Below are 72089 nucleotides of genomic sequence, written 5' to 3'. Positions count from 1 at the left end.
CGACTGGAGTCGTGTGGATTACTTTTAAGCTGCCTAAATTAGACAAATAGACGGCAGTGTAATGCACCCATTATCTTACGGACATACAGAGCTGAAATGTGCTTATAAAAATCTTATTTTCGGTTTTGCTGAAGCAGAAAAGTCATACACATCTGGGATGGCTTAAAGGTAAGTAAACCATGAGCAGATTTACATTTTTAGGTGAACTAACCCTTTAAGGCATATTTAGACCAAAACTTGAATTTTTGGCAGGAAAAAACATGACCGACAAGATTTTAAAATAAAACCGCCCCCTAACATGAGTCAGAAATATTGCACTGTTGATATACATTGTGTTTTTTTTTCAGAAGAAAGGTTTTGTTGTTCCAAAAATATTATCATATTGCCCCTGGTGTAAACCAGCCTTTAAAAAAAAAATATGAAGATAAATAATTACTCTTTTCTTTCTCTATGAATGGTTAATTGGATCAGATATATCTCAGAGGTGGCCTGTCCTTATTAACTGCCTCCTCTAATTAACTAGATACCGCCGATACCAAAACAAGAAAGAGCCAGTCTGTCTTGTCAACTATTCAAAATTATATTGAGGTTTATTTCTAAATATTATCCACACTGAAAGAGACATTTATTTGGGAAATCTGTTTTCAAAGGAAATGAAAAATAAATTAATATTAGAGGAGGTTAACCTAAGGTCAGTGGAACAATAGCAGCCATCCAACATAAATTGCCTCTTTTCGTTTTTGCTCCTTCTTCATGTAATTCATTTTTCATGCAAACATCCTTACCCAACCTTCACCGAGACCTTCACCATGAAAAGACACACGCACAAACACACACAGGCACACACACAGGCACACACACATGCACACACACACACGCACACACACGCACACACGTTGTGTTTCCATGTTTTATGGGGACTTTCCATAGACATAATGGTTTTTATACTGTACAAACTTTATATTCTATCCCCTAAACCTAACCCTACCCCTAAACCTAACCCTCACAGAAAACTTTCTGCATTTTTACATTTTCAAAAACATAATTTAGTATGATTTATAAGCTGTTTTCCTCATGGGGACCGACAAAATGTCCCCACAAGGTCAAAAATTTCGGGTTTTACTATCCTTACGGGGACATTTGGTCCCCACAAAGTGATAAATACACACACACACACACACACACACACACACACACACACACACACACACACACACACACACACACACACACACACACACACACACACACACACACACACACGTTGGTAAGTCCTAACCCTCACCCTAAACTTAACCCACACAAAAAACTTTCTGCATTTTTAAATAAAAAAAAACAAACTTTGTTTAGTATGTTTTTTAAATGATTTGAATTATGGGACACTAGAAATTTCCTCATAAACCACATTTGTAGCATAATACCCTTGTAATTACCAGTTTTTAACCTAAAAAAATGTCCTCGGAAACCACACAAACCTGCACCCCACAAATTAAGGCTATGGGATCTAGGATATTGAAATGCATAACTCAGGGCAAAAGGTGCATGGAAAATAGTGAAAGCCCACATAGAGTTGGATGTACTAGTAAGATCTGGGTTAGAAAATAAATATAGCTGTATGTAACTCACAACCTTAATAAATGAAGCTATAGATAAATTAATGAGTAGAGGAATGTCTTACTGAATAAAACAGCTGAATGTGTTTTAGTATTAAGGAAAATTGACCACCCTAAGAGAGGTAAGAGATAAAGATGTAGAAGAATAAGGGATTCACACACACAGACACTAACTTTCACTTCAGCCATCACAAATTATTAGGGTTGACCAGACATGAGAGGAGGCACTTGGGCCACCCAATCCACTGGGATCCCACGTTGCCCCAAAACCAGATGGCCTAACAAAGAAGCTTGATCAGTAGAGATGCAATGCATTCGAGGGGTATTCAACACTCTTACCAGACAAGATTAAGAGAGGGCAGAATAGAGGGTGACTTCAAGGACCCCAAGGATTTAACAGAGACTGGGTGAACCAGAGTGATTGTGCTGGGCCACTGACCATTAGACCCAGGGGTCATACTGAGAAAAATCACAACCTGAATGAAGCGTCTAGCAGCTTTTTAGCACATTCTGTGGACCAGGGTCCTTTAACTATGAGGGTGTTTCCTGACACTCAATAAAATATGCATTAGAAAGCCATTATACTGCCAGTCATCAAAGAATCCTCTAACAATATTGTTTATCAAACCACACAGAGAAAAGAAACATGTAAAGTGGGACTAGTTGTTCTTGTCCACTAGTTTGTCGTTTAACTGCTTCCCTATCCACTCCAACAACTTAACAGTCTTTACGGAATAGTTCATCCAAAAATGAATGAAAATTCGGTCATAATTTACTCATCTGTTCGTTCCAAACCTATATGACTTATGTGGAACACAAAAGTAAATTTTTCACACAGGGACTACATTTAAAGCTTTATAAAGGACATGAAAGTATCATAAAAGTGGTCCATGTGGCTCATGCATCATATTCCAAGTCTTCTGAAGGCATACGATTTGTTTTGTGAGAAACAACCAGAAATTTTAGCATGTGTGCCTCTGTGAACAAGCTTCTCTCATAGCGCTTGAACATACACAGCTCACTTTTTTAAGCTTTAAAAGTGAGTAACTGAGACACTGAATATTTGGTAAAATGTCTATAGCATATTTTAATATAGCAAGTCCTACTAGTTTGGAACAACATGAGGGTGTGTAAATTATGACAGAATTGTAATTTTTAGGTGAACTAATCCTTTAAAAGCATGCTCAATGTCTACCCAGCTGTATGTGTATGTTACAGACCAACAAAAAAAGAGGGAAAGATAATGTTCCTTACCTATAGTTACTCCATCACAAAAGTTATTTCTCTATACCTTCACGTTTAAAATCATTCATCATTTGCTTTAGCTCAGTGTGCTGATATCAATCAAATGTGCAAGAATGTGGGCAGCTGTAAAATGCCTGAAAATGATTGTCTGATTATTTATGATGGAAAGCTGTGGCAGATGATGGTAATTACCCAGACAGCACACAGGATAATGCCAATGCCTGCTTAAAATAATACAATTAACTTGCAAAGAGCTTTGCTGGCGTTCATTGCTGGGCTCACTTTGAAATGCAAGCAGCTTCAAGCAATGCCGTCTCATTCCAGCCATCCCACGCCAGTCACTAAATGGCCTCCTCTCTCTTCCCTGTCTGTCTCACACTCTCTCTCAGTCTGTCGCTCTCATCTCCAGGTATGATCAAAGCTGCCTTTTCTGCTTTGTGTGTTTTTGCAAAGAGATATGGGGTTGTGTGTTTTTACTTGCAAATAAAATACAGTACATCAAAAACCAGACAGAGAGGAGGAAACATAAAGAGCAAGGGAGGAAGATGGAATTAAAGGATAAATAAATTAACAGAGAGAATTACTTTGTCTTTACCTTGAGTACACCAATGAAAGGCACAAAAGCAGCCCTCTGAAGCCCGTTTTTGTACAGTTCTGAGAGATAGAGAGAGAGAGAGAGAGAGAGAGAGAGAGAGAGAGAGAGAGAGAGAGAGAGAGAGAGAGATGCTGGTTAGAGTCACTCTCATAATGTCATTTTCCATCTGTGATTGGCAAATAAAGTGTCTATTGATGAAGTGAGGAATAGGAGGGGAACAGGGACAAAAGGGACGAGGAGAGGCAGAAATTGATTTCTGTGGGCAGCGCAGGAGAAAGGCAGTACATGAAATTCATTACATTCCCAAACAATGAGCTCAAGAGAAGAAGTCTCTCTCTTTCTGCACAAACAGCAGCATTACAGTGAATAGAGACTTCAATTAGCCACACAGGCTTGATAAGCCACACACACACACACACACACACACACACACACACACACACACACACACACACACACACACACACACACATGTAAAGAGACGATGAGGAGTATATGCTTCTCTCTGAGCTGTAAAAGCTTGTTTAAAGCTGCAGTGAGCAGGAATATATTAAGGAAACAGAAACGCCATAACAGAGGGATGTTGAGCAGTAAACAGTCCAGTGAGGGACATTCAGCGGTTTTGATAAAAAAAAAAAAACAGTTTTCACCCAAGAAAATCACATCTCATCATGACTCACACCTTGTTGGCAAACAGATGAAAGTTTACCCTTGGGATTCAGTTCTAAAGTGTCTCATTCTTGCTTACTAAGAGATGAGTGTTAAATCTTATTTACATAAGAAAATGGACGAACTAAAGCAGGCAAACAAAGCCTGCTTTGATACTACATTTAGTGTCATTTTAAAATTAGTTTGTTGAGGAAAATTTATGAAGTATGAAATAATGAAATAATGTTCAAACCACTCCCATGATACCGTTTTATATCTCTTTTTGACCCATTTAATTAACATGTTTTTGCTGTTGTATCTTTAAAGGAATATTTTGAGTTCAATACAAGTTAAGTTCAATGACAGCATTTGTGCATAATATTGATTACAACAAAAATAACTTTTGACTTACTGCTCCTTTTCTTTAAAAAACAAACAAACTCTGGGTTAAAGTTAATGGGCCAATCCATAAACATTAAAATACTCAGTATTTTAAAATTATAGCCAACAATATGCATGTTAACATGCTTTTTGTGTGATCAGAAAATTGACTTAATGTTTCTGTGTAAAGTTATAGTAACTTGGTTGCATGACGATGTAATGGAAGAATTAATGTGCTTTTATCACATTTCTGTCTTCAAATCCTCCTAAATTGGCCCCATTCACTTCCATTGTAAGTGTCTCGCTGTATCCTCAATTTTTGCTTCTTATTTTTAAAGAAGAGGATGGATGAGTCCAAATGATATTTTGTGGAATTCAACCTTATGTCACAACTGCTGTCGATTGAGTTTAAATTTAAACCTGGAATTTTCCTTCAACGTAAACAATAAATATAGACTGTCATGTTTTCAAATGTCTTCTCCATCTTTCTTGACTTTAAAAAGTAGTGGAAGTTCAGAACGAGTTGATTTTGCAGCATATTTTTAATAAACGCTTTTTCTAGTGGGAAGGAAGCATTTTAGTTCTGAATGTAATAGTATGTTTTCACATTACATATAACTTACTGTATATTACAAGAGATTAGGGAAAAATATTTCTCATCCCACATTTAAGGTGATTCTACAGTATTTCACCATTGATGATTTAAATACCCAAATATAATATGATTGTTTGAAGTAAACATATACTGTAAATCTTGATATGCCTTGTAATGTACACTGTAAAAAATGTCTGTAGTTTTAATAGTAAAAGAATGTAAAAATGCTACAGAAATATACAATTAATTGATTAAAGAATATTAACTGTAAAATATACAGTAAAACAATTGTAAAAGATAATACAGTAGTTTTCACAATAAATTTATGTAAAAATATAATTTTTTAGATATAAAAAGTATGATTTTCCTGTATAATTAATTGTAAAAATTTACATTATGTTTAACAAGAGAATACATACTTTTTACAATAAATTATTGTTAAAATTACAGTAAAAAACAATTATCGGGCATTCCCACAATTCCATGCATGACTCATCATATTTCATTATATTTTATGGGAATAGTAATGTTTCTTCATATTTTTTTACATTAGTTATGTACATTGGGGTGTTCTGTGTTATATTTGATGTAGTTTAGTTAATGTTTACTGCATTATTTAAATTTCACATGTGTTACCCTGATGGTGTTTATTGTTTGTGTGAGTGACACTGTCTCTACATGTTTATTGGTCATTGCTCCTGGGAGAGCCACTATTGGTGAACATCATGTCATCATGTGCTTTTCTGTCATTTCACTGTGATTAAAAATACAGTGTAATAACATGATTTTTACAGTTTCAGAAGGTTACTATCAAAGTTATTTAAGTTTTTTTTACTGTAAATTTATCAGAATTATTTATTTATTTTATACAGTGCCAGTGTGGTCATGTAATTTACAAAACATTTAAACTGTAAAATGTACAGGTTGTTCTGTAAAGTTGTTAACATTTTTACTGTATTTTATACATAATTCTTCTGGCAACCACAGCTGCCAGAACACATTTGACCCCATTTGACTTTTGTGAGTTTATTTAACTATTTTCTCCCTGGGCATAACTAAAGGGATTCAAATGTCATTTAAAGATTTAGGAAGTAAAGTGCGTCCACTTTTTTATTTATTTATTTATGTACTTTTTTCTGTCAGTCTATTTCCCTCACTTTACCTGAGGAAACCGTACTGAAAACTGCTCTGGATGAAGGAAAACAACCAAGTTCAAACATGTGAGCCTCTTTAGCGGCTCTTCAGCTCATCATCTTAATATCAGTATGAGAGCAATCTCTTTCTGTGCCATCTCTCCCTCTCACATCTTTCATGTGTACCCGTTCATCCATTAGTCACCGAATTAAAATTGAATAAGATGGCTATTAAGTTTTAGCGTAGGCTTTGTTCTCAATGGCTGGTTAATGTTAGGAGAGGATCTCTTTATGTAACTGCCGCTCACCATTTTGTACTCAGAACACAAGGCCACTTCATACATCGAGACATTGGCAGCACTCTGAGATAGAGACAGAGAAGGACTGTCTTATCTCTACCCTTATCACTTTCTTTTACATGATCACTCTCCAGTTTAATGTAACATCACAGCAATTGCACAAAAAAAACAGCATCTGTAGAATCAACAATGAGGCAGAGGAAGAAAAGAGTGGGAACGATGGAGAGAGATTAAAGAGTAACTGCTCATGTTCAAGCGGGTATCAAATAAAGTTGGCTCGTTTAATGGTGAACAGCGTTCAGGTGAGAAATCTTTGATGGCGGTGAGGTTGAAGTTTCATTATGATTTAAGGTTAAATGCTGGTAATAGATAGACATTGTGTGTGCATATGAAAGCTTTATGATCAAAAACGAGCCAGTCTTCTTTCACTATACCAGTCAAGTATATGATACATCAAAAAGCACATTGAAAATAAATTCTATAGTTTACAAAAGAGCTAAGAGTTCGAAGATCAGATGGATGCTGTCCTCATTGTATTTTAACCTTCAACACTCCTCAGATTAGTTTCACGTAACCCACCGCAGAGCAGCAGTCAATGACAGGTGTTTGTGTGTGCCAGAGAGGGAGAGAGCAATGAAAAAGCAGAATAGAAGTGAAAGACTTCCCTCAGATTATCAATAGACTTAATAAATCACAGCATCGAAATACACAGATTAACCAAGGAGTGACTAAAAGGGGAGTTGAACTTTAGAAAAGAGTAAAAAGGAAGAAACAAGAGCCTGAAATACGAGATGGTGCAGAACTGGATTAGAACACGAGACGGATGTGTAGTTTAGGAACATGATTTACATTCAGGCCACACAAAAGATCTAATGAGAGTGAGAAAGGTACAGCAATCTATTGTTTAGAAGTTGGAGGTGAACAATACAAGTTGAAAAAGTAGAGTCATGTGTGCTGTGTAGGTGACAGGTCAGTTTCAGACAATACGCACAATTAACCCTGGAAATTGATGGAGGGAATAAAAAGGGATAAATTACAGATTTGAATGTGTTAGCAGCCAAATTGAATTTTTTTAATGAAATAAAAATATATATCCATCCATCCATCTATCTACAGTACTGTGCAAAAGTCTTAGCCACATAAGATGTTTCACAAACTTTTTTGTCTTAAGATATGTTTTTTTTATATCTTCAGCTTTAGTGTGTCAATAGAAAATAGAAATGTTAGACTCCCAAACATTACTTTTGCAAATAGAAAAGATTAGAACAGAAGAACAGGGAGCCCTGAAACAGATGTCATGGTCCCCACAAAGCCCACCACTGAACATCGATTCAGTCTGAGATTACATAAAGAGATGCTTGGAACATCCTATCTGCCAACAACCAAGAAAAACTGTGTCCAGGTGTAGGATAATTGGTGCTGTTTTAAAGGCAAAGGTGGTCACATCGAATATTGATTTACCTTTTTTATGTTTACTGGACTTTGTATGATGTTAATTGACAAATTAAAACTATTATTTTTTAAGACATCCTCATATTTTTCACAATTCCATTTATTGACTTTTTGACTATTGGCTTTTTGGAGCTTCAAACTTTTGGTCACCATTCACTTGCATTGTATGAAGCTACAGAGCTTCTGAGATATTCATATAAAAATCTTTGTTTGTGTTCTGCAGAAGAAAGTCATACACATATGGGATGACATAAGGGTGAGTATAATGAGAGAATTTTCTTTTTTGTGGGGGAGGGGGCTGAAAACAAGGGGATTTGGTGACATCCTCCAAGTCATTCCTCAAATTTGTTCAGAGGCAGAGCAAGATATTACATTTGATAAAAGTTCACAATAAGACTTGGAAGGTATTAAATAAATTGGATGAGTAAATAGGGTACATTTTGATTTCATGATGACTTAAAAGATGGCTATTGCTGCTATTGTTTTCATTCTGTCCTCTCAGCATGTACTTTAGAGACTATGGGAGCAGGCACAGATGTATGAGCTGAAGATGATTGTGGCACAACACTCTCTGTCTCTGCCCTTACTCTGCCTTGAGCTAATTACCACAATTGTGTGCTTGTCCAGTATGTGTATTGTACATGCGTGTACATGCAAATGAATGAATGAAAACCAGGTGTCGTTACATTTTAAAACCAAAGCCTCGGCCTTTGACATCACTCTTCCCGACACGCTCACACATACACGCAGAGCACACACAAAGCCACTACACCTGACTTTAAATGGCCACACAGAGCTGTGGCTTTCTGCTGGAGACAAGGACAAGTGGCCAAAAAAGCTTGAAAAATGTAAATAAATGAATAAATAAATCACAATGCACATTGGCAGCCAGATGGCCACGCAGAGACAAATACACACACATACACACACACAGATGCAGTCCCATTGTGCTCTTGAGGGCCTGGCATGGCTGTCCCTGAATCTCAGAAGTGAGAGGACGAGTGGTTCTTTCATTATTATAATTTTCATCATCATCATTCGTTATTATCATTTAAACGTTGCCTTTTTCACAGCAGCGAGCAACACAGGATCTGCTGAGCCCTTTAGTCAATAATACATACAATGAGCTCTTCCTTCCATCATTCTCTCTCATCTTCTACCATGATTATGCTACTTTTTTAGGGTTCCTCAGAGTTGTAATACATAAGCGCATACAACAAGACTGATTTTAACGCTTTACACAAATGTTGGCCTTATTAGCATTTTGATAGTACATTATTGCATATTTGTGATGTGCCACGAGGAGCCAAATGTGGGGCCAGGATGTTTTTGTCATGTAGAAGATCTCTTTCAGAGCTCTGCTATTCTTATAAGGAGACACTTATGACTGCCATTCCCCCGGCATATGTTGTTTTTCTTGTATTGAAGTGTTTCCCTTTTTTGCATATTAAACCTACGGCCTCATCAAACCCAATTAGCATCTTCTATAGTGGTCTTACTTGCAGAAAAGACAGTGCATGCATGCACGTGTGTGTGTTGTTGGAAGTGTGGTCTGATACAAAGATGAGGTGCTACGGCATAAATTGGATCGCATTTCCTTTAACCGTCCTCTTCTTTTCTTCATTTCAAAGGAGTCATTTAATTATGACCTTTTCATCCTTCCTGTATTTGTTTTTTGTTTGTCATGCAGGCACTGCGACACTCATGTGCGTGTATACACACCCACATTTTTAGTCTCGGGGTATTGATTGCCAGGTTGAGTGCAAGAAAGCCCTCTGTGTGGCTCTTTTACGTTGTTGTGGACAACAGTGAAAACAATGGCGCTGATATTCAAATGAGCATCCAATTACGCCAGCAAAGAGTCACTTTTGTGTGGTGCACACGGGTGCCAAATTGCACTCTTTTGATCTTAAACCTTTACTTACACAACTCTGTAGATGAGTAATTTCACCCAGCGACTGACAGGGGCCTAAGACAATGCCTCAAGCGTTTTCTACTCCCTCCTGCTCTTTCTATATCTCTATTGGTGGTGCTCTCAATACCTTGTATTCATTAAGGGAGTGGAGAGGGACAAAAGGGGAAGGCTACAAATTACTGATAATGATGCCGGACTAATGAAGAGAATGGAGAAATGTCATTAGCATAGATGCATGCGACCCGCCATAGTTGCTCTCCATTACCCCTCACTCAAGGAAGCAAGGGAGGCTAAAACTCGATGCCTCATCTGCATGCTTAAGTGTCAGTGGCTCCTGATTCGTAAGGGGCTGTCAGTTCCTCATTTATGCATCATAAACAAAATGTGTGTGCTTTCCACATGCTGCTAGCAAGCGATTGGCGAGCAGATTGAAGGCGAGCTCCCAGGCAATAACAAGATGCATACAAAAAATAAAAGATCAGGTCTGAGGTAAGCATTTAAATTTTAAAAGCCATTAATAAAATGAGCAGCCCTTGATCCTTAAAGAGCGGGAGAATGAACACTGTGTATGATGAGACTCTTGATTACAAGAAATTAGTCTGCACAGGTTAGTTGCATACTGTGTGTAAAAATCAAAGCCCTAATGATGGCAGAGGATTAATGACTGAGACCTTGTTAAAAAGCAAGTAGCAGATATCAGCCCTGATATAGAATAATAGACTAGAGTTATAAATAAGAAATGGGCTAATAGACTGAAGTTATACGTTACTGCAAAATGTGTGTAAAAAAAAAAAAGCTAAATTATACATCTTGCTGTCAAACATGCTGGTAACTTAACAAGCAAACTTCTAAATACTGTTTTGAGTTTAATTATCACCAGCTTCCTCAGTGGGACCCACAGCTTGTGTGAAGGAGCTGACTCAACCAGATGGCTCCAAAATGAACAAGCCTTATATGTATGAAATGCTGGAAGGCACTCTGGCCAGATAAACCACTGTATTTTGTTGACTGGTGTAGATTGAAAAGGTGTCTATGTTATAAACATAAGCATTTTGAATCTTTAACTACAATGGTTGCAATTTCTGTGGTATTTCCTAAGCATTATTTTCCCTGCACCATCATACACAACGCACAGTAAACATACATTAAATCACAGCTTAGACATTTTACAAACTCACCAACTATTTTTCCCTGCTCCTGTTCTTACCTGAAACTCATCAAAGCGCATGAGACAGGTTTCCGCGGAGATCTCCATGGTAACCGGAAAGATGGGGTCATACATTGTCATTTTACCACTGATCTATATATATATAGATCAGTGCATTTTACCTATCCTTTGATTTGGCAGGCTCTATTTCAGTTTGTGGATCCCTGAATGGAATGCACATATTCAAGTCAATTGCTCTCAAACTAAACATTCATGCAGTAAAAAAACTATTTTGATACATTTGATAGTAAGAAAAGGATTAAACTTCTATTTACATGGTTACATTACTTACATTTTGTTCAAACTAGCATTAGTAAGCTTCTTAATATAGTGCTAATAATAGTGCTAGTAATCTACACTCACCGAACACTTTGTTAGCAACACCTGTACACCTAATTATTTATTCGATTTTCTAATCAGCCAATCATGTAGCAGTAGCACAGTGCATAAAATCAGATTAGGGTCATGAGCTTCAGTTAATGTTCACATGAACCATCTCAGATATTTCGACCATGGCATGTTTGTTGGTGCCAGATAGGCAGGTTTGAGTATTTCTGTAAACATCCTTTCGACTACAATATTTCATTAAAGCAATTTGAATATGTTTAAAATGACAACAACAAAAAATATTTAGTTAATTAAAATTTCTTGGCATGACTCTGATATGCATTTTCAGCTGTGAGACCTTATATAGACAGGTGAGTGCCTTTCCAAATCATGACCTATCTATTGAATTTGTCACAGGTGGACTCCAATTAAAGTGTAGAAACATCTCAAAGATGATCCAGAGAAATGGGATGCACCTGAGCTAAATTTCAAGTGTCATTGCAAAGGGAATACTGATATCAATGTGATATTTACATTTTTTCTTGTTAATAAATTTGCAAAGTTATCAGAAATCTGGGCTTTGTTTTGTCATTATAGGGTATGGATTGTAAATTGATGTGAAAAAATACAATTATTTAAAGGATTTTAGCATAAGGCTGCAACATAACAAAATGTGAAAAAAATGAATGGGTCTGAATACTTCCTGAATGCACTGTATATTCGCATAAAAAAGCAAACCTTGCTTGCTTCATTGAGCACATGTTTTGTAAGCCTTAATCATGAGAAAGCTTTGTGTTCAAGATGCAGATGTAGGATATTTTTTGTGAGATAGTGAGCCAATAAGCAGTGAACTCTCATATCTGATTGATCCTAGTCATATCATTCATATTCAAAATGCCTCCTTTTATCCCCTAACAGCTGAAAATCCTTCCTGTAACCCTTGACAATAGTACTTGCATGCAACGATCCAGTCATCTTTACTCAAATTTTCCAAACAACATGTGCTATGCGTTCAACTTTCAGTGTTTAAGGCATTTGATGAGCTTGTATAGAAACTGTCTGTGACTGTAGACAAAAGATTATTCAGGGAAGGCAAAGTCAACATCTCTATCCCCGGATTCACCTCTTCCTCATTCTTTTTTTGGGTGAATGCTGTTTGAGCAGTGAGGCGCAGCGTTCTTGGATGACAGCGTGTGACTTCTCACTGACTCCCAGAACATTCAATAGCTCATTATTGTGGCTAGTGGCAGTGGTCTTGTCACAGTAGAGTGGACAAACACAGTGAAGAGACTGTGCAAGAGAGGACACAGGCCATATCAGGGACAGGTCCACAAGGTGGAGTCATGCTCTACACTTTCACGCAGCCAAGGGGAAAAAGTTCACATGCCAACACTCTTAGTTATAAAGGTGCTGTTTTTCACTCAATTTTAACTCAACAAATGAGCTGTTGTTTGCTCTGGTAATGCTTTAAGTAAACAATGGACTGGGGACTGATTTCCATTTTTGACAACAGCAACTCTGATTATAGCTAACTCTCACTAAATTTGATCATCTCAATATAATGACTGCATACAGTAATAAGTTATTAAAACAAAAAAATATGTACTTTTTTTTTATTTATTCCATATGCAGTATTCTGCTTAATACATTATACGTCAAAGCAAGTGTTTTCCACTTATCGTCTTGAGAAGTGAAAAAAAGAAAAGACCCACTAGGAATGCACCGATGTATCAGCTGCTGATATTTATCAGCCACTTATTAACGAAATTAAAACCAAAAACTGATTGGTTATATGCATGAAAACGCTGACATGAAAAACTGATGGTTTATTTATAATTAAATAGTAACATGTTGTAAAAACTCTGTAAATTCAAATGCACAATCCAGAAATAATAATAGCCACAATATTTAGATAACTTTTAATTTTTGAGACATCGTTATGATACCCATTAATGCTGCATAACTGATTGAATTAAGATTGAAATCACAATATTGCCTTGTACGATTACTAAACCCTAAAAGCCTGTGATTTGTAATATAGTCTACATTCAGCATGGAAATTATTTATTGTTAGAACAGTAAAAATATTTCTTCAAATATTTATAATACCTCTTGTATATTTTTTAAGCATAATTCTGATGTCAAAATAAGGTATGTGGCAAAAAGTGGTATCAGCATATATACTGTATGTTTTTTGTTAAAATCGGTATCTGCCAGAAAATTTCATATGTGCTGCTTTCCTAATAAAGACCATAGCACATTACTGTACATTATTGTGTTCATTGCCCCATGCTAAAAAGAGCAGATAATCTAGTTCCCAGACAGTTGTGACCCCTCATTACTGTTGCTAGATTTGGGCTGGGTGAACTGACTCAGTAGGGGGCTGTGCTGTGCTTGATCCAGCAAGTGCAAGTTTGGTCTTTCCTCCCACTCTCCACCCCTACAAGCACACAAACACAAACAGGCTGTAGCTCCTTTAACCAATAAATAACAGTCCCCCAGCAAATGTTTTTAATGCAACAGTAAAAGTGCTGAAGCCTGACTGAATGTTGGACACCTGTTGCACAGCTCAGCATACTGTACATGATGCACAAACCATACCTCCTCTTTATCATTAGCATCATCTTCTCTTCTCATCCTCTTGAAGTGACCCAGTGTGCACCAGGCTGTCAAAATGGCTGACGAGTCCAGTACATCTATGGACAGCCCAAGATGCTGACCGGGTTGAATGCAGTAGTGTAGTCTAGGGTATGCGCAGGCACACGCTGTATGCCCACCTATCTTTCTTAGGATTTTGCGTATGCCCACCTAAAATAAGTGATGATACGTATGGCCGACAGAACAATGAGCATTCTTTTGACCCGGAACTTTCAATCTACTTAGGCGATGCTGCAGCACCGCTGAGTGAATTGTGTTTTTTATTTTATTTTAAAAAGTGTACATAGATTCTCTCTAAACATGCACAGAGCTGTGGGAGGGCAACTGATGGCACTGGAGAGACAGACAGTCCAACTAAGCTGATTGACCAATCAGAACGTTGATTTCAGATGTGATTGGATATTTGCTAAGCAATCATATTTTCAGTTTCTGTAAGGGGCAGTGCATATCCTGCATCTAATGCTGATGCACAAGCATCCCTGGAGTAACCATAATTTGTGCTGTAAATTTATTTCCCAGCTAAATGTAAATATATACATTTAAATTTTACTTTTGCAAATAAACTTTGTGAAAACACTGCCTTTTTCTTGTGATATAAAATCATTTAAATGTATATTTCGAAGTAGGAAAACAATTTCCCTATACACAGAAAAGCACATTATAGTACACAAATAGAACAAATAAGCATTAATTCTTAAGTAGGCTATATATGGTAATACTAGATAACATGTTATCATGAACATTACTACACTCATATTAGCTATACAATACTTAACTGTTTATGGCGTATTATGTATGTATGTATTAGTTTATTGTATTATATACAGTATTAGTCCCCAATTTGGAATGCCCAATTCCCAATGCGCTCTAAGTCCTCGTGGTGGCATAGGGAGGGACGAATCTCAGTTGCCTCCACGTCTGAGATGTCAATCTGTGCATCTTATCACATGGCTTGTTTAGTGCTTTAACGCTGAGATGTAGTCCATGTGGAGGCTTCTCTCTATTCTCCATGGCATACACGCACAACTCACCGAGAGTGAAAACCACACATTATAGTGACCACGAAGAGTTTACCCCATGTGACTCTACCCTCCCTAGCAACCGGGCCAATTTGGTTGCTTAGGAGACCTGGCTGGAGTCAGTCAGCATGCCCTGGATTCGAACTCACGACTCCAGGGGTGGTAGTCAGCGTCAACACTCGCTGAGCTACCCAGGCCCCTAATGTATACATTACTGCAAATAAATGTAAATATATGAATTTTAGAGACCGGGTGCATGTTATATTTTATTAAAATGAAATAAAAATGGGGGGAATTTCTAAATGTCCCGGAGATAATGAGGAACAACCTTAATAAAGAAAGATATGATACAGTAGTTGTTGAACAACTATTTGCAGTGTGCAGCAGTTTGGTTCCGGAAGTAAAAATCCCAGTCAATTATTCTGCTTATACCCCAGTTACCACACCTTAAGACATTGTTCAGGGTTTTATCTCAAGAGATTTTCTGGTTTTCTGCCCTAAAACACACTGAGTAGAACTACTTTCTTCTGCCATGGATACAGTGTCTTGTTTTAATACAGTCCAAACCTTTGTTGCTAGTTCGAAAACGTCACTTTAGAACTAGCAATGGAGGATAACACGGCTTGCACTGCATTACTGAAGCACTTAGTAATATGTAATAACACTGGAGTAATAAGGTAGTGCACGCGTGTGTGTGAGATTAAAGCAAAAGAGAGAGAGCGAGCCCAAGGATGCTTTTCGATCAAATTTGAAATAAATGTAGGTTATGTCTTTGTTGGTTATTTTGTTGCAGTAGCCTGTGGGGCTCTTTGAAATAACTAAAATAAATTGGCGTTATGCGGTCAAGACCTGGAACTACTTCATAGCTGTGCGTTTACTTGAAAAATGATGGCACACCTTAGAACGTCCATCAACTAATCAGAATTGAGCATTCAACAGACCCGTGGTTTTGTAGGGATTGTAGTTTGTGCCTTCACGAAAGACGTTAAGTACACAGACTTGTACCTTTGTCTTTATATCTGATTTTCAAATAACTTGTTGTCTCACAAGTTCACCTCGAAGCTTGTTGGTTTGGTTCATGCCTCACAACACATTTATGAAGGACTTTATTAAAAGTCTATCGAAGAAATGAATGGGGAAAATACTTACGGAACCCAGACGGTTGAAAAAGCTGGGATTTGCTGTTGCGCACCTAAAGCATTGTGACATAAAGAATTTCATGCAAACTGCACACTTGTCTGAGCACATGACATTAGAATATATTCATGCTCACCTCTGCCTTTAACTGCTTTAAACACTGCACAACAAACTCTTTTCGACAAACGTGACTATTAATATAAATCTTAAATTACATCCTGTTGTCAAGTGCGATGCTTACGCCACCATGTTGATTCAAAATGTAACTTTATTGATCTTTGTGCATAGAGAATGGGATGTCAGATGCTAATCTGCATGTTGGTCTTACACAAACTAGGTTTATATGTAATGTATGTACTACATTACATTAGAAATATGTGTGGGTCACCTTTACATTCATTTGTTTTTAAAAATAGATTACTTAAAGGACTATTCCGGGTTTAATAAAAGTGAAGCTCAATTGACAGCATTTGTGGCACAATATTAATTACCACATACATTTATTTATACTTGTCCCGTCTTAAAAAAAAAAAAATGGGTTACAGTGTGGCACTTACAAACATTAAAATTATCACTGTTTCAAAAGTATAGTCACAAGACATAAACAATATTCGTGTTAACACGATTTTAGTGTGATAAAATCGTTTTTTAATCTTTTCTGTGTAAAGTTATAGCCAATTTATATATTATATATACAATTTATTTATATATACAACTGACGATGTAATGCCAGCAAACCTTGAAACCCTAAAATGACAATAAAATTACGATTTAAACAACTTTACGGCTCAAATAATACATGAGTTTTAACAGAAGAATTCAAAGACAATTCAAGTGTTTTTATAAAATTATAAGCTTGACATTTCTGCTTTTAAACCCTCAAAAAATTGGCCCCATTTACTTCCATTGTACATGCCTCACTGTAACCTTGATTGATTTTGTTATTTGTTTTAAGAGTTTTATTATTATTATTATTATTATTGTGGTGATCTACATTATGCCACAAATGCAGTCTATTGAGCTTAACTTGTATCATAACCATATTCTGGCATTAAATAAATGCTAGATATGACAATACAGAAGGTTATAAATAGTAATTTTAGAACCTATAAATAAATAACTACATAGTAATTTAACGTTACATTCGTTCACTAAATTACCCAATCACATCGCAGGATATCGGCACGTGACCGTGTTGGTATGTCACATGTCAGCTGTTCCTCAGCTGATCGGAAGTGAAATCGATAGCTGCTTGTTTGCCTAATTCTGTAACGGTGAGCGATGGCTGATGCCATAGCAGATACGAGAAGGCTGTATACCAAACCACAAAACCTAAACGATGCATACGGGCCTCCGAGTAACTTTCTAGAGATTGATGTGTCCAACCCTGAGACGGTTGGCGTCGGTCGGAACAGGTTTACGACATATGAGATCAGACTGAAGGTGAGCAGCGAATGCTGGCTCTAATTGGGCAAGCTGATCTATCCGTGTTGGTGCTTAAATTACTTTTAATACGATTAAAATGAGTACTAACGATATTTATCACTGGTAGAAGATGCTATAACATTGTAGCAAAGCTCATGTCAGTTAGTAAACATACGAGCTCCTACTTTGTAGAATTTGATGGCTTCCAGATCGTTTGCATGACAGAATAACAAGTTTATTCATAATTGTTTTGATTCTGGTTTATTGATAGCAAAGTATTTGCCAACTGTTCTCTTGTTTGAAGTTACTAAGTCGATTTTGACAGGTATGTTAATAACCTGACGGTGTAATGAACACTTTATATGTTGTACAGTTTGGTATGGAAGCATAGCATTGGTATGAGCAATGGCAGCTTTTTAAGGCAATCTCAAAAGTGTCTAGCAATTTGGACTTACATTTCAAGTCTATAGTTTTGCTGACCAGCTGGTGACCAGCTTGTGCAAGGCCAAGATAAAAGTGCTCATAACATTAATTATGAACCTAATTAACACTACAGTACTTCACATCATCTTCAAACAATATTTTGTTTATTATGTAGAGTGTTTGTATGTATATGTAACCTTTAATATTGGCTGAGGATTGGGGTCATGGGTAGCTCAGCGAGTATCTCTGGGAGTTACCACCCCTGGAGTCGTGATTTGGAATCCAGGGTGTGCTGAGTGACTCCAGCCAGGAAATTGGCCTGGTTTCAAGGGAGGGTAGAGTCACATGGGGTAACCTCCTTGTGGTCCTGATAAGTGGTTCTCGCTCTTAAGGGGGCGCGTGGTAATTTGCATTGATCGCGAAGAACAGCATGAGCCTCCACATGCTGGGAGTTTCCACTGTGTCATGCACAACGAGCCACGTGATAAGATGCGCGGATTGACTGTCTCAGAAGCGGAGGCAACTGAGACTTGTCCTCCGCCAACCGGATTGAGGTGAGTAACCGCACCACCACGAGGATCTATTAAGTAGTGAGCATTGGGCATTCCAAATTGGGAGTAAAAGGGGATTAATATATATATATATATATATATATATATATTGGCTGAGGATATTTCTTCCCTGTCCTGACATGCACGCAATTACACCAATATTTACTTGAGAGACGTATTAGACAGTTCTTCAAATTCCCATGCTTACTCAATATGTCATTCCTTAAACCTGGACACTTGCCCAGATCTGCAACAACAAAATGCTTGCACTCATGATGTTTTGACCAAATTATTTGGAAGTTTATTATAACAGTCAGAGGAAGACACATGGCTGTCATTCTCTTTGCATTTATTTGTGTGTGTGTGTGTGCATGTGTGCGCGTGTGTGCTTGTCAAGGAGTCTTCCCTTTATCCTCACAGGAGCTCTGTACATCTGAAAGTACTGTGACCGCTCTTTTATGATTAACTAAAATAATAAAATAAAAAAATGATATATGTAATTGCGGTCATTGATCATAAATGAAAATTGATTAATCATTAAAGCAGTTTGTGCCTTAAACTGTCAGAAGCCCATAATAACCTGGTATGAATGGAATTGATATGAGTAGTGTAATCATTACCTATAGTTTTAACAGGCTGCCTAGGAGTTACAGGAACCTTGCATACGATTTTTTACAGCTCTAGATTTCCCTCCGTACTTAACTGGTGTCCACTATAGCTACTGTCTGTGCTTCGCAAGAATACAGGTGTAGAGTTGCTGTACATGTAGCCCATTAGTTAGGCCAAAAATGCTGCGCCTGTGTCATATTCCAAGTTTTCTGAAGGCATACGATAGGGTTTTTTGGGAAACAACCAAAAACAAGCAATTGAGGTAGTTTTGCTGTGAAATCTTGAATGTACATCATTTGTGTATGTATTCCCTTTTTTAACCTCTTAAGATCCTTGCCATTTTTGGGGATTTCCGCCTGGATTTGGCCTACCCAAATTAAAAAGCTTCCCATTCCCACATACTTTGGCCTAAATACACAGTTTTGGTGTCTTTTTACAGGAAACCCTTTGATGTTGCATAAAACACTGCTAAAAATAAAAAAAAATTAAATATATGTTGTCTGAACAGTAATAACCCTCCTAAAAAAAGAGGCGCTTTTTGATTTTTTTTATATAAATTCATTTTTGAAAGTGTATAACTCAAGCCCTGTTTGCCATAGCAGCATGCAGACAGTTTTGGCTGTTTTCACTAGATGTCAGCAAATACCTGAAAAAGGAATTTTGTCTGTATCATGTTTTATTTAATATCTATTTAAATGTATCTGAAGGGAGGAATATTACCTTTTTTTGGTGTACTTTCCGCCTACCCAAATCTAAAGTCTCCCCATACCCCATATACAGTGCTATAAATGCAAAATCCCAGTGTAATTTTACAGAAAACCCTTTGTCATTACATAAAACACTATGGAAATTGGTAAATGATCCAAGATGGCGGCGCGGTAGCACGCAGCGGCCACTCCGGATCCACAATGGTGCTATTTTTGTTAAAAAAGCCCGAATTTTGCAACACATGGACATCGGAGCAACCAGTGTTCGTGTCTACCATCGCCAGACACTACTCAAATATAAGACTCATGCAAAAACCAAGCTGCATGATGACCTGCAGGAGGCGCTACGCATACTCGGCTTGCTGCGGAGACCAGGCCTCCAGCCCTCGGCGTCGCCTGATGCCGGTGGCCGGGGGAGAGGACGTCGTAAGCGGTGTCGAGAAAGCGGAAGCGCGGAAAGAGGGCGGGGGTCCATGCTAGGCTAAAAACAAACCCTAGCCGGCCGGCTCCCCCTGTCTATTTTGCTCTCAAATGTTTGCTCCCTGGACAATAAACTGGACTATATCCGACTCCAGCAGGCTACGCAGCGTGAGTTTAGAGACTGCTGCGTCTTTGTTTTCACGGAGACGTGGCTCAGCGACAGAGTTCCGGATGCCGCCATTCAGCTAGACGGGCTCGCCTCGTTTCGTGCCGACAGAAATACAGCTCTCTGCGGTAAGACTCGCGGTGGTGGCTTGTGTGTTTACATCAACACGGAATGGTGCAAGAACTCTATGCTAGTCTCTAGTTACTGTTCATCGCTGTTGGAGCTTGTGACTGTTAGATGCAGACCTTTTTATCTACCACGGGAATTCACCACTGTTTGCATAACCGAGTTTACATTCCCCCAGCGCTAACGCTAAGGAAGCGCTCTGTGAACTGTATGGGGCTATGAGCGAACTGCAGAACGCTCACCCCGACGGACTGTTTATTGTCGCCGGAGATTTCAACCATGCAAATCTCAAGACAGTGCTCCCTAAATTCCATCAGTATGTGGACTTTGCAACGAGAGGGGTGAACGCGCTTGATCTTGTTTACACAAACATCCCAGGCGCTGCCGGGCGGAGCCCCGCCCCCACCTCGGCTACTCAGACCACATCTCTGTTATGTTAATTCCAGCATACAGACCGCTCATCAGACGCACAAAACCGCTTCAGAAGCAGGTGAAAACCTGGCCAGCAAGAGCCATCTCTGCTCTTCAGGACTGTTTTGAGTGTACTGACTGGCACATGTTCAGGGAGGCTGCAACATATGGCGATTCTACCAACTTGGAGGAATACACAGCATCAGTGACCAGCTACATCAGCAAGTGCATTGATGTCACTTTCTCCAAGACCATCACCACACTCTCCAACCAGAAGCCGTGGATGACTGCGGAGGTGCGCACGCTGCTGAGGTCCCGAGACTCCGCCTTCAGAGCAGGCGATAAGGCAGCCCTAAGAACAGCTAGGGCCAAACTGTCACGGGCAATCAGAGAGGCAAAGCACGCACACGCCCAGAGAATCCACAGTCACTTCCAGGACAGCGGTGACACGCGGCGCATGTGGCAGGGCATCCAGGCCATCACCAACTACAGGACAACATCAGTTGCCTGTGACAAAGATGCCTCCCTTCCAGATGCGCTGAACGACTTCTACGCTCGGTTTGAAGTGCAGAACGACGTGATGGCGAGGAAGTTCACCCCTCCTCCCAACGACCAGGTGCTCTGTCTTACCACGGCAGATGTGAGGAAAACTCTACGTAGAGTCAACCCACGGAAGGCTGCTGGACCAGACAACATTCCTGGCAGAGTGCTCAGAGGATGTGCAGACCAGCTAGCAGATGTTCTTACCGACATCTTCAACATCTCTCTGAGCAGCGCCGTTGTTCCAACGTGCTTCAAGGCCACCACCATCATCCCCATGCCAAAGAAGTCTTCAGTGTCCTGCCTCAACGACTACCGTCCCGTCGCGACTTACACCCATCATCATGAAGTGCTTCGAGAGGCTCGTCATGAGGCAGATTAAGACCCAGCTGCCCCCCTCACTAGACCCACTGCAGTTTGCGTATCGTTCAAACCGTTCAACGGATCGATGCCATCACCACAACCCTCCATCTGGCCCTCACCCACCTAGACAATAAGGACTCATACGTTCGAATGCTGTTCATAGATTTCAGCTCAGCATTCAACACAATCATTCCCCAGCACCTGATTGGAAAGCTGAACCTGCTGGGCCTGGACACCTCCCTCTGCAACTGGATCCTGGACTTCCTGACTGGGAGACCTCAGTCAGTCCGGATCGGGAACAGCATCTCCACCACCACCACACTGAGCACTGGGGCCCCCAGGGCTGTGTGCTCAGTCCACTGCTGTTCACTCTGCTGACTCACGACTGTGCAGCAATGCACAGCTCGAATCACATCATCAAGTTCGCCGATGACACGACCGTGGTGGGTCTAATCAGCAAGAACAACGAGTCAGCATACAGAGAGGAGGTGCAGCGGCTGATCGAACTGGTGTAGAGCCAACAACCTGTCCCTGAATGTCGACAAAACAAAAGAGATGGTTGTTGACTTTAGGAGAGCACAAGGTGAACACACTCCGCTGAACATCGACGGCTCCTCTGTGGAGATCGTCAAGAGCACCAAATTCCTTGGTGTTCACCTGGCGGAGAACCTCACCTGGTCCCTCAACACCAGCTCTATCACCAAGAAAGCCCAGCAGCGTCTCTACTTTCTTCGAAGGCTGAGGAAAGCACATCTCCCAACCCCCATCCTCACTACATTCTATAGAGGGACTATTGAGAGCATCCTGAGCAGCTGCATCACTGCCTGGTTTGGGACTTGCACCGTTTCGGACCGCAAAGCCCTGCAGAGGATAGTGAGGACAGCTGAGAAGATCATTGGGGTCTCTCTTCCCTCCATCAAAGACATTTACAAAAAACACTGTATCCATAAAGCAACCAGCATTGTGGACTGACCCCACACACCCCTCACACAAACTCTTTACCCTCCTCCCGTCTGGCAAGAGGTACCGAAGCATTCGGGCCCTCACGGCCAGACTGTGTAACAGCTTCTTCCCCAAGCCATCAGACTTCTCAATACTCAGAGACTGGTTTGACACACACGTGTCCTGAGTTGCACTTTAATTACTGTCACTTTATAACTGTCTGCTACCTCAATAACTGCTATGTGCATAGAACATTATCTCATAGTATGTTATGTTTACATTTTAGAAACTGTCATCTTTTTGCACTACTGAGTACTGGTCGGTGCTGCACTGTCTATTGTCCTGTTCATTGTCAGTAATTTGTTGTACTGTCCTGTACTTTTTGCACATGTTTGCACGTGCACTTTATATAGGTATATATAGGTAGTTTATATAGGTATTTTATTTCGTGTGTAGTCTCATGTGGTCCTATGTTGGTCCTTTGTTGTTTTTATGTAGCACCATGGTCCTGGAGGAACGTTGTCTCGTTTTGCTGTGTACTGTACTAACTGTATATGGTTGAAACGACAATAAAAACCACTTGACTTGAAATATGCGCTCAGGTGTCTGGTGAGACACGTCTGTGTGTTTTGCGCATGTAACCTACCTAGTGATCACTTCACAGTCAGGATGCAATATCACAGCCCCTGATTGGTCTATTTGATCTTGAGAGACATTGCCGGAAAGCGGAGGGTCTAAGCTTTACGGCAATACATGCTTTATCCGGATCGGATGTTTACATATTTTCCTGGATTGTTGAATATCATATAACATTACTTTGTGGTGTTTCTGCACTCGCGTGACATATTGAGGGATTACTTGGGCACACAACCACAGAAAACACTGAAAAACGGCTCATTTTGCAGAGAATAACCTTATTATGTAGCATTTGTGGCTAACTGTGCTGTCTAGTGCGAGTAGCACGGCAAATATTCAATAATTTCACCTGTATGTTTACAAATGTTGATTGTATACCTCATGATTCATTCGAAGTGTATTAGATATGTGATTATACCTCAATAAAAAGATTGGAACTTCTTACTGGCAATGAGAGCTTTCATTTGATACATGGTTTGTACATGTGCGTCATATTTGAGCGATATGAGACATATATGTATTCAGAAACGCACCTAATTATTTTAGTTAAAATCCACGATCCCGGATCCGGGATTTAAAATGACGTCAGTAATAATGTACTTCAAATTTTAAATGTATGCGGAGGAGTTATGAGCTCATATCTGGTACCATTTGAAAGCTTAGAATGTCTACTTTCTTGAGATATGCATCACTTTGGCATTTGTTTTACACTAAGTAACTTATTTACAATAAATTACATAGTTCCACCCATCAAAAGTCGTGTCATAATTATGTGCGTTTTTGAATACATATATGTCTCATATCGCTCAAATATGACGCACATGTACAAACCATGTTAGAGAAGGCCCCTGCATTTCTCCTTTTGGGAACATTTTCTTTTTGCAGTCAGTTACAACAGCGATGGTCAAAAGACGTTTACAAAACAGGCACTGTTTGCAGACTTCGCTTGACACGAGCGCTGTATACAGGTAATATATGTCAATAATGCTCGTGAGGGTTTATTTAAAATGTGCACGCAAATTCTTCCTGTTTCCTCATGCGGCTGTAATCTATCGTGAGTGTCAATTATGCGCTTTGATTAATGGCATTAAGATGCCGTTATAGTAATACATTGACACATGATTAATATGATATTGACATGAATGATATTTGTTTTTTTTACTTAAGGACTCTGACAAAAATTAACCATGGTTTTCTATAGTAATATTGTAGTAACCATGACTGCTGTCACCATGGTTTTCTGAGCAGAAATCATGGTTTTGATACAATTAACCATGGATTTATAACTGTAATACTGTAGTTTCTATATAGTAACTGTGATTTGACTATATATTGTAACCATGACAGTAACCATGTTTATATTGTGGTTACTATGATTTTACTACAAATGCCATTGCTAAACTATGGTAACTGTTTTAAAACATATCGGTTACCTAACGTAACCTCGGTTCTCTCTAGATGAGGGAACGAGTATTGCGTAAGCTAGCTTACGCTACGGGAAAGGTTCATCTTTTCTGAGATATTGAAGCCAAAAAATTATCCTTAATTTTTGTATCCATAGTCAACGCAGTGCGGCAGCTGCAGACCTTGAGCGGGCTATCTAGCGAGCTCATAGGTTGCTCTGCGGCAACTGCTGCAGCCTATAGACGAGCTTGGGCTGAACTCGCGATCCAATGAGAGGCGTCCCGCGCTCACTGCATCAAAGCCCGCCAAAATGGGCATGACTAGAGTGCATATAAGCGTAGTTCGTAGGCTGGAACCCTGGTTTTCATTGACTGAAGCGTAAAAGTCGCCGTGGCGCGAAAGCACGATGGCTACGCAATACTGCTCCCTCATCTAGAGAGAACCGAGGTTACGTTAGGTAACCGACACGTTCTCTTCACGAGAGGTTCTCTCAGATATGTAAGCTAGCTTACGCTCACGGAACCCATTGTCAACGCCGCGCCGCCAAGCATCCACTGTATGAGCCCCAGGGAATTAAAGGGGGACCCGGGGAGCCCTTATGAGTGGGGAAATAATATTTGGCCGGCAAGAATGCGGGTCATTGATTGTGTAATACATAAGCACATAGTGGGAAGGGAACGACAGAGCGCCGGTGCCGGTCTGTGTGGAATGTGACCCATCAGTGCAGCTCACCAGGGGAGCTGTAGCGTATTAAACCGCTAGTAGTTTTGCCTGCAGAGCGGGCACTTCCATATTGTAAAATCTGACAAAGGTGGAGGGAGAAGTCCATCCCGCTGCCACACATATGTCGTGAATGGAAATCCCGCTGGACCATGCCCACGAGGATGCCATGCCTCTATTGGAGTGAGCCCTAATGCCCAGCGGGCATAGCAGGTCTTTTGACGCATATGCAGCAGCAATAGCGTCCACTATCCATCTAGATAGTGTCTGTTTCGAGGCGGCGAGACCTTTGGTGCGCCCTCCGAACGAAACAAAAAGCTGCTCAGTGCGTCTGAAAGCGGCGGAGCGCGCAGTATACAATCTCAGTGCTCTGACCGGGCAAAGGAGATTGGCGTCGCGTTCGCTATCGGGTGCTGGCAGCGCCGATAGGGAAATGACCTGTGCTCTGAAGGGAGTACCGATCACCTTGGGAACATAGCCGTGTCTAGGCTTTAAAATGACCTTGGAGTCACTTGGTCCAAACTCAAGACACGCAGCGCTGACAGACAGCGCGTGAAGGTCTCCCACACGCTTGACTGATGACAGGGCAGTCAGAAAAACGGTTTTGAGTGAAAGGTATTTCAAATCCACGGATTGAAGTGGTTCGAAAGGGGGCTTTCATAGTTTCGAGAACTATAGAAAGATCCCAGATAGGAACCGATGGGGGCGCGGGGTTCATCCTTCTAGCTCCCCTGAGGAAGCGGATGACCAGCTCGTTTTTCCCAGTGACTGGCCGCGCAGGGGTTCAGCTTAACGCTGCAACGGCCGCCACATACACTTTGAGCGTGGATGGGGATCTGCCCTTATCCAGCAGCTCTTGTAGGAATACGAGCAGCTGATGACACCCCACATGTCCGCGGGTCCAGGTCTCTGTCGGTGCACCATTTTGAGAACACAGACCATTTTGACGCATAGAGTCTTCTCGTGGAAGGGGCTCTAGCGTGTATGATGGTGTTTATTACTCCTTCTGGCAGAGCGACGGGTAGTCGCTGATCACCCACGCATGCAGCTCCAGCCTGGGTGGGCATGCCAGATTGTGCCGCGAGCTTGAGAGAGGAGATCTGCTCTCACTGGGATGGGCCACGGCGCTGTCAGTGACAGCCGCGTAAGCTCCGGAACCATGTCTGATTCTCCCAACGCTGGGCTATGAGGAGCACCGAGTGACGCTGCTTCTCTGATCCTCTGCATTACCTGTGGCAATAGCGAGACGGGAAGGAAGGCGTAAGCGGGTGTCTGGGCCAGTCCTGGGCCAGCTGCCCTCGCTGAGAAAAATATTGGGCAGTGAGAGTTCTCTTTGGACGCAAAGAGGTCTATCTCTGCTCTGTCGAATAGGTGCCATAAGGTCTGGACTGTTTGAGCGTGCAGGACCATTCCCCTGGGGGAATATTGTCTCTGGACAGTCTGTCCGGGCCGCCGCTCAGGTGGCCTGGCACGCAGCGCCACCCTCAGCGAGCGCAGGTGGCACTGGGACCAACTCAGTATGCGTTTGGCCAGATGGAAGAGGTTCCTGGATCTGACACCGCCCTGACGGTTTAGGTAGGATACCACAGATCTGTTGTCCGAACGGACCAGGACGCGGTGACCCTGAATGACCGGGAGAAAGCGCACGAGCGCATACTCGACCGCTATCATTTCCAGACAATTTATGTGAAGGAGCTTTTCCTGAACTGACCATAGGCCGAAAACCGAGAGCTCTCGCGAGACCGCGCTCCAACCCGTGTTGGACGCTGCCTGTCGAGATGACTTTTCGGCGAGATACAGCTCCCATTGTCACTCCCCGCTGATACCATTCGCCACTGTCCAGGGCTGCAGAGCTGATATACAGGTCTGAGTCACCTTGATGGGCTGGCGGCCTGTGGCCCAAGCCCGGCGAGACGCGCGGTGTTTAGCCAATGCTGAAGCGGGCGCATGTGCAGTAAACCCAGCTGAAGTACTGCTGCGGCTGAGGCCATGTAACCTAGCACTCTCTGGAATTTCTTCAGAGGCGGAGGCTGTTCATCTGAAAAGATGCGGCTAGTCGCTGAACACGGCGCAGCTGTGTAGATAAGCTGAGCCGCCATTGCCACGGAGTCTAGTTCTATTCCAAGGAAGGAAATTGTCTGACTGGGCTGTAGTGAGCTCTTGGTCCAGTTGACTGCAAGACCCAAACTGTTCAGATGGCTGAGGAGAACTGCTCTGTGAGACAGAAGCTCCATATGTGACTGTGCCATAATCAGCCAGTCGTCCAAATAGTTCAAAATTCGCGAAACCCTGACTCCACAGGGTGCGAGCGCCGCGATCCATGCACTTCGTGAAAGTACGGGTGCTAAGGACAGGCCGAACGGGAGGACGGTGTATTGATAAACCTGGCCGCCGGCTTAATCTCAAGAATGGCCTGTGACGGGATTTATCTGAATCTGAAAGTATGCATCTTTCAGATCGAGAGAAATAAACCAGTCCCCTGGCGCATTACGCGCGAGGAGTTTCCTGATTGTAAGCATTTTGAACAGTCTTTTGCAAGCACCTTGTTCAAAACCCTGAGATCTAATATGGGTCTGAGGCCGCCATCTTTCTTGGGAACAAGAAAATAACGGCTGTAAAGCCCCGACTCAGCTCAGAGAGGGTGGCACTTTCTATGGCCCTTTGCACAGAAGGCTTGCTATTTCTGAACGAAGCATGCACGCTAAGCTTCCGTGTTCACAGTGGTTTCGAGCCAGCCTGAAGCGTAGGAGGGCGGCGATCAAACTGTAGCAAATAGCCCTGTTGTATTGTGCTTAACACCCACTTGGATATCCGTGGAATAGCTTCCCACGCTTTGAAGCGTAACGCTAGAGGGTGAATGGCCAATTCGCTCTGATTGCCGCACACAGAGCTGAACAAAATGTGTGAGCGCTGCTTAGTGTGTTCATGCATGATTGCTCGCAGACAGCATGAACAGGCTGTTTTGTGAGTGACTTCCGATTGGAATGAATGGGGAAAGAGTCACATCTGTTACGTGATGCTAAGCATAGTCATGGGCACGGGACTTACACACAGAGGAATGTTTGCTGGCCGTGTAACAGAGCCGGCAGAGAATGGGCGCCGCGACGATTCGTGGGCGCATTTATTGACTCTAGCGCCGAGCGGTTCAGTAATCGCTTTATGTGAGCGTGCTCTGGTGGGGACACGAGACATGCAGTGCTTGTGTGCAGAAGTGAACACTGGATTGTGGGCACATTTTCTACACATAGGGCTGGTCGTGGTGACAGAGCTGCCAGAGAATGGGCGCGCAGACGCATTTGTGGGCGCTTTCATTGACTCTGACGCCGAGCTGTTCAGTAATCGCTTTATGAGAGCGTGCTCTGATAGGGGCACGGGATGTGTTATGCTTCTGTAGGGGCTGAACACTGGGTTGTGGGCACATTTTCTACACGTAAGACATGTTTGCTCTTTACAAGATTTATTTGGGTCGCCGTGAAAACGGCGCTTGAGTGCAGGCAAGCGGGCAGTGTCACCGGCTTGTTGGCTGCTAAATTCACCACTGTAGTAGCCTGAGAGAAGGGGACTGACAGGGGCAAAGCTTTGACGGTGGTCCGCCGCGGCGGACTGAGCCGCCGCTTGTTCAACAAAGTTAGGAAGACTTCGGTTGCTCTGGTTTCAGCGCTACCTTAAATCGAGGCCCGCTGGGGCGGCGGTCTGGCGGCGGCTGTCTGAGCGCTGACGAGGGCGGCCGCCCTGTCGACGCTGAGAAGTCGGAGATTGTTGAGCTGGGCGCTGTGAAGAGGCTTGTGCAGGAGGCTGATCACGTGAGCGGCCTGCAGAGGAGCTAGCGCGACGTGGCAGGAAGAGGTTCATGGCTTGAGTGGCTTTCTGGACTTCTGAGAAGCGGTCAACAGTGCCACTCACCGCTGAGCCGAAGAGACCGGTCGGAGAGAGCGGTGCGTTGAGGAACGTGGAGCTTCTGCTTCTCCCATGTCGGCTAGCGCTAGCCACAGGTGTCTCTCGGTCACAGTCAGCGAGGCCATGCACTTCCCTAGGGCTTGAGCTGCAGCTTTGGTAGCGCGAGGGCGAGGTCTGTCGCGCCAGAGATCAGTAACAGCCTCTGGGTGCCTGCCTTTCTCATCCCACTCCGAAGAAGGTCCGCTTGTAGGATCTGTAAAACGGCCATGGAGTGCAGAGCAGATGCGCTTGGCCGGGCGGCGGAATAGGCGCGCCAACATAGGCGGAAGTCGCTCTGCAGGCCTTAGACGGGAGCACAGGCTTAGACCGCCATCTCGCGGAGGGCGGGCAAAGGTGTGCTGCTACCGAAGTCCTCGACCGGAGGGATGGAGGAGTAGCCTCTTCGGTGGCGCCGCCCACCGACGCGAGAGAGGTGGAGACGTGGGAACGGGTCCTGGCCGAAAAGGAGCATTCCACCGACTTTGCAAGCTCCGTGTGTAGTTCCGCAGGAAGGGAGCGCCCGGGCCGTGGGTGTAGAGCGGCGATGGCTTTGAAGAAAGCAGCCGCCGAAGTCTGTTGGGTGCCTGCTCAGGGGCGTGACCACTGAGCCCAAGGCAGTCGACGGCCTGTGTGAGGAGGCGTAGCTAACTCCCTTCGACCGGGCGCTGGTCCTGCTGGATTCCTGGGCCGAGGAGGAGGCTTGGGAGCCTGACCACTCCTCGCTGTCCGAGCCATGATGGAACAGCAGGCCTTATCCTCCGCCGCCATCCGAGATGGCAGCAGTGCGGCCGCCGGCGGCAACTGCGCGGCCCCGGGGCGGGAGGGTGAAAACGATGCTCGAGGGAGAGGCTCCGGCGCAGGCAGTCGCTTCAACCACAGTTTCCGGCAGCCGGTAGCTCCTCGCGAGAAATCGCGATCCGGGAGCTCTGGCGTGCCCCAGTCCCAGGCAGAGAGCGCAGATGATGTGGCGGTCTCCGGTGCTGAGAAGGGCGCGACATGAGGCGCTAAGTGGAACGAGGCATCTTGAAAAAGACGCCAGTACTTTTTGTGAGTAGTTCGTAAGAACTAGCTTGCTGAATAAAAAGGATATGTCGCCGGATGGCGAGCTCGCAGGATGGCTGAAGGTGGCTGAGACGGCCGGCTTCTTCTAGCGCTGTCCACGCTTGCTTGATGCCCCTCGAACGGCGACGCTGCTTCCAGGTCAGCGATGCGAAGAGCTTCGCTGAAGAGATGAAAATCAGGGTTCCAGCCTACTGAACCACGCTTATATGCACTCTAGTCACGCCCATTTTGGCGGGCTTTGATGCAGTGAGCGCGGACGCCTCTCATTGGATGCGAGTTCGCCCAAGCTCGTCTATAGGCTGCAGCAGTTGCCGCAGAGCAACCTATGAGCTCGCTAGATAGCCCGCTCAAGGTCTGCAGCTGCCGCGACTGCGTTGACAATGGATACAAAAATTAAGGATAATTTTTGGCTTCAATATCTCAGAAAAGATGAATCTTTCCCGTAGCGTAAGCTAAGCTTACATAATACTGAGAGAACCTCTCGTGAAGAGAACAATGATTGTTATTTAAGGGGAAACCCGTTGAAGTGTTTACCAAATAGATTATTCTTTGGATTTGGCAGTAAATATATATATATATATATATATATATATATATATATATATATATATATATATATATTTATTATTTTTTTTTTAACAAAGCAAATACTGAACCATAATGAAACCGTGACCCTTAAACCGCAATACAAATCGAACCATGAGAAATTGAAACCATTACACCCCTATTATTTATTGCTGATCACTTGTGATCGGCTCACCCAAAACGCATCTTAATACCAGGTGTAAATGAGTCCTATAACAGAATTTTCAGCTGTCACTGTAAACTTTCGTATACCACTGAGGTAAATTGGACTTTGCAGATCACATTTGGATGGTTATGACACACTGCACTTTTTAATGTTGTTATATGTGTATTTCTGCTTTATTTTTAGGTTTCAACTTGTTAATCATTTGTGTTGAAATGTGTAGCTTCAAACAGTGACAGCCTGCATTATTACACATGTAAGTTCAGAACATTAAAGGAAATTACATTTATGCAACTTTTTCCTATGTACCGTGATGCTTGGTGAGAAATATGGTATTAATTCTGTTGCAAGTATACACGGCTGTTGTTGCAGCAGCGTACGTCCTTTCGTTTTTGTGTTGGAATTTTGAGGAGAGCATGTATGATTTCATATGGACATACAGTTGAAGTCAGAAGTTACATACACTTCTGATGTATTTTAAGGCCTACCTTATAACTCAGTGCCCCTTTGCTTGACATCATGGGAAAATCTAAAGAAATCAGTCAAGACCTCAGAATAAAAAATTGCGGACCTCCACAAGTCTGGTTCATACATTTGAGCAATTTTCAAACGCCTGAATGTACCACATTCATCTGTACAAACAATAGTATGCAAGTATGAACACCATAGGACCACACAGCCATCATACTGCTCAGGAAGGAGATGCATTCTGTCTCCTAGAGATGAACGTATTTTGGTGCGAGAAGTACAAATCAATCCCAGAACAACAGCAAAGAACCTTGTAAACAGGCTGGAGGAAACAGGAAGGCAAGTATCTATATCCACAGTAAAATGAGTCGTATATCGACATAACCTGAAAGGCTGCTCAGCAAGGAAGAAGCCACTGCTCCAAAACCACAACAATAAAGCCATACTACAGTTTGCATGTGCACATGGGGACAAAGATATACAATTTTGTAGAAATGTCCTCTGGTCTAATGAAACAAAAATCTAACTGTTTGGCCATAATGACCATCGTTATGTTTGGAGGAAAAAGGGTGAGGCTTGCACGCTGAAGAACACCATTCCAACCGTGAAGCGTGGGGGTGCTTTGCTGCAGGAGGGACTGGTGCACTTCACAAAATAGATGACACCATGAGGAAGGGAAATTATATGGATATATTGAAGCAACATCTCAAGACATTAGCCAGGAAGTTAAAGCTTGGTTGCTTCCAAATGGACAATGACCCCAAGCAGACCTCAAACTTGAACATTTGACCCAAGGCTGCCCAAAACATTTCACCCAAGTTAAACAATTTAAAGGCAAGGCTACCAAATACTTTCTAAGTGTATGTAAACTTCTGACCCACTGGAAATGGTCTGCACTTATATAGCACCTTTTATATTAACTTTAGAGGTTACCAAAGCGCTTTACACTGTGTCCCATTCACACACATTCACACAATATTTTGAGCAAATTTATTCGTTGTTTTAGTGGAGTAACTGTGTTAGGTCAGCTCCAGATATGTGTGCTTGTCATCTTGTCACCCTGGATGTTCAGATCAGACAGGCACACTGAGGAAGAGCTGTGGAGTTCTCATAATTGGGTATATAATGGCTTTCTCAAGTTTGCTGATCAGACGGTTATTTCCTTTTAAATCTGCACATAAGATTAAACGCTTGTTTGGCGGGTGATTGACTGGTGAGAGGTTGTGATTTGCTGCATCAGGATACCACTCAAAACCACAAATGCGATGTGGATTTTGACTTCCTCTATATTTGTTTTTTGTGATCCAATCACAAAACATTTTCAACCCTGTTTCCTTCCATCCATCCATCCATCCATCCATCCATCCATCCATCCATCCATCCATCCATCCATCCATCCATCCATCCATCCATCCATCCATCCATCCATCCATCCATCCATCCATCCATCCATCCATCCATCCATCCATCCATCCATCCATCCATCCATCCATCCATCCATCCATCCATCCCTCCCTCCCTCCCTCCCGATTGATGTGAACATTAATTGAAGCTATTGAACCATGTCTGCATGATTTTATGCACTTCACTGCTGCCATACGATTGGCTAATTAGATAATCGCATGGATGATTGTTGGTGCCAGATGGGCTGGTTTGTGTATTTCTGTAATTGCTAATCTCCTGGGATTTTCACACAAAACAGTTACTCAGAATGGTGCCAAAAACAAAAACTTCCAGTGAGTGGAAGTTCTGCGGCTGGAAGCGCCTTGTTGATGAGAGAGATCAACAGGGAATTTCCAGAATGGTTTGAACTGACAAGTCTATGGTAACTCAAATAACTGCTCTGTACAATTGTGGTGACAAGAATAGTATCTCAGAAAGCTATTATAAATATATTATAGAGGTCTGCAACCAGATGGAACCCAAGGTTTTGGTCAGTTTTTCAAATTTGAGTTGGATTTGTAATTAATGATAAAAGGATTGCTCTGTTTTTCCATTGTGTTACTTTGTAAACACAATGTAACACAACAAAAATATATTTTGTTGTGTTTCACTTGTAGCTTCATGAAACGCAAACAGAACAAAAACAGCAGATGCTCCCTATTGAGACAATTGGTTTAATGGTCCAGAGTCCAAATACAATGTGATATGATGCATAGATATTTAAATAATCAAGGTAAAATGTGATGCTACCTCATATATCATGGTGATCATCCTGGAGGGTAGTGGTTACAAAGTGCACCAATCATATAGCTGTTGTGGTCTATATCGGTACGACGTGCATTCACATTTTTGAAGAGGTGCACGTCAGGCTACAACGTAACTGTCGGTTCAATGCAGAAGTATAAATCGGCCTTAACTTTAACATTGTTTAAAAGTTGTGCAAAAAAATCTAATCTGCACCAGCTGTGTGCTATTTAATAAAGTCTGTTAATTCTATTCCATGCATTACGTTCCATTTACAACTCATCTTACTTGCTTAGAAGTTCTTAAATTCACTATTTTCATTAGATCTTAAGTTTTGTTGCTGAAACTCATCCTATCTAAATAATTTGTTCCCCTTAATAGCCAAATTTCTTTTTAAACGTGCTATACTATAAATGTGGTGCTCTCACATAAGGGAGGCGGAGGCAAGGATAAGACATTGTCACAACCCCCTACAGTCCTAAGCAGTCATTTTCCACAGCTGATGAGTTTTGACAGGTGCTGTTGTGTCTGCTAATAGGCCACTGTCTTCCCAGCTTCCCTATAGTATTTTTAGCTTTCATCTACCTACAGAGTGAGCCGCTGCCTGCCATTAGCCCAAATCTAAAGCTACTGTACTTGATTAGCGCATAATAATTAGCATATGCGTGTAATCAGTTTTATTGTGTATCTCTGAGTTGGTGGTGACCCTGCTTTGCATAAGGGAACACCCCACACATCCCTCTCGGGATATCACTCTGTCTCGCTAGCCCTCAAGACGGAGAGAAAGAGAGGAGCTGTCAACTTTTCATTTGCTTCTGAAGTAGCCCAATCCCAACAATGAAAGGAGATAAAGAGATTCTGTTTGTATTTGTCATAGTAACAGTGCCTGTGTTGATTACATGCTTTTGTGTGCCAAGGGCACCATCTTTCTTTTACACTCTTTCGCACCATCCACGCACACTTTCTCTGTTTCGTTTGGTATCCAACCATTATCCTTTCTATCGTCATATCAAGCATCCCATGGATGATCCTGGCATGGTGTGTGAGAGAAAGAAGCCAAGCCATATTTTTGTGTCTTGGAGAGGGAGCGAGAAGCTTTTTAATCCCTTCTTTGAGACTGGAACGTGTGAATGACTATGACTATGGGGCTGCAGACCTCATTTTAACCCCCTGCCAAACCCACCCCCCACTGGATGCCACAAAAAGTGCCCATCCCCCTTGATCTGCTCCTTTGGTCTTGTCTCAGGATGGGCATATTTCTCAGTTTTGGATAGGGAAGGATCCTGATCCAGTTTTGTAGTGGTTTGGTAATCTGTATTATTGAATTACAATCTGCCACTAAGGTAAAAAGCATGAATATATCTTCACTGTTATAAAGTTATAGCACTTTAAGAGGCATGTTGACTACACACAGGTGTTTTATTTCGCTTGAATGTTTATATGACAGATGTTGCCTGATTTGTCAGTTTGTCGGGTATCTCGATTTGCAACTAAATAAATACTAGTATGTTTCCAATTTTGTTACTGTTAAATATACACTCACTGAGCACTTTATTAGGAACACTATGGTCCCAATAAAGTGCCTGACGTGGTCTTCTGCTGTTGTATCCCATCCGTCTCAAGGTTCGATGTGTTGTGCATTTTGAGATGCTATTCTGCTCATTACAATTGTACAGAGTGGTTATCTGAGTTACTGTAGCCTTTCTGTCAGCCCTTGACCTCTTTCATCAACAAGGCGTTTCCATCCGCAGATCTGCTTTTTGGCACCATTCTGAGTAATATCTAGTGACTGTTGTGCATAATCTCCTAGATGATTAGCAGTGACAAAAATACTCAAACTAGTCCGTCATGTGGCACCAACAATCATGCCATGGTCAAAATGACTGATCAAATCTTTTTCCAATTCTGATGGTTGATGTGAACATTAACTGAAGCTCCTGACCGCATTTGTATGTTTTTCTTCATTGCACTGCTACCATATGATTGGCTGATTAGATAATAACATGAATAAGGAGATGTACCGTAGAGCCCGACCGATACTGATTATCGATATGGTGGCCAATATAGTTAATTTATGAGCTGGAGTGAAAGCAGACCTTTTCTATGTGGATTGTGCACTGATTTTGCACCAATATCAGTCAATTGCTGACCATTAAAATAAAGAATAAATTCAAATAAAATAAAAAGCTAAATAAACATCAGTACTGTTTAGTATCAGTCAAATGCTGACCATTAAAATAAAGAATAAATTCAAATAAAATAAATGGCTAAATAAAAATCAGTACTGTTTAGTATGTCAAATGCTGACCATTAAAGTAAAGAATAAATTCAAATTAAAATAAATAGTAAATAAACATCAGTACTTTTTATTAGATGCAGTGTGTAAGATTCAGAAACCCTTGTTGTTAATGACACCTGTGGCCATTAAGTGAACTGCAGCCAGCTATCTGTTGCTTCATAGGGACACGAGCCAAAACAATGACGTAATGTACAAAGAGGCTGAACGTGATTCACCGACATCATGCTGACAGATGAGGTAGCATAATTAAAATGACACAGTTATGATTGTTTTACTACAAACTTTATGACTGTATATTATATTTGAATCTCCAGTGCTGGAACAGGGCTAAAACAAAGTGTGGATATAGGTCTGGCTATGTGAGACATTAGTTTGAAGTAATAACTTTTCTTTGCATGATACATTGACTGCATTTATTCGATAGCCTATGTCGGCGTTAGCTAGCTAGCCAGATTTATCAATAGCTGTTAAATTTGGTGGATGATGACAGTAGCTGTTTATAAAATAGACTGTACATTTATAAATATGTTGACAATTCAGTGTTAATGTGATTTCATCTCAACTGTCATTTTGATATATCTATGCGCTGTTGTTTTATAAGAATAGATTGTATATATTTTCTGTATAACCAAGTTACGTTACACTAATGAATGGAGATTTGTGCATTAATTTGAACAATGTCTAGCATTCATTTCATGTGTTTTTGTAGTTTACCTTGCTGAATAATTACAGATTAACATTGACATTAACCTGACTTTTAGTATAAAGAGACGATTGTTTACATTTTTTTGAAAGTTACGAAGCAAGGTAGCTTGGAATATGTCAGCGTTAGCAGGCAAGATCAAGTTAGCTAAAATTACACAGATCAATCCTTATGACACTATATAAGGATTTGCAGTTTGGTAAGCTTACCTTTCCAATAAGAAGAATGCCAATTCAGGGTCTGTTCCCTCCAGGAATCAAATGCCCTGCCGATGTTCACTCTAGTTTTTGCTCGATCACGTTCCCGCTTAGCCAGATGGGATTCAGAAGATAAATTTTTTTTTTTGGCTTACTCTTGAGTTTGTGTAGGAGTCGGTGTTGTGCTGGAAGCCTGATGTTTGCCGGATTCCATCTCTAAAATAACTATAATCTCTTTGTCACGGAGAGTAAAAGATGGAATTGCATATCACCAACTAGGTAACAACGTAGTGTGAAATCAACACTCAACAGACACAATCCACCACCGCACCGTTGTCTGCTGTGCTGCAAAAAGATGCTCTGATGTTTTCCTTTCAATCTGCTACTTTACTGACTGCACTGAAAAACTATAGCTGGATAACTGCAAACAGATGTGATAAACAGGAGTGACATGGTTGCCAGGGATAGAGTTAACATTATATTAGTTATATTGAAAAGGGAAAATGATGGGGTCACTGTTTATTAACTTTCCAGTATGTATTTCACAAACTAGTTAGCAACTTACCGAGAAGACACCACTTAACTTGCACTGTTTAACTCCACCCTGTCTGCAGAGCCACAGTAAACAGTGGAGTCAGAGCGTGCTTTGCTGGACAAACTACGTTATGACACAAATTCTAAAGGATTGTTTTCTGCATTTTATGTTCTGAAAAAAGTTTTCATATTTGTGCATATCGGTAAACATATACAGCGATACCAATATATTGGTGAAAGGCTAATATTGGCGGAACAATATATCGGTTGGGTGCTAATTTACAGGTGTTCCTAAAAATTTGTAAAGTGAGTGTAGACACAGTAATAATTTGTAACTGTTATTCTGTCTCATGGCATTAAGGAAGAACTGTACAGCTTGGCCAATCTGAAGAAAGGGGCTTTTCAGGGCCACCCATATGTGCACATTCATTTTTCACTTCTTTTTAGTTTCTTGGAAAATTATGAAAATTAAGTCCATGGTTATTTTTAGGGTTTGGGTAAATGATTAGATCATATAGTTGTAAGTAAGAATTTAAACTTTATGGTTGGGTTTGGGTTAAAGGTCAAAATAAGGAAAAAATTAATAAATAACAATGTTTGTTTGGTTTGTTTATATTTCTCTATGGGAGTAAAAGTCATTAAGTCTGTTTGTTTAAACCTGCTCATATGATTTCGTCATCTATTTTGATGACATTCATAGGACCGGGTTGGAAACAGTTGCTTGAAATCATACAATTTGGAACGTATCTGAAGACACTCAATATTGCCAGCTTCTATTCATCCATTTTACGTATTATGCTATTTTAAAACTGTGACTCATTGGCTCAGCCTCCTCTGGGGTCAATTTTATTGGGTTTTTCACAGCCAGTTAGAGCTCATGTCTACAGAAAGTAATCGGAGTGCAAAGCAAATGTGAGTGAAACCAAGTGTTTCTGTTATGTTCATGAAATTTCATTTAAATTCCACTTTGTAATATTTTCTGTATATCTATCGCAATGGCTCTCTGTTTGTGGTCAACTTGTTTACAGTGCAAAGGTTGAGTGACAATGAGACTACTGACTCTGCTAGAAATCCATCTTTGGGATTCTATGTTGTTTACAGACAGATGAATCCTCTACTCCCCTTGTCCTATTTTGTATACACCACTCTCTTTCTATACCCATCTTCCTCTCCCTTTCTTCCCTCTTCACTGCCACCTCTTCATCCCCCTTTCATTCTCTTTTTCTATTTAAAAAAACCTCTCCCTTTATGCCATTAATAAAAATGGCTTGCTTGCCTGGTTGTCAGTACCAGTCAAGTGTAATCCAAAGTCTACAGCATCCTCCCCGACAACTATTTAAATGGTAATGGGTAGCATATTGTATCAAAGCTACCATATCCTACTTGAGATGACAGTATCAAAAGTGGGAGTTGATGCTGTGGGAACAAAGACAGGGTGCAGATTTTGCCAGAGTGAGGGTGTTGGGGTGGCGGGCGGGTGTGTTTGTGCGTGTGTGTGTGTGTGTGTGTGAGAGAGAGAGACTTGTGTGTAGAATGTGAAGGGGGATGATGGTGGTGGGGCGTGAGTGCTCTCATTTTCTCTCTGTCCTCTTCTCTTTGGAGCTATGATGCGATGAGATGGCATTGTGCTTCCATTTTTGCTACTTTTATTTTGAAAATGAGAAAGCAGGGTGGAGAGATGAAATGCTCGCTCTTAAACTTGACTTGATCCGACTCACTAAAAGCTAATGCATAGCCAGTGCAGAGCCCTTACGATGGGTGAGGTGACCTCTCTTGGCTGTTTTTCACTTCCCTCTCTCTCCTCCTAATGAGGACGCACCATTGTACCCAGCACACACATGCACCTGAAAAAGAGAAGAGAGACCTGGATTCTGCCATCTCCTCATATCAGCATAAGCCACATGGAAGCTTTTAACAGTGCGGAAGAGTGACTAAAAGAGGGAGCGCTTTTATTGCACCTTTCACACAATTGGCTATTTTTGTGTGATGTGCATGAAATGGACCTGGTCTCTCTTTCTCACTGTCTAGCTCCTTCACTCGGTCCCGTTCTGTCCAGGTTTTTTTGCTTTTATTTTTGTGTTTTTCTCCATTTTCATGTTGTCTCATAGACATCAAGATAATTCAAGGCTTATATTGTACTCTTGAAGATCTCCCTGAGTTTTTTTAAAGCGTATAATATTTTTGCTGCTTAAAAGGGGTGTAATTAACAGACACAACTTTTTGGAGAGGCTTTTTAGTTTTTCTATCCATACTGTCTGCACATTGAAATGCTCTCAGAGAAGTTGTGTTTCTAATTTCATCCCCTTTATAACACTAAAACGCTACAACCATCAAAGCATTGCTCAAATTCATGGCCCTCAACAAGTAATTTCAAGACAGTTGCTCTCTGACTTCAAATCTCCTCATTTGAGCAATATTCTGATTATTATGCAAATATAAAAGTACATTTTGTGAGATAAAGTAGATATTTAGCCTATTTATTTGTTGAATAACTGTCAGTTACCCTATTGAAGGGCTGCACGTTTGATTGAGTCTGTGCTATTTTTAGTTTTTGTTCCATGTACATAAAATATGGATACCTTTGGCTGTCACCTCTCTTTGTTTTTTCATGCTATGTGTTTTGCACTTGTAAAATGCTGTGTCAGCTTAATAGTAGTTCCTCTTAAGAATATTAAAACAATCTGTTCCATTCCCATGCGCTTCACTTTTAAACACATCCTATGTGGTCACCCTCTAATAAATGCATTAGAATATTCTCTGGAGAACCCTAAATTATAATGTTTCCTTAAAGATATATTCTGGGTTTAATAAGTTCAGCTCAATCAACAGCATTTGTTGCATTGTTGATTACCACAAAAATAATTTTGACTCCTCCTTTTCTTTAAAAAAAAAAAAAGATAAAGAAAAATGAATGTTAAAATAAGGAACAATGAAAATTAACGGAGCCAAGTTTTTGAGGGTTTAGTGTAGGGATGTGCACAGATAGTCGACATTCGGATAACCATTTGACACGCCACTATTTGAATACCAAAATCCCTATTTGTTTTTTCTCCAGGTGCAATAGAGGTCTTCAACCCAACCGGAACTCGACATGTTCTAACAAACCGTCGGGTTTACCAGCCAGGTTTCGGTCAGCTTTTCAAGTAAAGGGCATGCTTTTGTGTGCGTATGCTATTTTTTTGCTCTATACAGTTATCACGTGCTGAACGGACATCTTTTACTGTTGCACTAAATTTAACAGTTTTTTTTTTTTCTTTTTTTCTTTAAGCGACTCACGCAGGATCGCCGCATTTTTGGACACCAAGTAAAGGTTACAAATAATTTTTGATACATTTTATCAATCTACCTGGGCAGAGCACATATAGGCAGTAAAGTTTGACTTTAATGTGAGATTTGATCATTTTGTATTATTACTGTGCACTTACTGCTATTTTGAGTAGTGTTTAAGGAAATTCCATTGCATTAAGCATTCTTTATTCCCACGTGCTGACTTCCAACAAACAACCAATTAACCATTCGTAAAACCTTGTGGTTAACTGAAAGGTAAAAATGGTTTTGACAGAAGATTTAATTTAAGTTGTAAAGATGTTTAAATCGTTGTTTATATGGTTGTTTTAGGTTGTACATTTAGATATAATTTTACACAGAAAATGTTAGTAAGCAATTTTATCACAATAAAATCATGTTAACAGGCATATTGTTTTATTCTTGGGACAGTTCTTTTAGTTTTTATTCTTATTCTTTTAGACTAGTATTTTAACCTTTACTGATTGTTCCCATTCACTTCGATTATAAGTGCCTCACTGGAACCCAGATTTGTTTGCTTTTTTTTTAAAAAAAAAAAAAGAGGGACGAGAAATTATTTTTTGTGGTAATAACCATTATGCAACAAGTGTTTTCAATTGAGCTTAACTTGTAATGAACACACAATATTCCTTTTAAGACCGATCAGTCGTTTTTAAGACGTTTATGCCAAGCAATAAATGAATATCTACTTTTGATGAATGAAGAACATTTTCTTAGAAAGAAAACCTATTAAATAACAAAATTTAAACAAACTTTTTTCCCCACCAACTTAGTTATTGGTAGCAGCTAAATCTATTATTGATCGAACTCTAGTTCAAACAACCAATTATTTATTAAAATTTTGAAAACGTTAGCCCTTAGTCGAGCATTATGCAAATGTGTTACATAGTGACATAGCTAAGCCACGGAAGTAATGGCTGGACAGCAAACCAGGTGTTTCAGGCAGTTCAGGAGCCGTGTTTTCTGTGGGAGAGAGTAACTCCCTTTGGTGTGGGTTTGTAACTTTGCAGACCTTTTACGTGCACAAACAGCTATATTACTCACTAAAAGAAAGGTAAAATCCCAAAAAGCATAATAGGGCCTCTTTAATGAATTGGGGTGTTTTCATCTGCTCAATGAGTGTTTGATGTGTAAGGGCTTCCATCAGTGTGGTTAACTTTGGTTGCCACGGTAATCAGGGCCTTTGTTAGGCTGTTTTGTTTGCTTGTCTCAGGTTTGATTGAGATCATTAGCAGTGAGGGGAGGACAGTCAAACTCCTCAGTTTACATCTGCAGCTGTATACAGTGACGTACCCCTCCTCTCTGTTTGCTCAGACATTTTCAACACTGCTTCTGTCGCACCAGTTTTAAAATGTGATCAGTGGTGCTAGCATCCAATCACTATTACTATTGCTCATACTTTTGGTAAGGAAATAAACAAACCCCTAACCCTAAATATTAAACTTGTGCGCGTAGCCCTGTAAAGTTTGTGCTATAGATATTGACTAATACGTCAAGTAGTGGTGCTTGTTGAGGAGAGGTGGGCAGTAATCATCAACCCATAACAGCCTAGCAACACCCTGGAAACCAAACACAATTCTTGTACGGGCAGGCTCTAGTAATATTTTCTTCATGTAAATGTACAGGACTCTAGCACTATATAAACTTTTTCAAAACTAAATATTTTGCAGTGTTGTAGAAAATGTTGCCATGAAGAATTTAAATTGATCGATTAACCGAATGCAAAGTGCAGTAAATGTTAAAAAACTAGTTGGGGAACATACCATCTGTGTCATGAATCTTTGTTATTTTCTATTTGCAAAAGGAATGTTCAGAAATCTAAAATTAATATTTCCTATTGACACATCTCAGTTGCCTCCATGTCTGAGACCGTCTTATCACGTGGCTTGTTGAGTGTGTTACCACGGAGACCTAGCGTGTGTGGAGGCTTCTCACTATTCTCCACGGCATCCACGCATAATTCGCCACACACCCCACCGAGAGCGAGAACCACATTATAGCGACCACAAGGAGGTTACCCCAATGTCACTGTACCCACTCTAGCAACCGGGCCAATTGGTTGCTTAGGAAGCCTCCAGGTGTGGTAGTCAGATTATTTACTTGCTGAGCTACCCAGGCCCCCATAAAATAATCATCTTAAGACAAATGTATTTGTGAAATGTCTAATGTGTCTAAGATGCTGTAACATTGTTAAAGCATCTAATTGCTGTTGTAATTGTAAATCTTATTCTAAAGCTTGATAGTCATTCATATTACCTGTTTGTCAACTATGAAAGACAGGGACCTGATTGTCTTGAAAGTCTTTTGACTAAATAATCATTATTTTTGCTAATTCTATTTGGTGCTTCTAGAGGCGCAGAAATTACACCTGTAATTTATATAAATAATCAACAATAATTTTGAATATATGCTTGTTTCTTCAAATTAGGGCAATTTCATGTCCCAATGGTTGATTTTTATCACAAAGTATGGATTTCAGGTTTTTGTTTCTATGTTGTGTGAGGGTCACATTAAAATGTAATTTTTTACCAGGCCTTCATAATTAATTTTCGGTACTTTTGAAATGCCTTTAATGTATAGATTTTATTGTTTTAGCCTTGTCCCAGACTTTGATCAAATTACATTTTTAACATGTTTAAAACCTGATAATATGATTATCTTAACAAAGATAACAAAAATAAACCATTTCAACATTTAATGTGTGAAACGTTTTTCAATAAAATAAAAAGAAACCGACTGTCCCATAGTTGTGGCATAATTTCCACCAAACCAAAAATTTTGCCTCTAATAATCAAGTCTACAAAAGTGTCAGTGAAGATCATGCTTGAAATGAGAGGGAAGACAAGTGATGTTTTACGGAAACAATGAAACATTAAGGTAAAAATCACTTGGAATTGTGAAAGTATTATTTAATTGTATTTAGGATACAAAAATCTTAACTATGAAATTAGCCATAGCAAGAAAATAATTATATCAAACACATTTATGAATTTGAGATGTGGTGGAAATTTCACTGGTGGGAGTTTTCATGACTCTCTGAAAAAATTACAGATCTCCTTTGATGTATGGTATAGTACATCACTGTTGGAGATTGTTAGTAGACACATTTAATATAAGTGAGAGTCTGAAAATATTTTAATTGGGACTTTACTTTCTAGGAATTCACAGGGCTAATAGTGTCCGATGTTGAAGAAACACCCATATATAGCCTGACTCTTGCCACTATGTTCTCTTACAAAACGATCAGCTCAGGGTTTGACTGGCTTGTTCTTTGACCTGGAATGTATATGCCACTGGAATACCAAATATAATAATAGGCTTTCCACTATTATGTGCATTGAAATTCTGTGTTCACAGTGACATCCTGTGTCTTGGATTTCGTGACTTTAAAATATCTAATCTATATGAAGGTAATGAAAGGCTGACGAATTTGTTGTTTTGCCAGAAAGGGGAGGAAACGACTAACCTATTTGGATTTTCTTAAATCGTATCCCCACCCCTAATTAAGCCCTAGAGTGAAATAAGACACAGAGAGACTTACCTATTGACAACTTAATTGTGTGTGTGTGTGTGTGTGTTTGTGTTTGTTTGTTAAGAAATTTTGAAGATTAATGTTCTTTTACCTTTGCCCCAAGAGCTAATCCTTCTCAATAACTAACTAAGTCTTCCTTCAGTGTGAACACGTACTACATAATAGTCCAGAAACCATGACATTATTGTTAAGAGTGTGTGTATTAAATTACCTTTAACCGTGATCATTTGGCACGGGGATTAACTTCTTTAGATTTCTTGCATAGTGGAACCCAAACCCAGTGGTCCAGCAGCCATTCACAAAGTATTAGCAAGCACCTCAGCAAGGTTGCTACTAAACGCTTCCTAGGCACCCTACTTACCATGCTCTCATAGTCGTGTTAATCCCCATCTCATATGACTGTGTGGGTGGGGGAGGGTCTAGATCAGGGTTAAAAAGATGGGATTGGATATTGCAGAAATATAAACTTTTTGGAGAAGTTGTACAGCAAAGAGAAACTTAACACTAATGAAACCACTGGAAGTTGGACAAACCTCAATCAAGTGGTAAATGTATTGGTTTGGGAGAGGTAGGTCAATTAAATTGTGTTTAATAAGAATGGAAGAAAAGCTAGATATGGGTCATATGGATAGAGAGCGACTGGGAGAATAGAGATGGGAAGGGATTGGGGGAAAGCTGAAGAGGTTAGTATTTCATCAAAGTTCCTCATTGTGAGGAGAGGTCTGCACTTTTTGAAGGGCCCTCTCAAGGCTAAGACCTAACTTGAAGCAGCTCAAGAGATGGAGGCAGAGAATAAGCAATGGAAAAAGGAAGGGACTGGGGTAATCGGAGATCGATAAAAATATTCCACTCCTCATATCCAATTAGGACCCACATAAGAAATTCCCCAAAGCACATATTCATTTATTTGTTTAACTTACTGTTTCTTCCATCTTTTCATTCATTCAACAGTTTTATGAGGCTGGGTTGAGCAGATACGCCAGTGTAGAATTATTGATCTGTACTTTTATTTCCATCTGCGTATTTGTTGCTTTTCCTGCCTTTTGCCTCTTCAGCTTTTCCTTGAATGCTGTCATCAGGCTGTTCTATTATTTGATAAACATCTGCCTCTCCAGTGACCCTGTTGTAGTGTCTCTGCAGACCTTTTTGTGGATTTTACCAATGTGATGTTGAATTAACCAAATTTAATATAACTGAGCTCAGTATTGAAGTATTGATTCTGTTAAAAAAAAAAAGATGTGGGTCTTTGAAACTGTCTTCGTAATCTGAGATCGTCGACCATCCTGGAAGTGATGTTCAGATTGTTGTTTGTTCTTGTTCTCTTCAGACAAACCTCCCCATCTTCAAGCTGAAGGAGTCCCGTGTCCGAAGGAGATACAGCGACTTTGAGTGGCTAAGAGGAGAGCTGGAGAGGGAGAGCAAGGTGAAAGAGTAGACAAGGATGGCTGTAATCAAATAGTAGTGTGGATTTGAGTATATGGCCTGAACTTGGAGCACAGGAACATGATGCACACATTTTCTAACTGTAGCATTTTATCCTTCCCTCTACTGCATAATGCCAGTGTTGCTGTAAGGGTCAATTACATCTACATAGATTTATGAATAATGATTTTTGTTGGTTAAAAAAAAAGGAGGCTTCTGATGATCTCTATTATATAATTCTGCAGGACAGGTAATAATGACATTTGAGGTGATTGTAAGAGAGAGATAATTGCATTTTGAGAGTTTGTGTATGTGTGATGCGAGTGAAAATCTTTCAAATAGGTGGTAGTGCCCCCCCTTCCTGGAAAAGCTCTGTTCAGGCAGCTCCCGTTCCGTGGGGATGATGGCATATTTGACGACTCTTTTATCGAGGAACGGCGGCAAGGCCTAGAACAGTTCCTCAACAAGTAAGTCACAAGATTATCCAAACATCTTGCATCTCTCCTCAACAGAAACTTTCAACGTTCAATTGATCATTTGATCAGGAAAGGAGAATTCCTCTATAGATGTTAACTCACAATTTAAGTGATCTTAATGTGAAATAAAAAATATGTGATCTTCAACTGCAACAGGTTCACTCCAGGAATAATGGCAGCAATTAAATAGTTAGCTGGATAGTAAGAAGTTAACTGGAGATTTACTAAGCCCCTTATTGCACAGTCTCTGTCCCACTTTCTATTTGCTTAATTACCCTCTGCACAAAGACCATACTTATGTACCATTATACATGTGTAAATATGGCAGATAAAATCATTAAGGTGTGATTTTGAGCATTTAATTGAAAATTGAAAATGCATGTGCCCATTTACAGTACATGAAGTCACCTACAGTGTGTGTTTATTCTTCTTTTGGCCGAGGCACATCTCAAATGTTTTTGGAAAAAATAATAAAGTGGTTATCACGATAACAAAATACCATAGTTGTTTCTCTTTTTGTTAATTTTGAGTTTTTAGGTTAAGGTACTTCAATGAAAGAGAAAAACAGACACTTGCCAGCCTTTGTGTCACCTGATGTCTTCCCTCACACTTTTTCCCTTCCTTCTCTCATAATTACCTACAGAATGATCGAAACTGATGAGAGGTCGCAAGTGCACCAGCTTTACTTTTTACATTTGTTTTATTTTTGATGTGTAATTTATGATAATTGCGAGTGAAATTACAGGCGTGCAAACCTTTTCCCTACAAGATGTTGTGTGCACTCCTGCTTATTTTTGATCCGAGGTGCCATTCCCCCGCCGACTGAGACAATAAAAGTTACAGTTCGATTGTAATTATTTGCTGTGATTGCAGACTTTGCCATTATCTTTTTTCATGTGCAAATGTGCCGGCTCTACCTGTTTGAATTTTAATACGAGACGAACAGCTGTAAATTATGTTTGAAGAAAGGAAGGATATGGAGGTAATTAAGATGGATTTTTTTTTTATTAAAAATTCCTGAATTAAATGTGATTGTTCAGTGATAATAGCACCTGGGTGGTTCATCACTCGATCATACTGCTAGGCTATGTGTGATTAGATTTGTACAGCATGTCTGTACATTGCCTGCACCAAACTTGAAAATGATCTTCCATCATCTTGACTTGTAACATTGTGAGCTGTTTAATTTAAGAGATGTGCAGGTCCTTTAATACACCGGAATGCTGGAATAGATGGAGTGGTACACTGTAAACCCTTATGCTCAAAATATTTAATTGTTTTGAGTAGGGAAAAATTCAATCATACAAATTAGTTCAAATAAATTAACCTTGAGTATTTACAACTTTCTCTTTCTTTTGAGTTCATGAAACTTACCTTTTTAAGTAACCTGAATTGTTTTATTGTTTTGAGTTTAATGAACTTGTCTTTTTATATTTGCAGAAACATACATTTAACAGAAACTGGGCAGGGGCAGATATCCCAGCATGCATTGCATGGCACTTGACAGGGAGAGTAAATATCAAAATGAAGTGTTATATAATTTGTCTTTGTGCAAGATGAATGTAAAGGGGAGACCTTTGTGTTTAATGTTTTGTTGTGTTATTTAGAAGAGTTTCTGTTGTGTTAAAGTTTAAGGGTTACCATTATGGTAAATTGTGGCGCTTGAGATTAGATTGAACACGGGTACAATTTAAGATTGTTGTACAGCATATTTCGTTAATCGTTAAGTAATTGCTATGCTAATCAAAGCAAAATGTTTCCAGCTGGCATGTATTCAGCATTCTAGCATTCCCTGTACTATCTAGCTACTACTTGCTAGTTAGGTTCCCTCTACTTGAACTATTCAAATTGAGCTTACATGGTCATTTTAAAGAGCAGCTATTATGGTTTTTAAATGTGCCTAATTTTGTTTTAAAGGTCTCATACAATATATTTACATGCATCCAAGGTCAAAAAATTAACTTTTTTCCCCAGTGTCAAAAACGCCTTTTTCAATGATCCGTTCTAAAGCATTTATTCTAAACTCCTCCTTTAAGACAGCCTATTCTGCTCCGATTGGTCAGGTGTCCCAGTCTGTTGTGATTGATCTACTGCAAAGTGCAGTGTTTGAAGGTGGGTCAAAGCTGTTCGCAAGCAGCCAGTGTAGACCAGAGGTGGGTTTTAGGTTACTAAATTATGTAGGTTAGTACAGGAAGTAAGTCTGGAATTACTAACGACTCGTTTCAGGTGTTCAGAATCAGTTCTTTCTTTTGGGAGTCAATAACTCCATTTGTCACGCACTTTGATTTTTGTAACTTTACAGACTTTTTTACATTCACAAACAGCTATATAACACACTACATGAAAGGTAATATATGAAAAACCACAATAGGTGCTCTAAGTTCAGTCAAAGAGTTGACTTTAAAGTTAAGTACCATTGAAATATATTAGTTAGCTTACTCAATATTTGAAGTTTAGCGCAATTAGCATGTAAATCAAAATCTGAAAGTTTTATTAACTTAAACTTTGGAGATTAACTTAAAAAAAAATTATGTAACTGATTGCCTCAAATGTTTTGAGTTCTGCTAACTTGTTAGGGTTTAACGTTTAAAAGAATGGGTAAAATTAACATAATTAGTAATTTTTTTTGTTAATTTGATTGGGGTTAAAGTTGATTCCATCTCTCTCTCTTTATAGCACACGTCCTTGCATAATATATTTATGACCTCAGGAGACCTCATATCATTGTTGCTAATGTCCCTTTTTTATGGTCTTCTTTTCCAGAGTGGCTGGTCATCCATTGGCCCAGAATGAGCGCTGTCTGCACATGTTCCTACAGGATGAATCAGTGGATAAAAACTACACCCCTTCCAAAATTAGACAAGCCTGAACCAGTCTGGACTCTCAATTAAAAAAAAAAACATGGCCCACAAGCAATAAGAGAGGTTTGAAACATTCTTAACTGGAAAAGAATCTTAGCATGAACCATAGGACATCCAAAACAATTACCCTGAGCACAACAAATCTTAAACAAATTTAAAAGAAATGCGATATTGAAAACAAACTCTAGACTTGGTCATATCTCTTCACTTTTGATCTGTCCTCTCTCTTTATACATTGTTTCAGCCTTTTTTCTCTGAATTATAAATCCATAACATTAATTGTTAGTCATTACCACTCTAAGTCTGATCAAATATGTTATTTTGTGTAATTATTATGACTAACAATTATTTATGATTGTCTAAGTGCACCACTAACTTTGATATTTGTAGAGCAGGATGTATCTTGAAAAACAAATAGTTATATCACAATGATGCAAGCACTATTTTACTCATACTGACATACCTATGTTTTTGCTACAACTTACTTGTGTTGCTTTTAATGCTGAAGAGCACACAACCTTGCAGTCACAGTGCAGGATGCTCTTAATTGGGAACTTCCTTGATATGTAGTGGTTGATTGTGGGTCCCAGTTAGTTGCAGACAAGCCTGTTTTACTGTGTAATATTATTACACAGAAACACAGGGAGTGCTGCCTACAATGCATGTTTCCAGATTTGTATACTGCTGTGCCATTTGTTTTGTTTATGCAAATTTTCCAATAAAACAGATCAAGCACATCTGTATGATCTGATTTGAAAAACTGAAGCTTCTCTGCTTGGTTACTCTAAAATATCGTGACAGTCAGATTTTTGTTCAATTAAAAGAATTAGCATGATCTTAGCACTAGAGCGCTAGTGCAATTTCAGTTTGACTGCCCTTGACATTTTTTATATTTTTATACCAAATGACTATATTTTCACTTTCAGTTTTATACAATGATAATAAATTATGCCCAGGTATTGTAAATATTATACACAGAATTTTAAAAGATTGGGTGCTTGTCCTCATAAAATATTGTAATTATTGCATGTTTTTTATTTGTTCTTTTACCGCTTTTAATCAGAAGTAATTCAATGCTACACATAGTACCAGAATGTATTGTAGGATTGAATAGATCCTATATAGTAATAAATAGAAAAGTCTAAATCAGACTCAACTCATCAATAGTATTTTATTGATATTCTAAGAAAGACTGAGACTGGTGGTTTTGAGGACAAAATAGATTCATTAAAAATGTTTACTTGGGAGTAGAAAGAGGACTTGAGGGGGCAATGACAGAGGTCATAGGGTCCAGGATGCTTAGGTACAGAAAAGGAATCATTGTCTTAAAAAAAGAAAAACTGGAAATACTGCATTGTAAAGGTCAAGTTCTCAAATGCCCTCAAGAGCAGTTTCTCCAAGATGGCAAGAGCCTTATCTGATGCAAATATGAAGTTAGTGTGAGTGTCTTCTCCAGTCTATTTAATGGAGAAGCTATGATAATGTCACCTGCAGAGATATTTTTTTTTTTTTTACCATGTTTCTTTAGAGAACATTTGTGGTTTTTAAAAATAATTTATCTTGAATATCAGCTATTTCTTCAAAAGCATACTTTTGTGTCATTGACCAGTCATTTTTTTCTTCTGTGGAACAAGAGGAGATATTGAAGAATGTTGACACTGCTTTTCTTTTTACATAATGTGAATGGTGACTGAAGTTGTCAACATTCTGCCTTAAGTGTTCAACAGAAGAAAGTAAGTCATACGGGTATGAAACGATGTAAGAATGTGTAAAGGATGACAGAATTAGCATTTTGGTGAACTATCCCTTTAATATATGACAATTTCAGGGTTCTGAAATCACCATGGGTACAAAAGAGATTGTATTAATATTCTAGGAGTCTAGAGTGATGTTTCTGTAAGGTGCGCGTGTTGTTGTAACTATGTAATTTACATTACAGTTGTGCGACATGCGTCTGTCTATTAAACAGTCAGTGTTATACCACCCAAAAACACATTTTCACTTAACATAGTGTTTAAATGTACAGGCTATTTAGCATTTATGTGGTCTACTTAGAATAGGCCTACATGTTTTCAGTAATAACATAATTCTTTTAATAACTTTAAGTGACTTTACAACAGAGCGACAAATACCACATATCCAATAGCATAATAATAAAGAAGCAAAATTGTTTGCCAGGCTTAATTTCTCTAAATTATATGCACTTTCCTAGTTATAGTGGGGAAAATTATTCGGCTTCTGAACCTATTATTCGGCTTCTGAACCTTATAGCTCCTTTAACATTGCTCTCAAATTCTACTTATGTCTGATGATGCATTCTGAATTGGAAAGCAGGCAGTATAATCCTTGTTAAATAGTCATGACTAAGTATACAGGTATTTGTTTTTAAATATAAATTTCCTCTTTCTCCCCAATTTGAAATGCACAATGTGCTCTAAGTTCTCATGGTGGCTTAGTGACTCGCCTCAATCCTGGTGGCGGAGGACAAATCTCAGCTGCCTCCACGTCTGAGACCATCAATCTGCACATCTTATCACGTGGCTTATTGAGCGCATTACCGCAGGGATATATCACATGTGGAGGCTTCAAGCCATCCACTGCGCCATCCACGCACAACTCACCACACACCCCACCGAGAGCGAACCAGATTATAATGACCACGAGGAGGTTACCCCGTGTGTCTCTGCCCTCCCTAGCAACTGGGCCAATTTGGATGCTTAGGAGACCTGGCTGTAGTCACTCAACACACCCTGGGATTCTAACTAGCGAATCCCAGGGGTGGTAGCCAGTGTCTTTAACACTGAGCTACCCAGGCCCCCTTAGTATACAAGTATCTTAAAGGAAAGTCAAATTCTCTCATTATTTACACCCCCTCATGCCATCCCAGATGTGTATTACTTTCTTTCTTCTGAAGAACACAAAGATTTTAAGAAGAATAGCTCTGTAGGTCCATACAATGCAGGTGAATGATGACCAAAATTTTAAGCTAAATTGAAATTTTTGGGTGAACTGTTCCTTTAAGAGCGTAATCTGCAATGTTATTGGAAAACAGTTGTGTTTCAATTGTTTCTAATTGCTATATAAGACGTTGCAGTCTCCTGCCTATAGTAGACAGGATGCAAATATTAAAGAAATATAATGATTAGTTACGAAAATTACAAGTTTCTACTCAGAAACTTACATATTTATAAAATTGTATCTTTACTTAATTTGCATTAATTTGTACAAAACAAAATATTCATTATAAGGTGAACTTGGAGTGATATATATATATAGTAAAATAATAATTGTTGAACTTCTTTGGCTTAAAAGTCCATAAAATAAAGTTTTTAAGTGCTACTAACTCAAAAGATCAAGTACAGAACTGAGGTTGTGGGGAATACCCACAGTAATTTTAGCAAGTTTTTTTTTGTTTAAAAGTAACTTATTTGGGCATTTAATTTGTTTTTATTAAAAATTCATAGAGATTTTAGCTCTTTTGGTATACTTGATGTTGTTTTACTGAAATTAGTTGTTTCTTAAAGTCAACATTAGGGTGATTAGTGTTTCCTTTAGTGAAGTTGAAACCTTGTTCAATCAGTGTTATTGTTCCTGGCGCAAACTAAAATGCAGATTTATTTGCACTTCTTTGGGAATCAAATGTTTTAATGACTGACCTCAGTCATAATTTTTTTTGAGCCAATTAAATGAAGTATAAACCATCATATTAAAGTTCATTTGAAACATTTGGCTATTAGTTGAAAAACCTTATTTGTGTGACATACATCTTCAAGTAAATAAAGTTGAATTAACTGATACATTTGTGCATATCTTACAGGTTTTCTAGTTAAGTTGACATTAAATGACCATAAGATGAATTTACTTAAAAGCATGATGCAAAAATGCTATATATATATTTTAAGTAAATTCCAACACTTAATTTTTTTCAGTGTAGAGACTCAATGCATGATAATACTAGCTAAGGTAAAGGGAAAAACACGGTCTCTTGGCTCATGTAACCTTGGAGTTCGTTCCATATCAGTGCAGCCCATTAAAAAGGAATTGACTAAATTGGATTTAAAGTTTTCATCGCAATCATGTTTCTATCTATTGTATCCTCTCTATCAAAAAACGAAGATAAAAAAAATGCAATTTAGGCAAAGCCCTTGATTTATGAAAGAGTGCTTGAAACTCTGAGCCGTGCTAGTCACAGCAACTTCACTCAAGGTCCATGCAGGGTATTGTATCGGCAATGGTTCAGTATGCACTTATGTACAGACATGAACCTCTTTCTATCCCCATTTAGTCAGTGATGGGGAAGCTACTTTGAAACTGTAGTTTGACCAGCTACAAACTACTCATAATGTTATGTGGTTAAGCTACAGTCAAGCTACTCTTGAAAAAGTAGTTGGCTACATACAAGTTACTATCAGATAGTAGCTAGCTATTGAAGCTACTTAATGAGGCAATATTACTTTTAATGTTACTATCAAACCAATAATATTAATAACAACATTTACACATGATATTTATATATGAAGTATAATGAATAATGTATGAATTAAATACATTTAATAGGTTTAATTAAATATATTACATTTATTTAATACATTTAATGAATAGTAACATTAATACAGTTAATAATGGCCATAAAATAAAATACAACAGTATAAATCATTAAAAATGTTTTTTTTTTTTTTTATACAACAATATGATACCATTAAAAAAATCATTTTATACTAAATACTTCACACTTTTCATTCCTGCTGTGGCCAGGTGTAGCCTATACTTCCCTAAAGATCACATTTTTATGACAAACTCTCCTTGTTCTTAATATTTAGTGTTTCTCCTCTCACCTGGGTTCATCTGACTTGTTTGCCATTGACATGCAATTGCCAGCTTTACAGGTCACATACAGCGGTTGCTCTACAAATATTTGAAAAAAATCCTAGATTGTTGCATAATTATACATGCCATAAATTGTTAATTTTACCAATAATTTTATGTATTTTACATTAAACTAATAGTTCATTAATTGCTAAGAAATGGAGAAATCAAATAGTTCTGCATGATAGTAATTATTATAATAATATATACTGTATATTTATAAATATTATAATAACACTATGTAACACAATTTTTGTTCCTGGGTAGTAAGTGTTATTTTCTAATGGCTTATGCCTCAAACGTATAGAAAATGACTTATTCCCCACAAACTTTGATTTTGTGACTAGGACAATGATATTTTGAAATGTACCCATTTCCAATGAGAAAACGGGCAAATTTGTGTCTTTTTTGTTCACATAAAGTCCAAAGAACAACAACATATGAATCCAAATGAACATGTATTTATACTAAAGTAAAAAGATACTAAAATATACAAAAAATATTTATTTCGTTTTTCGAGATTTACGATTATATTGTAAATCACTTTCATGAATCAGCCCCCAAATGTAGTCTCCCATCATGTTCTCGTTATACTGTCCTTGGTAGCGGTGTTCAAAGTCCAGTATATCCTGATGGAAGCACTCGCCTTTCTCCTCCGAGTATGCTCCTATGTTCTCCTTGAATTTATCAAGATGAGCATCAAGGATATGAACTTTGGTGTTTCCAGTGGTTCACAAGGCCGAAAACTATGTGGAGCTGGCTGAGACTCTGGTTAAGAACTACGGCACAATGGGCTGCAGGATGTCCCTCAAAGTTCATATCCTTGATGCTCATCTTGATAAATTCAAGAAGAACATGGGAGCATACTCGGAGGAGCAAGACGAGCACTTCCATCAGGATATACTGGACTTGGAATGCCGCTACCAAGGACAGTATAACGAGAACTGATGGGAGACTACATTTGGGGGCTGATCCGTAAAGGTGATTAACAGTATAATCGTAATTCTTGGAGTAGTTTTTGTAATACTTTAGTATAAATACATTTTCATTTGGATTCATATTTGGAGAATTTGGTTTTCTCACTGGAAATAGGTACATTTCAAAATATCACTGTCCTGGTCAGAAAAGCGAAGTTTGTGGGGAATAATAGCCATTTTCTATAATTTTGAGGTATAAGCCATTAGGAAAGAACACTACCCAGGAACCAAAAACAAACAAAAATGTCTTACACTGTGTAATAACTCACTCGCTGCTCCCAATAACGCACATATTTTTTTTTTGTGATCTGCCATTATAATAGATAATGACTGTAAAAAGAAGCCAGAGAAACCCCCCAAAACACTGCAGTGGTTGAAGGACCAGGCGATCAATATTCAATATTTATTTTAATATTTTTTAACAATGTTCACAAACATTATCACTGTACAACCAGAAATGTATTTACAAACTAAAAAAATTAAATAATAATAATTCCAAGTGCTGATTGTGTCTCTTTTCCTGTGTTAGTAACTACTCAAAGAAAGGTTTTAAATAGTAGCCTCTGATATGGGCCTCTTATAGAGCAGAAACAGGTTTTAAACATCAATTAAATTACATTTGTTGTGTGGGCATACAATAACAACAAAATGCCCTGAAATGCCCTGCATGTGAACCCTAATCTTATATTAAGGTCAAAAGGGTGCTGTGGCCTCCCAGTCACCTGAATGAGTAATTACGTGATGCATGAAGTCAGTGGTGCTCAGTCCCATAGAGTTTAATTCCAACCTTCTACACTCCAGTGTGTACTTCAAGTAACCTGAAGACTTTGATTAGCTGGTTCAGGTGTATTTGATTACAACTGGAACTGCTGGAGAAATGACCTATAAGAACATATTCTTACAACAGTTGTGACTCATGTCAAAGGGACAGCACCTACTTCCCTGCAATGCTACTTCATGGTTTATTTTTTTGGTTTCTTTCAAAGTTCTTGTGGACAGAACATTACACACAAATCATAAAAGCGATGCTGAAATAAAACACCATTGGCCGTAAGGACTCAATGAAACGTCCCGTTGCAATGAATGATTGTACATAACCTCACGGACAATCCTTTCAAACATGATTACAAACTAAAAGACTTTTGTTTTTAATCTTGACAGAACAAGAACAGATAAAGCTTGTTAAGTTACTTCCATAAACAAACTTAAATATTTTAAAAGTAAATCAATTAGAAAATTACTGTTTCGAATTTTTTGGTTACGTTTTCTTTTTTCTTTTCTTCTTCTAACCAGTTGAGATTCAGTCTTTTTCATTTCCCTGTGTAAAAAACATCTGGACATTGGTAATGCTTTATTATCCAAACAAGTGTGTGAAGTATCACATTAGGGCTTCAACTAACATCCGCAGTGTCTCAGCGTCCATGTGAATGTCAAGGTCAAAGTTGCAATGTTTTCTTTCTCTGTCATCGGTGTAGCTCATATATCACTGGACTTGTACATATCGGAGAGTAATCGTGTGATTGGGACATTTCCGATTGTCTTTTTGAAGAACACCTCTTCAATGGTGAATGGACTAACTGAACGTAGAGCGGGCAAGAGTAACAACAGTTTCCCAAAGCGACACGGCTGAGTGGGGTACCTGAAACACAAACATTAGGCTACATTAAAACTTTATTTACTGTTTATTTTACATGCATGTTAGTTTCCACGGGTTTCAGGGAGTTTTAGCTATACCTGGTGTGAATGTAGCTGTTGAGAGTCAGCTGGGCCTCATCTTGAAGGGCTGCAATGGCACTTGCATTGCGAAAGCTTCTCAGTTCCGAACCACTGTGTGTTGGAACTGTGTAAGAACAAAAATAAGTTTTAAACTGATTGGTCATAGCTGTCATGTGCATAGCAATAAAACATATTACATTTGAATAAACCTTCAAGCAATTTTTTATTTGTAATGTCTGAATATTATATACTGTACATTTTATTAAAGCTACTTTGTTTTAAAAATTTTATTTATTTTGCTTTACCTGCTTTAAAGGTGACGATGCACTTTAGGCACGCAAACTCTGTTGCATCCAGCCTAAGCTGTCTGAAACGCGTCACTACCTCCTGCAGTGCCTGGATCTCTGAGATGATTTTGTTTAGCCTCTGTGAATCTGTGTTGTCTGTGTTCATTCCTAAGAGATGATAAATCAAAGTATGAAAATAAGTTTGTTAATAACAGTATAGCCTAAAATAGAAACTACTATAGCCCTTTGTCATGTCTTTAAATTGTAAGATGCGTATTTCAGCTTTGATAATATCCAAGGACAGCTCCAAAATTGCTGGAGACATCAAATGTTGCATGGCCTACCTGAAACTGCTAGGAGAGTGCTGGAGTCCACAGGAATGGCCCACTGTGCTATGCCCAATACGAATAGTTCCCTCCATGCATCTTCTAAAAGGATCAACTACAAAAAAGATAATCAAATAAAATCAATAGTTTTCATTAATGGATGTAACGCACACACGCACACAACATTTGGATTTAGTTTCCCTCTTGAGGACATAATTATTGTTAAAATAAGGTGGGGAAATAATCATTTAATACCACCGGTTACAATTGTGGCTGAAATTTAGTTTGAAATTTGAAGGGTCTAAAAGAGTTGTCAATTATAAATGATTCAATTGTGCAGACTGTCTTGATTTCATGTCAATCTTTTTACATGAGTTGTGCAAATAGTCACATGACCTCAGCCAATAAATTCCACAGGTTGGTCAAAACTCCATAAAAGCAAGCAAATACAACCTGTGATGATACACTGTATACTATAGTTTCTATAGTATACAGTGTATACTATAGAAAACTGCTTAGCCTCATATAAATCATGCTCACAGGACATGTAAATATGTAAGTGGTCACAATTGTGATTGTTGGGAAATAGAGACTTTTGAACAGGCCACTGATTGCCTCCCATTATAAAATTGCAGATTTCAAAGTATTATTACAAAAAAAAAAAAAAGTAAAAGTACAAATAAATATGCTGTTATAGTTCTTGGTTTTTCATTCCCTTTTCCCAAACAATTGCTTGATAGTAACATAAAATATAGGCCTACCTGGTGGCAAAATGTACAGATTTTGCTCTTATGGAAAGAAATTGGTACTTTTATACACCAATGTGGCATTCAACTGATCACAATGTATAGTCAGGACATTAATAATGTGAAAAATTACTTGAATTAAACTACTTCAAAGAGTTCTCAAAAAATCCTCCACGTGCAGCAATATCAGCTTTGCAGATCCTTGGCATTCTAGCTGTCAGTTTGTCCAGATACTCGGGTGACATTTCACCACACACTTCCTGTAGCACTTGCCATAAATGTGGCTGACTTGTCGGGCACTTCTCACACACCTTACAGTCTAGCTGATCCCTCAAAAGCTGAATGGGGTTAAGATCCATAACACTCTTTTCCAATTATCTGTTGTCCAATGTCTGTGTTTCTTTGCCCACTCTAACATTTTGTTTTTGTTTTTCTGTTTCAAAAGTGGCTTTTTCTTTGCTATTCTTCATATAAGGCCTCCTGAGTCTTCTCTTTACTGTTGTACATGAAACTGGTATTGAGCAGGTAGAATTCAATGAAGCTGTCAGCTGAGGACATGTGAGGTGTCTATTTCTCAAACTAGAGACTCTGATGTACTTATCCCCTTGTTTAGTTGTACATCTGGCCTCCCACATCTCTTTCTGTCCTTGTTAGAGCCAGTTGTCCTTTGTCTTCGAAGACTGTATGTACACCTTTTTATGAAATCTTATGTTTTTTTTTTGGCAGTATCAATCAGTGATCAGTTGAATGCCACTTTGGTGAATTAAAGTACCAATTTCCTTCCGAAACAACCAAATCTGTACATTATTCCAAACTTTTGACCGCCACTGTATAAAATTGTAACTTTATTATTTGCAACTTATCAAACTGACTGTATTTTACTCCGCATTCCCACAGCACCGGCAACAATTGTGACCAAGAATAAATCTCATAATTTCACTAAATTTTCAACATCAACAAAAAATTGACTTGTTTACCTGGTCAGGTAAAGGGAGGGTAGAAAAGGCCGGAACACTCTTGGCCCATTTAATACTCATGAAGAGCAGTCGAGCAGCTGACTCACACACAGACTCAGTCGCCACTTCATACAGGTACATGGGAGTGCCACTAACTTCATGAGGATACTGCAAACCGATCAGATGACAAGAGAGGAAAAAGAGATCAAACTACTTTAAATATGAGTTAAATTAGGAGTTTAACTATAACTAAATTAAATATTTGGTAATTAAACTATACATTGTTGTAACGCAACATGTTTTACCTTCGGTGTGGGCTGAGCGAGTCCCACAATGGCCTGTCGCTCCGGTGTAGTGGTGACCGTATTTAAATCCAGACTGTGAGGTTCCAATTGCGTGACTGTTGTGAAAAATGGCGGCCCCGGGATAGACGTGGATGGAAAGTGAGCTGACGAACCGTTCACCTCTTTATGCCCTCGGAAATACAGAGCCACCTGCTTCCGAATGGTTGACGTCCTCGGTCCTCTCTCGTGCTGCACGGCTGTATTGATATACGAGAAAAGACAGTCATGCAGTTAGTTATTTTAATCATATGAAGAAAGAAAAAAGTATTGCAACGGAAAAGTTATCTGCATCTAACAAATGGGATTACAGCCATCATAGGCACTAACACATTTTCTATTTGGCTAACTTATATGTCTTGAAAAGAAAAAAGAATGAAAAAGAAAAACTAGCACGCACTTACCATCTTTATTCATATTCACTTCTAGGCACTTTTTCAAGCGACATGCACGACACTGGTTTCTGTGTGTCTTGTCTACTGGACAACCGCCCTGAGAAAAAAAAGAGAGAGAAGAAAAGATCGGAAGAATAAGTAAATAGGCTACAGAAGGTTTCCTTTAGCAGTAATGACATAGCCTACAAATAAGATACAGCCTGCTATATTCTCCAACGATCTCCGCTCCACAGGTATGTGGGAATTGCAGAGTAATGACGGCTATTGACTCGCTCCCCCGCCGCACGACCAATAATCTCATTCCCGCCTACCGCTCTCCAAATCCACCCAGTCCTGCCAGTGCGTTAGATTGGATTACACCTGTTACACTAGACGGGGCAAAGGGCCCTCAAAGGCGCGGGAGGGGGCTCACTTCTGGGATAATCTTCCAATTAGGAAAATCACTGGAGGTGTAATCTAGTCCTTAGACGCGCTTGCTTAGTTCAAATTAGCTGATGGTGTTATGGTTCAAACACTTCGCTGTATTTGATTAGGAGCTCACCTGTGTGCCAGATTTGCAGACATACGTTCTGTTTCTCCTGATGCTCCTCTTGAAAAATCCCGAGCAGCCATCACACGCATAAACACCGTAGTGCTTTCCAGAACTTCGGTCGCCACACACTTTACATGGAATGTCCAGAATCCGACCTGGAAAAGAATATAGGCTATTATTCAGTCACGTCATTGGCCTAACAACACATAGACTTAGGCTACTTGTGCTGAAATGTAGGCCTATCTTATTTTTATTTTTTTAATCCAAAATTCAAACGTGATTTAAATCCAAAGGCTACACAGGCCTATATGTTTGTGTTAAGTTGTTGTAGATTTGTAGTGTATTCACTTTAACTTGACAAAGTTTTAGAAATCCCTTTCGGGACCGCCCCCAATCAATAGCCCAATAACTAAACAAACAATCGTTGTCACATATTGAGTTATAGGACATACATTTAATGTGTCAGTTCATTGCAATTGTTAACCATAAAGGGGCCTAGGCATACGTTGAGGGCACGTTGGTGGGAAGCTTCATATCGCGGGTCTCATAAAACAATGTGACTCGCACAATGGCGACATTAGGGAGAGTGTTAACTTAATGATTTCCCCATTGAGCCTCGTCTGACTGGCCTGGTCTCGACAAGCTGCCAACCCCGCTTCATAATAAAGCTCGGCAACTGCTTTCTTCGCGCCGTCTATAGGCTCGCGGATTAGGGAATGACACGGGAGATGAGCATAATACGCACCAGTGCGTTTTAGCGACTCAAATGAAGTGTATGCAAATGAATTCGGAGTAAATGAAAATTGTGATTTTTCTTGTGTAAAACACTTTTTTTCCGTATTTAAGTCTGTCAATAGAGGTATATTTGCATATAGGCCTATGTGGGAGTTGTTTAGAGTAACGGCTATGTAATTACACTGACATAGGTCCACCTGCTCATTGATTTTCCAGTGACCCGTCAAAAAGTGGTAGCATGGGAATTCGGATAGACCAGTAACGACAGAGCAGGAAAACGACTTCATGCACTCTGGCTTTCTAAACAAGTAATAGGAAGGGGGGACCTGTTACATTTTTAGAAAACACACTTTCAGTGTATGCCAGATGTTCTAATAAATAAATAAATTCAGCGTTCAAAAATTATAATGGCATTTTTATTTCATAATATGACTTTACTAACCAATTCACGGGGAAGTGACGGACGATTTATCTGTGTAGTGGCCTATTTTGAAACGCCAGAGTGGTGGGAATCTCGCCCATGTGTCAAAGTCTTGATAATATGTAGCCTAGATTAAATGAACCTGAATGTTTCATCAGCAACAGTCGGTACTTGCATTTTGCATGGCTGAATAAAGAGCACCTGTCTTTTGATGGAGACAACTTGTTGCTTTGTCACGGTATCGTTTTGAAACTTTTAATATTTCTCTCAAATTATGACGTGCTCAAAATCAGCGAGCGCTTTATATATCTTTTTAATGCATCTGAAATAAATACAAAGTCTCAATTGCTTTATTTGTGATAGCTGTGAAATGCATCAAACCAGACAACTATTATTTCAAGAAGTCAGAGTGACTTACCGTCCCTCAAATACTTCAAAAAGCAATCATCACATAATATGACCATTTTGGAACAAAGGTGTGAAATTAAAATAGCTCAATGAGTTGGTAAGGAACGCATAGCGACTTTGAAGGCGGGTTTGCTTTAGCGAAGGGTAGGCCTACACGTCTTTAACTTTCTCCTATGGGGGTCCCTGTGTGTTGCAATGTGCGCTGTAATTGTTTAAAGACATGACATATTTCATTACTGTAATCAGCATCAACCTTGAAACCTGCTGCACTGGGTTACGTGCAGCTGTGAGAAACTCTGAACTTAATGGGCCTTCGACCACCCAAACAGTGCACATTTTACCCCTGTAAAATAAAAAAGGTTTTTATATAATGCTACCGTAAATAAATTGTTAAATGGGAAATATATTGAGTGAAATACTTGTTAAACATCACCAAAAGGTTTTATTGGGCTAGACGTTCAAAATAATGAACGAAAAGTTTAGGCCTCAAACGAAATCTTTTAACAAAAAAATTATAGCAGGCCTATTAAAGGAAACTGGCCAGCTAATTTGGGCTGAAATAAAAGGGTACATAAATGTTCGTTTTTTTATTTAATATAAAATAATATATTTTCTTAAATGGATAAGCATGACTAATTAATGTGCATTATAAATAATTGTGATTGAGGTGCCTAATTTCAAAGTATATTTTTAATTATATAAAAGTTGCTAATCACGTTAATTAAAACTTTCATATTTTTTCTCGAAAAAAGCCAAATAGAGGCGCATCTTATTTTTATTAGCACAAATGTATTACAAGCTTGCCTTTAAAAAAAAATGCACCCTGATGTCAGGAAATGTATCATTTTGTCTGCAGCTGTTAAATGAGGAATTGCCAACACAATATTAATTATAGTTGAAAATTAGAGCACTTTCATTGAAATGAACTGAGGCTCATATGATTCCAAACGAGATGCTTAAAACAGCCTAATGAGAAAAACTCAGATCAGCTTTGCTGTCACATTTATGCATACCTTTGGAGCAAATCATAACTTTTTAACACTCTACAGGCTGTTAAAATAGAAACTGTTATTTTTCAGAATTTCAGTAAGTAATATACTATTTACAAATTAATTGTGACGTGAAAACAAGGATGTCAAATCATTATTTGAGCTATAAATTTATTTATACTTTAAAACGTTTCTAAGCTTGTTTTGCGCCTATAGGCCTCATATATATATTAATATTGAGTGCTTTGTCTGATTTGAGATGCTACCAGAGTTGCAGCCAAGTAGGCAACAGTTTACACACATTTAGATTTGCTTTTGGCAGCTCTGTGAGTTTTGTGATTTTTGTTTTTTTGTTTGTTTTGTTTTTGTTTGTTTTTGTCAGCGAACCCTCTACGCAATAATTTCAGTAAGTATTTCGCATACAAAAATTAAGTTCTTTATCATTTATTTCTAACAACATTATAAACGAAAATACAGACAATCTACTTACTGGATTTGACATTTAAAATATCCAAACAACCACTTGTTGAACCAGCAGGCTTGCTCATGTTGAAGACTTCTGCTCCAATAAAACTGCGGTGACCGACGGTTGCGCTGGTTTCTATAAGTGCTATCTATAATTGTGTCCAAGTTGCTCCACTTCAGCAAATAGAATCCAGATTTGGTTTGATTGTTGATGGATGAGATCGATGCAGTCCCACAGACAAGATGTCCAAGCCGGTCCCTGGTCTCTCAGTGCCATGGAAAGTTGGTGCACCTTATGGTAAAAACGCCAAGCACCCGCACAGTACAGCTCAAGAACAGTAGCCTACAAAAAGAGCTGGGAAATGTGTCTCAACCCTGAGCTTTGGTGAGTGACTTTGTGATGTGTACCATCAGATTAAAGGTTTGGTAATATGTATGAGATGTATTAGAGTATAGGGCGGGAGAGAAGGAAGGTGGGAGGAGAGCCCAACTTCCTTTGACCACTTAGCTTTCGCTGCCTTCTGCTTCAACTCCTGCTCACGCATGACGTCACAGAGGCGAATTAAGTGATATTCCATACACAGTGTGTTACGACGCTGTCAGAGACCAGTGGTGAGCTGTATAGGAATTGATTAGTCGCGTTTAGAATCAGGAAGGCTGTTTAAAATCAAACGTTTTCAAAGAGCCTGCCCCTCTTTACAACTGATTAGATACGAATTTGCTTGATCTTACTGAAATGCTCACAGACAATTGTAAATAATTTAAACTTTTATATTATATTCTAATAACTTGTATAAATAATTACTTTTTAAGTTATTCTCTGTGGGTGAGCATTATATATATTCGTTCATATACTTCTCTGGTCCCTCCGTCAAGCGCGTGCACCTGTTGCATTTGTAGAATGACTGCAAGCAATCACTGCAAGCAAGGACACTCTCGACCTCAAATATTAGATACACCTCGCGTTCTCATCTTGACAGGTTTAAAATAGAGGATTTTTATGCATTTTTTTATTTTCTAAATCAAGAGGAATGCTATATAGGCTACTACCGCTCACTCAAGGTGCGAACAAATGACTTCAACGCACAGCAACATCTCTCTCTCTCTTTTTTTTTTTTTTTTTTTTTAAAGTGTCTTCAGTACAAAATGCATTCTTATATATCGGTTAGATGTTTAAACATCAACAGGGACTATAGGAAGAATATATATATATATATATACTATATATATATATATATATATATATATATATATATATATATATATATACTAAAGAGAGTTATGGAAAACAGCAATACGACAAGCATTTTTGGACGGAGGCTCCTTGAAAAATTCAAGCTACTGCTCTACTGACTGCTCGCTCTGGACTTGAGGCAACACCTGCGTGGACAGGGAGAATCACTAGCCTACTGTACCCCTTTGAGAGCGTGCGCAGTGACATCTTGACCTTAACAGCGTGCCGTGTTGTGTCCGCCGCCAGCAGACACCCATATTTTAGGTTTAATTATGAACATTCCCACGGTAGCTCGGGGCCATGGGAGCCCTGACTCTCGGTCTAAATGTGGCGAACGGGGGCGTATCTAATCGCAATTAGTAATTGTCATGTCCTCCTTTAAATGATGATCTCCTTGCACTGAAGAGAAATTAGGATATTTGACAGGTGAATGACTGCACATTCAAATGTTATTTTTTTATGACGTTGGGTGCCAGACTGAAAAACACAGTGCCCCACACTGGATTTCTATTTAGGCATCACCAAGTGATTCATGGAGTGAATCAAAATGATTTTGAGTAAGTTGACTTTTAGATAGGCCTATACTGTATGATCTGTGTAGAGCATAATGTTAATTTTAATATTTGATGGGCTACTTTTGATTGTGAACACATTAGTTTGTCTTTTTTCATCCCACCTCTCACCTTCTCTAACTATGTGTTTGTATGTGTATGTGTGTTTGTGTGTGTGTGTGTGTGTGTGTGTGTGTGAGCGTGTATTTATCACTTTGTGGGGACCAAATGTCCCCATAAGGATAGTAAAACCCGAAATTTTTGACCTTGTGGGGACATTTTGTCGGTCCCCATGAGGAAAACAGCTTATAAATCATACTAAATTATGTTTTTTGAAAATGTAAAAATGCAGAAAGTTTTCTGTGAGGGTTAGGTTTAGGGGTAGGGTTAGGTTTAGGGGATAGAATATAAAGTTTGTACAGTATAAAAACCATTATGTCTATGGAAAGTCCCCATAAAACATGGAAACACAACATGTGTGTGTGTGTGTGTGTGTGTGCGTGTGTGTGTGTGTATGTGTGTGTGCATGCCTGTGTGTCTTAGGGGTGGGGTGGTCTGCTAGTAGTAATCTGCTTAACTCACCCTAATCCTGTCATTCATAGATAGTCTTTACACAAACATAACCAACATCATGGTTGCCCCGGCTGCTTGCTTTCACTTTTTTGTGCTTGTGTTTCTCCTCTCTATAACAGTCAATGAAAATCTCTGACAAAGAACCATCTGATTGTGTATCTAGTTGTTGGCTTGACAGAATCAGTATGCAACTGCTTACTTAGCCCTTAAAGTGGAGAGGAACAGCAACACCAACACCATTTCTTATCTGCAACCACTCTGTGGTCAACAGCATGTTGGAGATGTTGGAAAAGACAATTGAGACTTTGAGAAAAACACACATATATGTATCAACAAGGCAGCATCAAACCAGGAAAAAGATGCAAGGACAGTGTAGATTGCTGCAACTCAGAGCATATGATTAAGTCACTTAATATATATAATATTTTGGCCACTCTCAGTGCACTTCAGTCCCTGAATTGCCTTTATTAACTTAACTAACTAATTAATTAACATTTAGAGAAAGACTCTTCTGTAAGAATGTATCAGAAAAAAATGCAATGTAACATGCATTAAATATTTTCATTTATATATTAGTATATATTCATTATCTATTTTCAATGAGGTGGAAAAACATTGTTTAACAGAAATACGATTAAGTTTAGCATAAAAAAACATCTTGTGAGCATATCAGTCATGTTTATTACGAACAATAAAAATATATAATAAGGATTGTTTACTTTCTAATCCATGATTTATCAGGGCAAAATATTAGGTCACTAAAAATGATATAACCAGGGCCATTAGTTCACTTTTTCACATTTTCAGAGCAGTTTTTTATAATTGAGGTTTAGGACTCATGACTATTCTACATTAGTGTATATTCATGTATATGTATGTGATATAGACTGATCAGCCACAACATTAAAACCACCTGCCTAATATTGTGTAGGTCCCCCTCGTGCCATCAAAACAGCACCAACCCACATCTCAGAATAGCATTCTGAGATGCTATTGTTCTCATCACAATTGTACAGAGCAGTTATCTGAGTTACCGTAGACTTTGTCAGTTCTTACGAGTCTGGCCATTCTCCGTTGACCTCTCTCATCAACAAGGCAATTCCATCTGCAGAACTACCACTAACTGGAAGATTCTTGTTTTTGGCACCGTTCTGAGTAAATTCTAGAGACTATCCCAGGAGATCAGCAGTTACAAAAATACTCAAACCAGCCTATCTGGCACCAACAACCACCCATGCGATTATCTAACCAGCCAATCGTGTGGCAGCATTGCAGTGCATAAAATCATGCAAACTCGAGTCAGGAGCTTCAGTTAATATTCACATCAACCATCAGAATGGGGAAAATATGATCTCAGTGATTTGCACTGTGGCATGATTGTTGGTGCCAGATGGGCTGGTTTGAGTATTTCTGTCTCCTTGGATTTTCACACACAACAGTCTCTAGAATTTATTACGAGTGGTGCCAAAAACATCCAGTGAGGGGCAGTTCTGTGGACCTTGTTGATGCCTTGTTGATGAGAGAGATCAACAGAGAATGGCCAGACTGGGCAAAGTATATGGTAACTCAGATAACTGCTCTGTACAATTGTGGTGAGAAGTAAATCATCTCAGAACACTATTCTGAGATGTGGGTTGGCGCTGTTTTGGCTGCATGAGGGGTACCTACACAATAGTAGGCAGGTGGTTTAAATGTTGTGGCTGATCGGTGTATGCATATGTTATCTAGTTTGGGCTGTAATATATGGGATGTCTGATAAACTGTTTCATATTTAAATGAAAAAATCCAGAATTTTTACTGGTTTTTGGTAAAAAAAAAAATATAAAAAAAATCAAATAAATGTATCTGAGTGCATAATGCTGCTTGCTCTCACTCAAGAGAAGTGAGATGTTTTTCAAGCTGTATTATCATATTTTTGTGCATTCTTTGTAATTCACATTGTTGTCAACAGCCATGATTTAATATTTTTGTCTGTAGATTTTCTGTAGTGAATAATTAACTTGTCTAACATTAGACAGCGAACAAGAGAACAATTTTGCTATTTTCCCTGGTCAAGAATGTTTTATATTATTTTAAATTATGTTACGGCTGAGATTAGGGTAAGGTGTAATGAAAAAAATGCATTTTGGATCAATAATTTGTTTTTCATGTTGGTATGACTGAGAAATTAGAGCAAGTTTGGCCTTCTGCATTTTCAAGGGAAGTATATTAATATATTTATGTTTATTAAAGAGAGAGCTTCTTAAAGCTGACATAAATACTTTTTTAAGAATTCTTATTTAACTGTAGAATATTTTGGCTTGTTTTTTTGTTCTGTATGCATAATAATATACATTTCCTCATGAAGCTTACATATGGCTAATTCTGTCTGTGGCCTGCACCATCAAACATACACTTGTCCATACATCTTTACAGTATATAGTATTTCCCATTATACTGCCTACATTTAAAAAATATTAATAATAGTAATAAAGGCTCAACAACGCAACCTCATCCTGTCTAACTGGCAGGTCGATGGACGCTTTCTGACAAATCTATTTGGGGCAAATTGTCAGTGAGAAACTTCCGCCTGAGCTGGCCTGGACAAAACTGGCTGTTGGACGGACTAAATCCTACTGCAGGAGGGTCGGGACAATGGGCTCTGAATGTGTTGATGTGCTGGCAGTGGCTTGGGCCTGACAATGGCCGGATTAATTGGTCCCTTGGCTGACTGATTTGAGATGGCTTCACTCGGGTCCTCTCCATGGGGAGCCCCATTGTCCTTCTCCTGATTCCCACTTTTCACAAACTCCAAACAAAAGTCAATTTCTTTCTCAAGGGGGTTTGAGAGAAGAGGAGAAATATCGAGACCTCGTGGTTCGGCTTCACGAGAGGTGACTTTAAAAGAGAGCTCCTTTCTCCCCTCATCGTCTAAGTTTTTAAATGGATGACTTAACTCATTCCATTTCCCTTTCTCCCTGCCCTCCCTCTCTTTAAGGCACGGTGCTCCCCCTGAGACTTAGAGATGTTATCATACGAGCGTATCCAAGGCTCCTTTAGCAGGACAGGACAGAGGTTGCCACTCTATGCGGAGAGGAGCTGAGGCACCTGTTGAGAGTGCTGGCAGGCTGAACTGAGAAGCTTTCACTCATTAATATTAAAATATTAGAGATGCCATCATGTTGCAGCGCTGAAATCGGTCTGATGTTACCCCCTGACGAGACTCCCTGGGGACCGACTCTCCGCTTCCACAGTCACTCATAAAGGGTACCCCCTCTACCCTCTCTCACTGCCTGTCTCTTTTTTCTGTCATCTCATTATCATTCTGTTTTTTTTTAAGGCTCGTTAACAAATTATGACAGCTGGCTAGAGAAACTTTGGCCGTTCACACCATTTTGACAAACAGTTTAGGGGCTTAAAATGACAAACTTCATTTTGCTGTGCCATCAATTGTCTTCTTGTTGTTTGCACGCTCTTATTTGTCTCTTCAAGTGACATCTCATCAATGAAATATTTAAGAGAAATCATTTGCCTGCCAAAACCCATCAAATCATATAGGGCCATAGCAGTTTTTATGTTATAAGTATAATATGGTGGTGTATATTAATTTATTTTGTGCTTTTGACTTGTGCTTTCAGTTACCACATAGTAACAGTGAAGGAATTGGATCATGGTGACTGAATTTCATAACAGTTATACTGAAATCTTTCAATTCTTTTTTTTTTGTCCTGAATTGTGGTAAACCATTGGTCTAAAAAGACGATCTCTTGGACTTGTGTCGCAAATGTCATCATATTCAACAGGCATTTTAAGTATTTTCTGCAGACCTTGATGCATATAGAGCAGTACAGCAACAAATATTGGCAATTACAATGAGAAAATGACTTTGATTTATTGTTTAATTATTTTTTATTTATTTAATAATAGTAACAATTTCTAAATGTTTACATGAGCCAAAGCCTTCTCTCTAAGGACCAAAATGTATACACCCCGGCTGATCTGAGACTTCTTTAAGCTTGCGTCTGTGTTCCACCATGGGCAAGAGAGCATTTTCTAGTCAGTGGATTTGCTTCAGTATATAGCTGATTAATTACCATTTACTAAGCCTAATTACATCTCATTTGGCTAAAATGATTCAGTACTCATCATCACTGACTACAAATACTTATGTGTATCTTCATACTGTTCAGAAGAATTTTTTGTGACATTCATTCACGTTTTCATTTGTGTTGTTTGAGTCAAAATCTAATCATTTTTCTTGTCATTGACAAAGCTTACAGGTACACTCTGTATAGGTGTGGTGGTGCTATTTACACAGATAAATCCTGAGAGGTATTGGGAATAATATAAATGAATTATTTGTTAATAATTATATTAATAAAATCTTTTAAAATGAATTATTATGGGTACATAAGTGAATAATAAATAAATAAATATTACTAAATATCTTTTTTAATTTTTTTATAATAATGACCTTCTTATACACCTTTATTTTTTATATTGAGGTATCTAAAATACAGTGTACAGCTGTAAAGTTCAATACAGAGAAGGAAAATAATTATCTAAATGAAACCTCTAGATTGTAAAAAAAAAAAATGTAACAATTTGAACCATACACCTGCAGACTGCTGTAAACTGAATAACAAAATTATAATTTGTGGTTCCACATCGAATAAGTTTGTTTAAGCTTGAACTTGAAAATATTAAATAAATTCTACATTCATACATGTAAAAATGAATACCCTTGCTTATAAGGAAATATTACTTAGGATTGCTATTTTACAATGTGCCATTCTGTATTAATCCTCAAGTAGAAAACCTTTTCATATTTATTTGCTAATTTGAGTAAATTTCACTGGAAAATAAAATAAGTAAATTTAACTGAACTTTTCAAAGCTGTTGTTCCAAACATGCATTGGGCTTGATTAATTAATGCGCTTGCATGGTTTCACTGTTTACAAGTTTATTTACACTGTTTATTGCTAATTATGTTGAGACTTAAGTACATTTTCTGTTTAAAATTACCCATTGATGATAAAAACAAAAAAAAATCTGATTATTGTCACATCATGGTGTTTTGTGCAACAAGCATTTAAAATGTATATGGTTCATAATACAGAGTGCTGTTGTCTACATAACTGCATAGTATGCATTACGTTACATTGAGGAAGGCTTCCAATTTAACTGAAAAGTGATTAAGTTCTATTTACACACTTTAATCAATATTATATATATTATACATATATATTTTAAACATAATGTTAAACATTGTAGTGTGTATGTACTGTATTCTTTTCTTATGAGAAGTTTGGGCCTTTGGGACACTGGATGTGGTCAAATAAATGGTAAACATCTTGAATAGCAGGCCAGACATGAATGATGCTGAAGCTGGCCTCATTGACTGTGGGAAGATCACACCCCACTCATGACATGTGGAGGCTTCATTTTTGGGCTCAGACGGGGGTGTGGGTGGAGGGGGAGGTATCAGGGCAGACAGGGGGTGTGGGGTGTGGGGTGTTGGAGGTTAAGGTGTAACTGAGTGATTCTTTGTTTTCCAAAATAATGATTTGTGTTGTTATGTTCATTCTCCATGACTGACATTGTTCTTTAAGCTCCCTGGTGGCGATTAATGATATTCATATGTTACATATATGTAAATTGCAGCCGTTGAAAACATTGCCCCCCACATCACTGTTGCCATTGTAGGCTGTGGGGAAGAGAGTGTGTCTGGCTGGTTGGTGGCCTAATTGAAGGAGATAATAAGGCTATAGTCCAATGAGTGTAATAATGGTAACATTTAAAAAGTAGAATTTTTTTTTGTCTTCTTAGTGAGAAATGATAATCGTACAGTTGTCAAACTGACAAGAAAGTCTAGAAAGTAACCTCAGACTTTCTCAAAAGGTTCAAACACAAATGGTACACAGAAGACTGGCCCTTGCCCTTCACTCCTCAGACCCCAAACTATCATTCATAACCTTTCTGCATTGCTCCAAAAAGGAAAAGAGAAGAGAGGAGAGGAGAGGAGAGAGGGAGGGGAGAGGAGGACTGTGGGGACGACCATGAACGCTTATTTAAAAAGACTTCCTTTATTGGACCATGTGCAGGCAGTTCACTCACAAAGGCCTTAAATAGGATATTTTCTGTTCCCTATAGTTGCTTTCCCTTTTAAGTGCCGAGGCAAAAAAAGTAAGTTT

The 72089-nt window shown here is 39.1% G+C and overlaps 2 protein-coding genes across 2 annotated transcripts; one reads left to right on the top strand and one right to left on the bottom strand.

The window, feature by feature from the left end:
• The first annotated feature begins 17439 nt into the window (after positions 1-17439).
• LOC127622020 (sorting nexin-3) lies at positions 17440-50165 on the top strand. The gene is made up of 4 exons (XM_052095876.1): positions 17440-17667; positions 45967-46062; positions 46404-46528; positions 49301-50165. The coding sequence occupies exons 1-4, from the start codon at positions 17506-17508 to the stop codon at positions 49404-49406; spliced, it is 489 nt and encodes a 162-aa protein (XP_051951836.1). The 5' UTR covers positions 17440-17505; the 3' UTR covers positions 49407-50165.
• A 6408-nt stretch (positions 50166-56573) lies between these two features.
• On the bottom strand, positions 56574-68673 carry LOC127622477 (nuclear receptor subfamily 2 group E member 1-like). Its single transcript, XM_052096577.1, has 9 exons — positions 68421-68673; positions 60550-60695; positions 60018-60105; positions 59578-59813; positions 59294-59440; positions 57589-57685; positions 57263-57412; positions 56976-57081; positions 56574-56880 (listed from the first exon to the last, which is right to left on the bottom strand). The coding sequence occupies exons 1-9, from the start codon at positions 68671-68673 to the stop codon at positions 56718-56720; spliced, it is 1386 nt and encodes a 461-aa protein (XP_051952537.1). The 3' UTR covers positions 56574-56717.
• Between the last annotated feature and the right edge of the window lie 3416 nt (positions 68674-72089).

Source organism: Xyrauchen texanus, chromosome 28 (genome assembly GCF_025860055.1).
Source record: "Xyrauchen texanus isolate HMW12.3.18 chromosome 28, RBS_HiC_50CHRs, whole genome shotgun sequence".
NCBI classification, from domain to species: Eukaryota; Metazoa; Chordata; class Actinopteri; order Cypriniformes; family Catostomidae; genus Xyrauchen; species Xyrauchen texanus.
This window is presented reverse-complemented; position numbering and strand designations above follow the sequence as displayed.

Bases quoted from the DNA above. Each gene is read 5' to 3' on its own strand.
- LOC127622477 (XM_052096577.1), bottom strand. From the start codon at position 68,673: ATGGGGCTCCCCATGGAGAGGACCCGAGTGAAGCCATCTCAAATCAGT. The intron at 57,686-59,293 runs GTAAACAAGTCA...TCTTTTTTGTAG, and splicing joins CCCTCCCTTTACCTGACCAG to TTGATCCTTTTAGAAGATGC. The intron at 57,413-57,588 runs GTAGGCCATGCA...ATCATCTCTTAG, and splicing joins CACTCTCCTAGCAGTTTCAG to GAATGAACACAGACAACACA.
- LOC127622020 (XM_052095876.1), top strand. From the start codon at position 17,506: ATGGCTGATGCCATAGCAGATACGAGAAGGCTGTATACCAAACCACAA. The intron at 17,668-45,966 runs GTGAGCAGCGAA...TGTTCTCTTCAG, and splicing joins CATATGAGATCAGACTGAAG to ACAAACCTCCCCATCTTCAA. The intron at 46,529-49,300 runs GTAAGTCACAAG...CTTCTTTTCCAG, and splicing joins CTAGAACAGTTCCTCAACAA to AGTGGCTGGTCATCCATTGG.